Here is a 69,010-nt window from a genome sequence, read left to right as displayed (position 1 = left end):
ATGGAGTCCCTGGTTGTCTCAGGGAAGGAGTCTGAGCCAGCGCTCACGTCTCCTGACATCTGGTTCAGTACCTTGCCCTTCCGTACAGGATACACCGTCCAGTAAAGCTCTACTCCATGCAATCTAGCCCGTGTTCCCTGCACACCTCCTTTATTCCTGGCACTGTGCTAGCCACCTGACAAGCAGTTTGTCACTTTACCCTCACAGCAACGCTCTAGGACGGGCATGATTACCTACATTTTCCAGATGGCATGTTGAGGCTCAAAGAGTGTAACTCTCATAAAGTCACATGGCTCTGGAAAATGGCAGGACTAGGATTCGAACCCGCATCTGCTACTGACTCTAGAGAAGGAACACTCTGCCTCTCTGCAATGCCAAGAGGCCAAGCCACATCCCCAACTAGGGTCTGGGAACAAGGAGATGAGGGAGACAAAGAGCCTGGCTTCAGGGAAGCCCGGGTCTGGTGCAAGAAGTCAGTGTGAAAAGCTTCCTAGCCAGATAACTATCAAGGGTTCCAGGGACTCACATTTTGGGAAGTTAGGGGAGATGTGTGAAGTGGGCTTAGCTCACTGGGCTGGGGAGGGCAGGAAGGGGGAGAAAAGGGAAGAACATTCTGGGCATGGGGTGTGCTTAGGGAAGGAGCAATCAGGCTAGAAATCTAGGCCAGGAAAAGTTGTTTCCCACACCTGAGCAGCTTATATTAAAACCCTGGAGTGGAGCCTGTAATCCAGGTGGGGTTTTCTGAGCAGGTCCCTAACATCACTTCCTCTGCCTCAGCTCAGCTCTGTAACCTGAGCCATGAGCCCTCACCTGGAGGAAGCGGTCCCACCCCTGGAGCTGCTTCCTAATGAAACTGAGGGGGTGGGTGTTAGCGGCTGGTTCTGTGTGGGTGGGCCTCATCCAATCAGTTGAAGGCCTTAAAAGAAAAGACTGAGGTTTCCCAAGGAAGAAGGAATTCTGCCTCAAGTCAGTAACACGGAAACCCTGTCTGAATTTCCAGCCTGCTGCCCTGCAGAATTCACACTCAAGACTGCAACAGCGGGACTTCCCTGGTGGTCCAGTGGGTAAGACTCTGCCCTCCCAATGCAGGGGGCCCGGGTTCGATCCCTGGTCAGGAAACTGGATCCCGCACGCACGCCACTAAGAAGTCCACATGCTGCGACGAAGATCCCACATGCCGCAACTAAGACCCGGCACAGTCAAAATAAATAAATATTTTTTTAAGAAGACTGCAGCATCGACCTCCAGCCTGCCCTACAGGTTTCGGACTTGCCAGCCTCCACAATCACGGAAACCAATTCCTTAAGATCTCTTTCAGTATATATAGAGCCTACTGGCTCTATTTTTCTGGAGAACCCTGACTATCCATTTTATCAATCATATTACATACATCTATAGAATATCGTCTATTGTATTTATCATAAATAAAAGTGATACTTGTGAACCTTTTTTTTTTTTTTTTGTGGTACGCAGGCCTCTCACTGGCCCAGCCGCTCCGCGGCACGTGGGATCTTCCCCCACATCCGGGACACGAACCCGTGTCCCCTGCATCGGCAGGCGGACTCTCAACCACTGCACCACCAGGGAAGCCCGCTTGTGAACCTTTTGTGAGCGCTTACTGTGTGCCAGGCACTTGCTAAGTTCTTTTCAGGTGTCTCATGATGCTCTTACTCATCCCAAAGCTCCATGAGGTCATCTGTGATTGGTCCCATTTCACAGATGAGAGGCCCAGAGAGTTCAAGTAACTTGCCCAGGGTTCTAAAGTGATAAAGCTGGGTTTGGATCCAGGTAGTTACACTGGATCCAGTGCCTACGTGGGGTGTGCTCTTATCTACCACAGAACATGTGTGTAAAGGCATTTCGAAACAAGAGGCGTGACGCAACTGACAAGTGATGTCATTTTAGTGTTACAGTTACCACTGGGATGGGCAGGGCGAAGGGGGCGGGGCAGGGTGTGAGTTCTGGCTGGAGGGTCCTGAAGGTGCAGCCCCGGGAAGAGCCACGAGGTGGCGCCAGGCTGCACAGGCTGCTCCAGGATGTGTAGTCCAGGGCTGGGAGCTGGGAGTGATTCCAGGGGTCTCCAGGCCTACTCCTCCACAGGGCTGGTAAGCTCGGAACCCACTTCCTCAGGCCTCAGAGGGGTTCCTCTCCAGTCCAGGAATACCAGCGCCAGGGTCAGGGTCCCGGCCTCGGAGGTGCACATCTGTTTGAGGTACAGTTCGGTGGTCACAGCCTGGGGACTAGGTCCAGCTCAGCCAACTGGCCAGAAGGTCAGTGCCCAGCTCCTTCCTGTGCTGCTGGTGTGGTCAGGGAAGGAGCGCTCCAGGCCATCAGGTCACCACACAACAGCTCTGGGTCATCCACCTCCAGCAGTTGCGACGGCGGCTGCTGAGGGCCACCTTGGCCGCCTCCTGGAAGATGGTGTGGACATTCTCCTGGAGCAGAGCCGAGCACTCGAGGTAGGCCACGGCGCCCACGGCCCGTGCCATCTCCTGGCCCTAACAGGGAGAGTGGATGGGGCCGCTGTCAGGTGGGTGCCGCTGGGGCCTCACGTCCAGCCAACCCCCAGCCCCCTTGGCCATCCTAGGTGCGTCTTCCTAGGACACCCACAGCTCCTGTCCCCTGGCCTGACCAAGCCCATCGATGGCTTCATTGGCTTTCCTGCCTCAGTTCCCGGCTGGGTCTCTGCCTCTCGAGGCATCGACTAATTAACTTCCTGGCCTGACCCACGCATGCTGCAGAGAGGGGCCTGCGGACTGAAGACTGGGGGTCCCCCCCAGCTGTGAGGCGGGTACGCAGGACCATCTGACGTGCACTGCACTCACTTACTCTCCATCCCACAGCTGCAAACTTCCAAGCCCGGCAGTTCTTGACCATGACTGCCTCCAAAACAACCCCTACCCTGACCCGCACCCTGTGGGTGCCAGATGTCTGGTGCTGCTGAGAGGCTGGGCCGGAGCAGCGTTACCCCAGGGGTTTCCTCTCCTGGCACCCCTACCCCCGTGCCCTGGGCTGGGTTTCCTACCCTGTGGTAGGTCACAGGTTCCAACCTATTTTTCCGCAGCTTCTTCACCAGCAACTTGTCCTTGCGCTGGTCAGTCTTGCAGCCCACGACGATGATGGGCACCTCCTTGCAGAAGTGATTCACCTCCGGGTACCACTGTGGGGAGGGAGGTGGCGAGGGTGTGTGTGTGAGCCATCAGGGGAGTGGGCCGCTCTCCTGCCCTCCAGGTCGACTCCCACAACAATAATCAGCAAAGCCAGTTTAGGAAGAACTACTCTGTGCCAGGCTAAGACTTTACATGTAATGAATACATTAACCCCCCAAGTCCCTATGAAGCAAGTTCTATCATCAATCCCATTGTACCGAGGCGCTAACTGAGGCTCAGAGAGGTTATATAACTTGGCCTTGGTCACACAACTGGAAGTGGCAGAATTTGAACCCACGGGGTGGCACCCAGAGCCCGGTTCCCACCTGCTCTAGAATCCTACCTCTGCAAGGTAAGGGGTCCCATGACCATCTCCCCAACAGGGTAAAATAATATAAAGAAATCAGTGAGGCTTTAAAACTAAAGCAGCTCACAAAATGGTTGCAGCAGCTGTTTGCCTGTTGGAGGGGGCACTCCTGTCCCGTGTCAGCTGCTCTTTGGAATGTGGCTCCAGGGCCTGGTTATTTCAGTCTGGACTATAACCTGGGAGCCTGGAATCCAGGCTTTAGATCTCTAGCAGCGCACACCTGCTCAGTTTCAGGAAAAACTGACATCAAACCGTCTGGCTTCTGGAGCCACATGGGGCCTGTGTGCAGTCCCAGCAAATCCTCCCCTCCACAAAACTGCCCTTGAAAAGGGTCTCCTCCCTGACTCCTCTTTGCTAAATGCAACAGGGAATCCTCAGACCTCATCCTACCTGAGCCCTGACATCAGCGATCACTCCCTCCTCTGAAACCTGGCCTGTGCTTCACCGCAGGGCTGCACTCTCCTGGTTGACCTCAGGTCTCCAGGTGACAGCCCCCCTCGCCCCCAAGCCTAGTCCACAGCTCTTCGCCACCAGCAACTCCTAAATGGATCTGCCCAGCCCTGCCCCCTCCCAGGAACTGCAGCCTCAGACTTCTGCCTGCCTGCCTGACCCTCCACTGGGATGCCCAACGGGCCTCCATCCCCCACCTCCCTGCCCCCAGCTTGCTCCTTCTCATCTTGGGAAACGGCAAGTCCACCTTCCAGGTGCTCTGATCAAATGTCTCTCTCCCACTCATGTCCAATCCATCTGCAAACGCTGACGGTTTGGTTCTGCCTTCCGAACAGATTTAATACCCACTGGCCTCTCACCACCGCCTCTGCTGGCACTCAGGTCCCAACCACCACTTGTCTGGTCCTTGGTGCTTAGAGTACCTGGCACACAGTAAGTTCTCGATAAATGCTGCCATCATCGTCGTGGTTACGGTTACTAATGTTGTCACTGGCTGTGCTCTGAGGAACCCTGGAGCATGCCATTCACACGCGCACGGAGGCCCTGGCAGCAGTGGGGGCGGGGCTGTGGCTGCTGGGCAGGAGCAGAGGACCTACCTCACGGGACCGTTTCCCTGACACCTGTGTGCAGCCTCGGGAACCTCTGAGATAACTGGGGGACATCCTGGGAGGCTGCTGGGAGCCAGCAGTCACACTGACAGAAGCTGAGAGCTGCTGGAAACTGATGGCTCGTGTGACCTTGGGCAGGCCCAGGCTGGGGAGATGCAGGGGCGTCTGGGTCACCCGGCATCTTCAGGCAGGGTCACGGTAGAAAGAGCCACAGTGTTCTGAGTCTGCGGTATGGGGCAGACAAGGAGCACTGGACCGGGAGTCAGAGGGCCAGTCCAGACCCTGCCACCAAATCCCTGTGGGACCCTGGCTAAGTCTCTCTAGGCCTCAGTTTCCCCATATTTATGCCAAAGGCACTGGACCCAATGTCATCCAGGGCCTGCCGAGCTCTGACAGTCTGCTGGGTCAAGGGTAGGGGTGGGGCAGAGTGGCCCGGCTATGGGGCTGTGCCTCTCTGCCCCCCATCCCCTGTACCCACCCGGTTAGAGATGTTGTCCAAGCTGTGTGGGCTGGTGACGTCAAAGCAGAGGAGCAGGACGCTGGCGTCAGGGTAGAACAGGGGCCGCAGGCGGTCGTAGTCAACTTGCCCTGGGTAGAATAGGGGTGGTCACTCCCTCCAGATCTCCTGCCCATTGTCAGCACCTCCCCAGCATCAGGGAGGTCACCCCAACCAAGAGCAGGGGCGGGTGTGGGTGGGGATGATCTGGATCAGGGCCGAGATCTGTGCCTCAGGATCCAACACGCGAATGGCCCCCTCGGGGCTGTGTTCCCCTGGCTGGCCTGTGGGATGCGCCAGCCCTGGCCTGGGCAAGACCACTGCTGAGAGCGTCCTGTTCTGGAAGGAGTGGGGGATGTCTGAGGCCTTTGCCCTGGACTTGGGGCGGGGATGTGTGACGAGGAGAAAGAGGCAGGCACGACCTGGGCAAAGATATCACAGCCCAACCAAGGTAAGGGGGCTGCTGGGATTCCCGGAGTTTAGCTTTGAGTTCTGATGTAGATTTGACTCTGAACCCTCTTGTGGGCTAGGTCAGGAGGCTAGAGGGCAGAGGTCATGTTCAAACAGATCTTAAAGAAACTAAAGCCAGGGTGGACCGCTCAGGAGGCCAGAAACAGTCCAGCCCTTGAGAGCTAAGAGCTCGGATTCATCTCCAGGACATGGTGGGTTACGCTGGGCTGGGGAAGCAGCAGACACAGGTGCCGAAGCGAGGAGGGTTCAGGCTCCCGGGGGCCCTAATCCTGGCTAACACCTGTTCCCTGGAGACTGGCTGGCCTCCCCGGTTCGGAAGAAAGGGAGTGGGGCCCTTGCTCCCACTTTGCCCCTGCCCCAGCCTGGCACCCACCTGCTGTGTCCCAGATTTGGAGGTGCACAGGTTTGCCCTTCACGTGCAGATTCACGGTGAGCTGCTCGAATGCCGTGGGGGTGTAGCTCTGAGGAAGAAGGGGTCAAGGGGGCAGCTGAGAAGGCAGCATCTGAAGCGGGTGGTCGCAGTGCCCAGGCCAGAGCCCAGGAGTGTCCGCGGCACTGCCGCTTCTTTGGAGTAGTTTGGAGCAGAGTGGAGTAGTTTCTGGGGGGGAGTCGGCTGGTGGGTGGAGGCCTAGAGCTGCCACTCTGTAGCTGTGCACCCTCCCAAGGCACTGAGCCTCCCTGGCCTCCTCTGCGCCTAAAAAGTGGGTCTATTAAAGCCCCCAGTGCAGCACGTTGCTGAAAGGATTCAAGGAGGCGCTTCATGCGGAGCCCTGAGCACAGGGCCTGGTAGAAAATAAGCACTCTACACGTGCCAGGACTGTTATTTTTATCTCTGTCCTCGTCCAGACTGTCCCATTTCTGAGCCTTCCTTCCTGCCGTCCCCTCCTCCTGGAATGACATTAACCTATGTTTGCTCATTCACTCACTCACTCATTCATTCATTCATTCATTCATTCATGAGCATCTTCTCTGGATACGATTCTGGACACCTGGGAGCAACTAATAAAGACTCATTGCCTGCCCTGGGGAACTCCTAGCTTTTGAGGGTCCCTCCTTTGCCTCTCAACCTTTCACAATCCAACCCGGATGCCCCTGTTTCTGTCTCTCTTACCTGCCCTGCCTGGTCCCAGGGGGAGGTCACCCAGGCCAGAGGCCCCTCCACCCCGGGCCTGCTGAGCCTGAGCTCACCCCTCTCCACAAAGGCTGGATGAATAGAAGCAGGACGGGCTTTTACACAAGTGCAGGAATGAAGAGGGGGAGCTTTTACAGACGGGGTCTGAGCAACAGGGGAGAAGGTTTTCAAAACCCTGCCACGACACAAGCCCTTTGCACCAAGGGGCGTGCTGGACCGCCTGCATCTTGGGTGCCCAGGCCTTGCTCCCTTGCTCAGGGCTGGGTGGGGGAACCACAGACCGGGGGACACTGTGGGGCCCTGTGCCCTGAGGCAAGACTCTTCCCTCTGGCCTCAGTTTTCCCATCTGTAAAATGAAGGCCTTGCCAGCTCTTAGACCTTGTGTTTCTTTTCAATGAAGACGTCTCTTGGGAATTCCCTGGCGGTCCAGTGGTTAGGACCCTGTGCTTTCTGTGCTGAGGCCTGGGTTCAAAACCTGGTCGGGGAACTAAGATCCCGCAAGCCGGGAGGTGCCCACATAAATAAATAAATAGATAAATAAATAAATAAATAGATAGATAAATAAATAAATGGAGAGGTGTCCCTTGTGCTTGGAGGCAGACAGGTCCCAGGAAATCAGGGTCCCCAAACAGGAAAGGAACTTAGACAAGGCAGGTCCAGCCCTCTGGTGACAGGCATGTTCTCCTTTTCCTTTCAGAGTGTCCTTCACCATGCACTGTCTGGACTTCCCTGGTGGTGCAGTGGTTAAGAATCCGCCTGCCGGGGCTTCCCTGGTAGCGCAGTGGTTGAGAATCTGCCTGCCGATGCAGGGGACACGGGTTCGTGCCCCGGTCCGGGAAGATCCCACATGCCGCGGAGCGGCGGGGCCCGTGAGCCATGGCCGCTGAGCCTGCACGTCTGGAGCCTGTGTTCCACAACGGGAGAGGCCACAACAGTGAGAGGCCCACGTACCACAAAAAAAAAAAGAATCCGCCTGCCAATGCAGGGGACACGGGTTCGAGCCCTGGTCCGGGAAAATCCCACATGCCGAGGAGCAACTAAGCCCGTGCGCCACAACTACGGAGCCTGCGCTCTAGAGCCCGTGAGCCACAACTACTGAAGCCTGTGAGCCTAGAGCCCATGCTCCGCAAAAAGAGAAGCCACCACCAGGAGAAGCCCGCGCACCACAACGAAGAGTAGCCCCCACCCACTCGCTGCAACTAGAGAAAGCCTGCGTGCAGCAACAGAGACCCAACGCAGCCAAAAATAATAATAATAAATAAATTAATTAATTTTTATAAAATTGTGAAAAGCACACACTGTCCATCAACTGTGAGATGCCCATTTCCACACTGTAACCTCACTGCAACTGGGATGGGTCTCACTCTCAAAGCCGTCTCAGAGCCCAGGACGGCGGTGTTGAGGGACCACCCCTCCCAGCACTGCTCCTGGGCCCCGGCTGGCCTAGCCTCTCTGTGGCACTCTGTGGTACTCCCCACACTGCTGTAATTGTTGGGTTCTAACAGGCAGCATCTGGGGGCCTGGAAACACATCCCTCCCCCCAGCTAAAAAAAAATGTGACTGGCCAAAGGATGTGACATCAGCTCCAAAAACCACAAAGCAAGAGTCGTCTTGATGCTGCCACAGTGGAAAGAAAGGCTGACTCCGGGTTAGCAGGCCCGGCCGCTCCTGCCTCCTGCATCCAACCCCCCAGTGCTGTACAACCCCAGGGCTTTGGCGGGGGCTGGGATCAGCAGGCAGGGGGACGTCATGCTGGAAGCAGACCCATGCGTGGACTCCCTGGGGAACTGGGCTGAGTGGGGCACAGTGGGTGGGTGTGTCCAGCCCCTGTCCTGGTGCCGGTGAGTCCGCCTGGACAGGCAGTAGGCATGTCGACGAAGGAGTGACAGTCCACATGCTCAGGAGTCAAGGACATGGCAGGTACAACTCGGGGCCGTCTCTCAGCCTTACCTTCCACCTCACCACCACCCTCAGGTCTCTCCACCCGGTGAGGTCGAGTGAGGGGTCGGAGGCTCTCAGAGGCTGAGCAAAGTACTGAGGGCCCCAGAGTTTGTTGGAGGAGACTGAGGTGCTAATCCAGCTGTCTGAGCGGCTGGTGTGCTCTTACCCTCCAAGGCTGAGCCCACGGGACAGCCACTGTAGGGGCAAGAGCTGGGGGAAGACACGATGTCTCCCAAGAAAAACGTTGGCTACTTTTCAGTGAGTCCTTCCTGTTGCAGCTCAGAGCTGAGCCCCTGACCTGTAAGAACTCTCTCATCACTGCGACCCGAGGAGGTGGGTACCACCGTTATTCCTATTACGCATTAAGGAAACAGGCACCGAGAGGGTAAGCGGCTAGCCCCAGGGCGCACAGCTGTAAGTCGTGAAGCTGTGATTCGAAGCCAAGGCTGTCCGTCCCACTTAGCCATGCTGTGCCACCAAGTGCTCTCTTAGGACCCGCTACGTTCCCCAGGCTGCCTAAGTCAGTCCCCGGGACACCTCCCCCAGGTAGGTGACATTCTTGGCACTTGACAGGCGATGTCACTCCCGCGGGCAAAGTGAGAACTGCCTTCGACCCCACGCTCTGCGGGGAGGCAGAACGGGCGCACGTCCCTCCCGGGCTGGGGAAGGATGCACCCAGGCCGCGGCGCCCCGCCGCGCCCGAGGGGCCGGCAACTCACCTCGGGGAAGGCACCCTCGGCGAAAACCATCAGCAGCGACGTCTTCCCGCAGCCGCCGTCGCCCACCAGGACCACCTTGACGGACCGCGCGCCGGGCGGCGCCCCCTCGCCCGCGGCCTGGGCCGCCTTCATCGCGGAGCAGGGGAGGCAGGGCGGGGAGCAAGCGGAGCGGCGGCCTCGGGGCCGGCGGGGCAGGAATGTGGAAGGGGCGGGACGTGGCGGGGCGCGGCGTGACGGGGCGTGACGGGGCGTGACGGGGCGTGGCGTGGCGGGGCGAGGAAGTGCGGGCGGTGGCAGGAGGCTCAGGTGAGGGGCCGGGCGGAATTCCATGGCCTGGCGCCCGCTCGGCCCTGCCCCTCCCGTCCCAGGTCCCAAGTCCCAGGAGGCCCGAGGAAGACACACCTCTGTGTGGGGCGCTAGGGCACAGGAGGAGACTCGGCCTCCGTCCTCAGGAGCGTCCCCGGGTCTGATGGGGAGCAGACACTTAGCTGGGCAGTGACGCTGTGGACGGGAAAGGAGGAGCGTCCTGGCCCTCTTCCCCGGGGGGAAGGGAGGTGGGGGTCAGCCCTGCTGGCCCACCAGCTTGCTGGGGACAGGGACTGGGTACCTGGTGCCCAGTCTAGGCGGGGCACCCAGCAGGAGCTGGTGACTTTTGATGGATGAATGAATGAGTGAATGAATGAATGTGCGTTTCCCCAGGGTTCTGGAGAAGCCTTCCACACCACGGCCTCCCTGCAGGTGTTTCAGGGCAGGTGGGAAGGGGGATCCGGCAGGCCTTTATGCGTTAGTCACTGGCACAGCCAGCTGGGCCTACCCTCCCCCAGCCAGCACCGGGAAGTCTCACTACCGGCGGGTCTCCTCTGCCTCGGTCATGGTCTGGAGAAAGCGATGAAACCTTCCATCTCTCAAGTGCTTAGAGTAGGGTCTGGTACGTGGTTGGTGATGCCATGTGTGAGTGATTCTTATAATTTAACCAACACTGATGGCCCCCTGTGCCCAAGGACCTGGGGACCCTGAACCGTTGAAGTCAAAGTCTCCCACAGCCTAGAATGGGAGACAGGCAGGACATCACTGTGACAAGAGCTACAACAGTCAGGGGGACAGGCAGCGGATGGGAGTCAGGAAGAGGGGCTCCTCACCGGGGTTGGGGGTGGTCAGGAAACCCTTCTGAGAAAAGGGGCCAGGGTCTGCAGGAAAAAGTGAGACACAGTTAGATGGTGGAAAGAAAAAGTGTTCCAAATGGAGGCAACAGCACGTGCAAGGTATGGAGGTAAGGGGGAGGGGCTATCCTTTGCCAGGGGGTTGGGGGGCGTGGTGTCGTTCTTCCCTGTGATGATGGTGAGGTTGGTTTGAGGAGCTGGTGCAGGGGGTGAGGCTGAGGGTTAATTAGGGCCTGGAGAGTGGAGCACTTTGGATGCCAGGAATAAAGACAGACTTGAACTGGAAACTCACTGTCACCTGGCCTCCCACCCCTGTTAGTAGCCAGAGTCAAAATATGTATTTAAAAAATGGGCACAAGGGCCCCCCAGATCTTGGACTGTTTTCACTGAAGCTCAGACAGAGGGCAGAAGTCTTGGGGTTTCACACAACTTCCCCACACAGGTCATGACATCAATCCTCATGGAGTTCCAAGCCAGGCAGGTGAAAAACCACCCTCAGCCCCCTTTAAACCTCACTGTGGCCCAAAGAGGCAGCCAGGGCAAGAGTCACGGCCCCTACTGCATAGAGGCAGAGCCCAGACCCCTGACTCCCATTCCAGGCTCACCCAGGGCCACAGTCAGCAGGCTGAATGAAGCCTCACCTGGATGGAGGGAGTGCCCCAGGACATCCCCACCCTTCAGGCCCCTTCCTCCCCGAAACCACCAAAGGGCTAGGCAGTGACCTGGCACCAGGCTGGGTGTGTAGCCACTGATCAGGGCTCCCCGCCCCAAGGAGTGGTGGGGAGGGACCCCATCCCCCAATGATCAGCTGTCAGCCTCATCATCCCCTAGTCTCTCCACTAGTGCTGTCATCCGGCTTTGGGTGGCAAGGCTGGGAGGCAGGTGGGGCCAGACCAGGGGTGGAGGGAGCTGAGAGTCAGACAGAGGCTTTTGGCCTTGGTTGCTATGGGGATAATCACTCTAATGACCCTCCTGATGTGCGTCATGCTTTAGAGTTTCACTGAACATTTCCTAATAGTAACAGCGCCCATTAATGGATTGCCAACCGTGTGGAGGCACTGTCCCCTAGCAGGTGGGAAGTGTTAGCCCTGGTTTACAGACGGGACACTTGAGGCCCAGAGAGGTTTAAGCTCTTGTCTAAGATCCACAGCTAGCAAGAGGCAGAGCTCTGAGTTTGAACCCAGGTCTGGCGACAAAGCTGGGCTGTCTCCCAACATCACACCTCATGTGCATTATTTCATTTAGTGCTCAGACTGTGAGCTGGGCAGAGTGGGTGATCGGGAGCTGAGGCTCAGAGAAAGGCATTGGCTACAGATTTGGGAGCTGAGGCTCAGAGAAAGGCATTGGCTTGTGTCAGGCTAGCACGACCCAGAGCCAGGATTTCAACCCAGGTCTCCTGATGTTAAGCCCAGCCTCACTCCCACCCTGTGCTCCTGATTCTGCGAGAGGGAGATTAGTCACTGGGCTGGGGAAATCTGCCTTGGTTGGCAGGGAATTTCTCCAAATCTCAGACATTGCCAGGCCCTGGACGGCACCGTTTTCCTGGAGTTTATTTTGGAGTGGGGAGGCGGCCCAAGTCACAGTCTGCCTGGTCAGGGTACTGTTTACTGTCTTACTGTTTTCTATGGCTGCTGGTCACTACCAGCTTGTGGGTGACTCATCCCCTTGAGGCCCCACCAGTCCCAGGTCCAGAGTCCTTCAGCACCCTGCTCAGCGGGTCACTGCCATGCAGACCCCAGGCCCTTGGCCTGAGGTGGAATCCCCTCCTTCAGATGCAGCTGGCCAGGCAGGATCTTCCAGCCCCCAGCCAAGCCTTGAGCACCTCCAGGGTGGGGGCCGAGTCCCACCCATCTCTGTATCCCAGACAGGAGTGCCTGCCCCAGGCTGGCATCCAGCTGTGGCTCAGGACGTTATGTCCAGTTCACTGGCTGGACAAACAAGGAAAAGGAAGGAGCAAGGGAAAGGGAAAGGAAGGAAGATGGGCTGCCTCAAAAGCATTTACAAACTGAAGAAGTAAAGGAACAACAGTTGCATGGATGAATGAATTCAGCGAATGACCTGAGTGTTGGGTCAGTAGACAGGTGACCACCCTCCGGCCTCCATCTGCTCCTAGGCCCCCCTGGCCTTGGCCCCTCTGCCCCATTTTCTGACCTCCCACCCCCATTCTCTCTGGGGCCGGAATCCCCTGCTGTCGGGGCCAGGTCTCTGCTGCCCCCGTGTGGTCGCTCTGCTCCCTGCACCTTCATCACCCGGGGCTGCCGGCTCTGCCTCGGGTTCCTGGCTTGGGGTGTGGAGTGTTTATGGATTGCTGAAGGAGTGCAGGGACATGGAGGCACCCTGGAGTTTGTGCCAGAGGGGGTGGAACTTCATAGGCCCAGTCCTTCCCCTTGGGATGCCTTGGAAGGGGACACAGACATTTTGCTCCCGATGCCTCCTGGGATGTCCCCTCCGATGTCCCCTCCCCTCCCTTTCATCCCAAACACCAGATCCCAGAGCTCCGGGACTCCTCCACCCAAAGCCTTGACCTCACGTTTACTGAGCACCCACTGTGTGCCAGTCAGTTGGCATGTGGCATTTAATTCCATCCTGTGAAGTATGTATAATTTTTATCCTCCTCTGACAAATGAGGAAACTGAGGCACAAAGGGGCTAGATAATTTGCCCAAGACCCCACAGCTGATAAGTGGGGGCGTGGGTGTATTTAGAGGTCTTCTTGACTAATACGCTTATTCTTCAGATGGGGAAACAGGCTCTTGAAAGGAAGGAATTGTCACACAGCAAGTAAGCAGCAGACCCAGCCTATGGCAGGTGGAACACAGAAGGGCTTCTTCTCCCAAGTTCCCTTCTGTCTGGCCTCTCCAGACCAACCCAACTCTGGCTGCCATTTAACTGGAGCTCAGGGCTGGGGCTGCAGGCCACTTGTCCCTGTCTCGCCATTATTGACCCTTCTGGGTGGGATGGGAAGGTTGATAATGGGGTGGGAGGGGGTGGTGAGGGAGGGAGCCGTGAGGCCCAGTATGAGTGTTCATTTAGTTTTTTGGTCTGTCCCTTCAGGTGTCTGCAGGCATAGACAAGGCAGGAGAGGGGACGTGAAGCTTCGAGCTGCTATCGCCTCTGGATGCTGTTGTGGTTCATTCCTGCTCCTCCCACACGCAGGCCTGGACCGCCACCGCCGCTGTCAGGACAGGGACCTCCATACCTGTCCTCTTGGGTGGGACTCGGCTATTCCTGAGGGCTCCCAGACAGAGGGGGCTTGGGACCCTTGAAGCAGGCCCATGGGCCTGGGGCTGGAGGAGCAGGGAGAAGAGTGGGGTGGCAGGGGAGGAAGAGGCAGAAAGAGATGGGAGTACCGTGATTTGGGCCCTGCTAAAGGCAGCTGGGATGCCCCTCACTGACCAAGAGCAGCACTCGCTGACGTCCCTTGTCATCGCTTCAAAGCAGCTTAGGGTAGCCCCCACCACTCCCTGCCTCCCTCCCTCCCTCTGACCTCTCCTGCCCAGGGCCTCACTGCCAGCAGGACCAGGACCTTCAGCCTCACCCTGGACGTGAAGGGTGAGGCTGCCCTGCCAGCTCAGCCCCTGCCAGCTCAGCCCGACTTGGCCTTTCCAGCCCCAGCTGGCTGCGTGGCTCCCCAGACACCTATGACACCTTTGCATAGGCAGTTTTCCTGCCTTGAGGCTGCTCTCCCTCCTCCACCTGCACAGACCTCACCACCCAGCGAGGCTAGTGCCTCCATCTCCTCCAGGAAGCCTTCCCTGGTTTCTACCCTTCTTGGGCTCCTGTAAGGCCTGTCTCATTGGTTACCTCTGTCTGCCGGGCTCCAGGGTGGCGGGGGGAGTGGTGTTCCACAGAAGCTCTTGCTTCAGGCCCTGTGGTGGGCAGGCCTCCTGAGAATTTCCACCCAGATTCTCCTACTTCCATGCTTGCTGTGATCTTCCAGGACAGGGGAGGGGAAAACCAGAACAGCCTGGGATCCAGAGAGGCTTCTCTGCTGCCCCTCAGCCCCACTGTTGAGAAGCTGGGGAAGGTGGCATTGTGGTCTAGTAGTTAAGTCATGAGCTCAGGAGCCAGAAAGCTTGAGCTCAAATCCCAGCTCTGAGATGCTCTGGCTGTGTGATCTTGGGCTAGTTACCTAGCCTCTCTGAGTTTCAGTTTCTACATCTGCAAAAAAGGAGCCAACAACAGACCTACCTCTAAGTCTGCAGGGTTGCAAGCCAGGCAGCAGTACTCACTGAACTCACATGGCCCGTCTCCCCTCCAAGCCTTTCCCCGGGCTCCCTTCTCCCCATCCTCCCCAACTTCAGCAAAGTTGATGCATTGGCCAAGTTTTTGTCCACTCCTGCCCTTTTCTACATGCTGTTCCCACAACCAGGAAGGCTTTTTTGGTCTTACCCCCCCATTTCTGGCCTTATCCCTCTTGCCCTGAAGACAGCTCAGCGAAACCACTGGGCAGCCTTCCTTGATATTCCCTTCTGCATTCTCCCTGCCAGGCTGGCTCGGGGCCGCTTCTCAGAGCTTCCCCAGCAGCCTCATGGCACTGGCCCTTGTGATGGTCTCCCCAACCAGACAGGGCCCTCCTGCTCCTCCAGGCGCCCAACAGCAGGGGAAGGCATGCTCACAGCAACCCGCACCGAGGCCCTGATTTCTGGAGACAAAGGTGATTTGGGGCGAGCAGGGCTCCCCGGAAGTCCCCTCCCTCCTGCCCCAGCTTTATTTTGGTTCTAGAATTATTCCAGTCAGCATACTCGGTCTCCACCACGCCCATCTGGGTGCACAGTCAGCATTTCATGCAATTAGAGGGAGGGATGGAAGGGGAAGAGAAGGCAGGCGAGTAAATGGCCTGCACAGCAGAGCCACTGGGGTGGAAGAGCGGGGGCTCTCCCAGACGGCAGGGGCCCACCAGCTGCATGTCCCCGGGGCCTTGGGCTGGCCTGCGCCACGCAGACCTCTTGGCTCTGGCCACACGGTGGACAGCCTGGCCTTGGGACCGGGCCACAGCTGTGTCAGGTGGGGAGAGCCACCACGTGGCCTCTGGTCCCGTGACCACCCTGGGCTCCCTGACATCACTGTGGGTAACTGGGCCTGGGTCTCCGTAGCCCACCAGGTCCAGAGGCAGCCAGCCTGAGGACCTACCTCTCACCTCCCTACCCCCCATCCCTGTAACCCGGCGGGCACCCCACCCCTCGGCTGCAAGGGGCACACAGCGGCCTGCTTGTCTGGGGCTGCCTTCAGCGGCTTGGAGCTGCCTCAGTGACACCTAGAAGGCCATGCACGCCTTCCCTCCAAGACTCCTGTGGGTGTGTAACAGCCCAGCCCTTGGCTTCTGGGCAGGACTCCTCTGGGGTGCCATTCGCACAAGCCCTCAGCGCTGGGACTCCGCTGAAGCCACACCTGCTGGCTTCTTCGCTTGCCCCAAAGCTCTCTCTCTGCCTTACACAGGTATCTCCTGAGGGCTCTCCCCCAATAAACCCCTTGCCTGCGAATCTCGGGGTCTGCTTCTGGAATCAGCCTTGGGCAGCTGGTGTCCTGGGGGTCTGAACCAGGCTCCAGAGCCACCTCCCCACCTGGCATTCAAGCCTGCCCCCCCCAACTCCATCCTGACCCCCTCAACTTCCCCTCACGGTCACCGCTCAGGCCGCCCCTTCCTGCAAGGCCCAGCCCAAGGCCTCCTGCTCCACTATGTCCTCCCAGGTGCCTGCTGCCCACAGAGGCCTCTCCCATGCCCCTCGGCAGTCTGTATTCTGCCGCCCCATTGCCCACCGGTCCCCCAAAGGCTGAGGCATCTCTCTTCCCCGCAGGGCCTGGCCTGGAGGGACACCGACAAACGCCGTGGAGCCAACGCCTGAACACAAGGACCTGGCTCTGGGACTCTTTGGACCCCGGGGCCTTATAAGGGTTACAGTTCTATTTCATAGAGGATGACCCAGCGTCCCATGTGGCCTGCGGGCCACTGATTGGCCTGGTCCCTCGGTCTCTCCTCCTGCCCAGAGAGAGGCCCTTGTGTCCACGGCAGTAGGGTGAGAACTGCGTTTGCGACGGGGATGTTCTTACCCTGCCATACTGCAGACGGGCCACTGGCCTGGGACACTCAGTTCTTTCCCTGCCCCTCACAGCGTAGCTCCCATCTTGTCCCCCTGCTCCCCGGCCCCAGAGCCCTCCCCAGGTCTATGTGGAGGGGCCGCCCTCCGCAAAGAGCAGATCACCAGGACAAGGGGATCCTGTCTTCCCGACGTCCTAGGGGCTGTGCCTTGTTCGTGTCACCCCAGCCTGTGCCTTGCACAGCACGTGGCCTCCAAGACTCATGGTCCTTGTGCATGGCCTCCCAGCAGGGACGGGATGTGGGGAGCTCTGAGAGGCCAAGGCCACCCCAAGGCCAAGGGACAGGCCTGTTGGGGAGCTCAAAATGGGAGCACAGTGGGCCAATGCCTGGCTGCCCTCCCTGGGCCCTGGCCCAGCCATGGTTGGTCCTCAGTGGGAGACAACCCCGGGTCCCTAGACATACAGCCAGGGCTGTTCCTCTACGGCAGCCTGGATAGAGGGACCAAGATGGCTCTTGGGGACTCCACCGGGGGACCCCAGCGTTCATGGTTCCAGCCAGACTGCAGAGAAGGGTGTTGGAGCTGAGTTCATGCCGGGCTCCGGTGCCCACCCGGGCGCTGCCCTGGCTGCTAGTTTCGCCGGACAGGGTGCCACATGGACACGGGCCTGCGCAGCGTGGCCAGCATCTGGTTCCAGTGCGTAGTGCCCATGCCACTGGCCGACGGCCCGATGATGACATGGCCCACGTTGCCCCCACGGCCATCACTGCTGCTCTCAGCTACCGTCACACGGAGAGACAGGTCCTGGGGAGAGAGTGACATGGGTGCCAGGGAGCAGGGGCAGTGCCAGGCACGGCCCCGAGTCCTCACCTCTGACCTGTCTAACCTCACAGCCCAGATGCAAATGCTGGCCTCACCATGTCCTTGCTGCGTGACCTTGGGCAGTGACCTGGGCCCTTCCTACCTCAGCTTCCCCATCTGTAAAATGGTGATAATCATAGTTCCCACCTGTTCTGGGAACGAAATGAGTTAAAAGGTGTAAAGCACTTAGAACAGTGCCTGCACACAGTCAGAGCATTATAGATGTCTGTTGTTAATCCTGAGATAATCATATGTTGAACTCATAACAGGAAGGGAAAGAACCTGCTTGAGATCAAAGTGTGAAGCTGAAACTGGAACCCAGCCTGACTTCTCTCCTCCCCCTCCCCTTCCCCCTCCCCCTCCCCTTCCCCCTCCCCCTCCCCCTCCCCTCCCCCTCCCCCTCCCCTTCCCCCTCCCCCGGTCCCAAGAAGTGTCTCGCCCTAGGAGGCTGTGGAGTAGAAGTAGTGGCACTATGAACACCCAGGGAAGCAGGAGGCAGATGCGTGGCCTGTCCCATGAGCGTGGCAAGGCAGGACCAACCAGGGACGCTGAGATGTTTGCCTGGATTACAAACACCCAGAGTGCGGCAGAGTTCTGGGCTTTCAAATTCAGACCGGCTGTCCCAAGAGGGGAGATTAGGGGGTTTCTGTACAGCCCCAGGGCCAAGGGGCAAGTTCTGGCTCAAGGCACAAGAGGACTTTCTCACGTGGTCAGGAATGCCCAAGGATGGAAGAAGGGAGTGAGGGAAGGTGGTGAGCTCCCCATCCTCTGAGGCATGCAAGCCGGGCCAATTCTGTGGCCCAGGGCACATCCTCTGCAGTCCTTCCACCCTTGGCCTGTGATATCTGTGCTGGGAGGGGGTCTCCCTGGGGCACGTCGCCTGCTGAAGGCCAGCGGGGGTCTGGGGAGCTCCACAGGGCCTCTGTAGGCAGAACCTTGGGAGATTCAGGACCAGAGCTCTGGGCGTTGGGTCAGCCCTGGCTCATCCCTTGTCCTTTGCAGTTCCCTCCACCGGGAACTGTCTTCCCACAGATCTCAGCTTAGCTACCCCCACCTGCAGAGGCCTCCCATGACTGCCAAGGTCTGGCATGCTCTTAGTGGATGGGGATTGTCTGGAGACTTTCCTGCCTGTCCCTTGTGAGCGCCAAGGAAGCAGTGCCCGTGTCCCCAGCACCCACCAGAGGGCTGGTACCTAGTAGGTGCTCAATACACGCTTCTCGACTAGAAAGGTGATGCCTTAAGGCAAACCATCACCCCCTGAAGGAGCTCTGAGGAGACAGACTGGAGGGGATAGAGGGGCCCCCACCCGCTGCACCATCCACCCTCACCTGGAGCACAATAGCTGGCACTGAGAAGATCATGGCTTCATTGAACACTGGGTTAGGGTCGTCCCTCTTCACAGCCGTCTTCTTTTTGCTCATCTTCCTCCCATCCTGCAGCAGGTACACCTTGACGAAGGGATCTGTGGGCGGGGAGGGGGGTGGGGGTGAGAGCCAGTGCTACACTCACTTGGCATAGACCTGCCCGGTCACAGCGGCTCACCGGCCACTCTCTCCTGCAGTCCTGCCATCAGTCCTTTATTGCGTTCCTATTTTACAGATGAGAAAACTGAGGCTCACGCGCGAGTCAGGAGAAGAGCTGGGCTTTGGACTCAGGCAGCCAGCCCCCCAGACCGCACGAGTGCTCCCCTCACGTGAGGCTCTGGGGAGCTCAGCAGACCCACCACTTTTCATTCTATAAATGGCCCAAGCGCAGATGTCAGCTGAGAGTCACCTGGCGCCTGCTCAGTGGAGCCTGACTCAAGGACATGCAGCTCTGGAATAACGAGTCGCTGTCTGCTCGTCACTTACCACCCACTGGGTGTCCTTGCTGCACCTGCCTAGACCCGGGTCCCCCAGGCTCCCAGTCAGCCTCCTGCAGCCCTCAGTTCTCAGTTACTCGGGGCTGAGGCTCCTGCAGACCTGACGCATCAGGTCCTGCCTGGCGCCCACACCATCTCGGTGGCCCTGGTCCCCGTTTGGGATCTGGGATGCAGTCCAGCCTCTGGGAAACGCCTACCTTGTTTTCATACCCATGCCCCAGCCTCCTGCTCTCAGACTCCCATCCCTCCCCCACAGGGGCTCCCTGCCAGCCTCTGTGGTTCCCATGTTTCCCCAGCTAGATTAATCTTCCCACTGGGCATGGCTCCTGAGCCCAGCCAAAGCCAGGGGTGGGGGGGGGCCTGGCACTGTGCCCTACACCTGCTGATGCCTCCAGGTGCCCAGGGCTTAGCAGCTGGGCCATGGCTCCCACCTGCCACATGGAGGAGCCAGCCAGGCAGCCAGAAGGGCCTTACCCGCTGTGGTCTTGTCGTTGGTCCAGATGAGATTCTTGGCTTTCACCACGACCACTGTAAGACGCTCGGCCGTTGGGAGGTAGCTGAGGGACAGCAGGATCTCGCCCACAGCGTCGGCGGCCTGGAGGACAGGCAGATGACTCAGAGGGCTTCTGCCCCTGGACTTGAGGGGCCCAGGGAAAGGCAGAAGCTTCCTTCTCCACTGAGAAGTTGCTGCTTTTGGGGCCCCTTACATCAGGGCATCAGGCTGGTGGGATCGAGAAAGGGGCCCCTCCCCTGCTCCACGGCGCCATCCCTGCCTTGTACCGGGTATGGGTCCTGCCTTGGAAGGAAGGCCAGAGGTTGCCTGTCAAATGCAGCAACAAAATGCAGTTATGTTCCCTCATTCCAGACCAGAGAAAACATTCTCTGGTAGTAGCACTTACAGGTCCAGGTGGACTGGAATTAGTAGATCACTTGCTTAAATAACAGTAATGCTCCCTAAGCACTGCTACATTTACAACGGTAAACTGCCGCTTGGCCTCTGTCTGAAATAACTCGCTTGAGGGCCAGAGGAGTACGTCCCTAACAGAAGCTCTACAGGAGTAGAGCTTCATGGCTGAGCAGAACTGAGCAGAATCTTTTTTTTTTTTTGGCGGTATGCGGGCCTCTCACCGCTGTGGCCTCCTCTCCCGTTGCAGAGCACAGGCTCCGGACGCGCAGGCTCAGCGGCCATGGCTCACGGCCCAGCTGCTCCGCGGCATGTGGGATCTTCCCGGACTGGTGCACGAACCCGTGTCCCCTGAATCGGCAGGTGGACTCTCAACCACTGCGCCACCAGGGCAGCCCCAGGAGTAGAGCTTCTAAAGGTTTGGTGGTAGGAGCAAGTAGAAGGGCTGGAAACAGTGTTCATGGTGCCTTTTATTTGCATGCAGTAAACTGAGTTTCCTTGAGTGTGGCTCAGCTCTTTCTCTAATCTCCTAAAGATGCTGGCGTTCAGGCTGTTGCGAGGACAGTGGATTCCCTCCTCTAAAGTGCACGCGTATGACGCTGTCCTCAGGCACAGGCAGGTGGGCGGGCTTACCTTGTTCTGGTCCTGTAGGTAGAGCCAGCCGCCGAAGGGCTGCAGCAGGAGGTCAAGCACAGAAAGCTTCAGCTCCACCACCCCTGTGCTCACATTCCGCTCATCTTCATCGATGCCAAACACGGAAAACCGCAGGCTCTTCTCCTCCAGGGCTGCAGGGTCCAGGGGAATGGAGAACTTCTCATCGAAGAAGATGGAGTAGGCATTCCTCTGGATCTGCAGAGAGAAAGAGCAGTGGAAGGAGGTCCAAAGCTGGGGAGGAGGTGGCAGCCAGATGCCTGCGAGGACATGGTAGGGAGTGAGCGCTGGATGGGGAGTCCGGAGACCTGGGCTAGCGACCTGGCTCTGTTGTCCCCACATTGCAATGCCAATCCTTCCTTTGGTGGCTCAGCCCTGATGATATAAAAGCCCCCTGTCCTCTTCTCAGTGGTGGCCAATCTAGTGGCCTGGCGTTCGAAGCTTCCACAAGCTGACTCCAGCTAATTCCCATCCTCTGTGCCCATGGGTCCACAGAACCCTTGCAATGTGCTGGCTGAGCTGGCCATCTTTCTTGCATGGGTTCAAGTCCCGCCCTGGGCCAGGTGTGTAGTGAGTAGGGATAACTGTCTGTGAAGTTGAGAGTCACTGACGTCCCGTCCATCATGGGGCCTGGCCTAGGACTCTCTGAACGTTATGGGGTGGATGGACCGATGGAGTGGCGAGGCAAGGCTGGGCAGACTCTGTTTCTAAGCCTAGTCCTGCCTGGTGGGCGCCACTGGCCTCTTCCCAGGAAGCCGTGGGCGGGCCCTCTGGGAAGGTGCACTTGTGGGCACTGATCCCCCTTCCGTGGGGGGCTGTTTGGTGATATTTTAAGAGAGGAGATCTCATCCCTGGCGCCTCGCCTGATGTCGGGGGGCTGCCCAACCTGGGGGCAGCCACCCACTCACTGGGATTGGCTGGGCTGCGATGCTAAGAAGCCTGCACTCTTGGGAATAAATCTGTCGGCACCTCCAGGTGCCCTGAGCTGCGCTCTTCAGTCACTTTCCGGGCTGGAGAAGCCTCTTCTTACCTTGCGCCCTGGGAGCTACATCCCCTACCCAATCACCTGCTTGAGAACCAAGGGCAACCCTTCCTTCATGGGATAAAGCCCACCTCTTGATCCTGACCCTGACATTCAGGCCTTTCAAGATCTTTGGCCCTAGATTCCTTCCTCTGGCCAAATTAGCCCCTTGACTGTCCCTTGCCCATAGGAGCGCAGGCTCCCCGATGGTCCATTCTCTGTACGTTGCACTTTGTGAGCACATGGAGACCCAGGGGTGGAGTCCTGGATCTCCTGCTCACTTGCTGGGGTTGTCGTGGGCAAAGCACTTTCCTGAGCCTCAGTTTCCTCATCTGTAAGATGCCCTCAATCCATCCCCCATCACTGGGGCTAATGAGAGGGTCGCAGATGTGTTGGGCTCTGTGAACCAGGTTTTCAGCATACATCAGGCCGTGGTGGCTGCTGTCAACGTGCTGCCTCAAGGGATGTGTCCAGAACCGCCCAGGTCCTCCAGGCAGCTGAGGCCATGGGCAGCGTGGATCTGGGCTCAACAGGAACACTTCATGGTCCTGACAGATGACAGTCCATTGGGCGCTTACCAAGGACTGGGCTGAGGACTTTGCATTTCCTGAAGCACTATTATGCTCACTCGACAGATGGGAAAACTGAGTCACAGAGTGCTTAAGTGACTCACCCAAGGTCACACTTCTAGGAAGCAGAGAACCAGGATTTGAACCCAGGCAATCAGGCTCCAGGGTCCTGCTCCTAACCACCCACTGGACTGCCTCTCTGAAGCTGGCCTCCCCTTCTTGGCCCTACATACACCCTGGTGGTTGGTTCTAGACCCTCCTAGAGTGAGGGGGGCAGGGTGGGGCAGGAGAGGAATGACAGTCTCCACCTCTGAGGAGCAGCCAATTTTCAGCACAGGAAACAGGACTGGACACGGGTGGGTCTCTGAGGAGCCAGAGCCACTTGACCTCAGGGTCCTCCTGCTCTGGTCAGGGCCCGTGCTGGGCTGACCTCGCCCGCGGGTGCTGGGCAGCAGGGTGTCTCACGTAGACCTCTTTCTCTCTCAGCAAGTGGGGGCGGATCATGGAGGGGTATCCTGGGGGATGTGCTGGGTCCCTCTCCTTGCCCCTCCCGGCTTATTCTGCACCCTCCCCCCTGCTTTCGGCCCCAGGGGCTGACCTCCACGGGCTGCATCAACAGGCTCCCTAGGCCTCTGGCTTCCGGTGGGGTCAGCCAGTAGGGGTCACTGGGAGGAAGCCAGAGGTTGGAGGGAGGTCGGGGTGCTTATTCCTCCAGGTCCTTCTCTGCAGGATTGCTGCAAGCAGACGGCGCCTCTTGACCAAAGGGCACAGAGCCTGTCAAGGTGGCCCTCTGCACACACCGGTCTCTAGGTAACCTCGCGTTCCCCTCATCCCCTCAGGCCAGGGTACCACGCCATCCCTGAGGTCGCCCCACACACAGCATTGTAACAGTCCTGTTATTAAGCTCTCCCCAGATTAGCCAACAGGAGCTTGTCATCCCTTCCCTGCCAGGTCCCCAAGTTGACACAATTGACAAATGGACAATTACCACACCCTGGATTCATGTGGCAAGACTGCTGGGAACTGCACACAATGGGAGCCTGCAGGTGGAGGCCCCAAACTCCCAGTTCTGTCCTCGCTGTAGCCAGCACCTTCCGCTCTGGGATCAGCATCCAAATCTGCTCTCTAGCGCCCTCCTCAGTTTCTGCCTGGCCCTGCACCCCTGCCTGCCTGGGCAGGACTCACGAGAGCCCAGGGCACGCGGCTGCCCCGCTCTCCCAGCCCCGACTTACCCGGGAAATGCCCACGATCTGCTCGTCCGGCAGCAGGCTGACGCGCATGAAGCAGGACTCGAAGCTGGCTTCCTCCCGCTCCAGGAGGTCCTTGCCCTGCAGCACAGCCACGTGGAGGGTGTGGGAGGCAGCATCGTAGTCCATGCTCACCTCCACCTGGCCCAGCGTGAAGTCCTGCCCGAAGGTGTTGCTCACGGAGGAGATGGAGTTCAGGGAGTCGGACGACTGGGATTTTCGGAGGGTCCCATAGGGGGCCAGGTCCAGCTCACGGCCCATCAGCTCCAGGGGTCCCAGCTCGCTGATGCTCTCAAAGGTGTCCTCAATGCTGAGGCTGCCTTTGCGACTGGGTGGCCCCCTAGTGCTGGCCCGCTGGGCATTCCAGGCAGCCACTCTCTGGGGGTGAGAAAAAGGGACATGGGAGCATCGAAAGGGCAATAGGCATGGTCTTGAAGAGACAGCAAAGAGGTATGATAAGCCCTGTTCATGCAAGGCACCTCCAAGTTCCCCTTGAGCAAAAACAGGGCTTGCCTTAGGAAGGTCCTTCTTCATTGTCATTTCATGTCAGTTTTCTCTCCCTAACCAGGAGGTAAGAGAGCTTTTTCTCAAAATGTTTATTTATATGGACTGAGTTTCATACATAAAGATGTTCACTGCAGTGATATTTATAAAAAGGAAAAATAGTTAGCAATCTAAGTGTCCAGCAGAAGGGGAACAGGTAAGAAAACTAGAGTACAGATACTCAATACATGACAGAGCAGCCTCAAAGGAAGTTTACACAAATGTCTACCACATGAGAAAGTTTTCATGTTGGATAACACTAACTCTAATATTCAAATTTTTCTTTTCTCTCAATTGACCTTGGCATTTGAGAAAACAAAAACCGTTGTACAGTAAGCATCTCCCATGTTGGTACACAGTCTTCATTACCATAATTTTTAAGGGTCTCCTTAATTTGCCATTGAGTAGATCGCCATAGTTTATTTTACTATTCCCCTACTGTTGGACATTTATATTATTTTTAATTTTTCACAAATATAAACAATGCAGCATTGAATAGCTTTCTTTCTTTTTTTTTTTTGGCGCACGGCATGCGGTATCCTAGCTCCCTAACTAGGGAACGAACCCGTGCCCCCTGAAGTGGAAGTGCAGAGTCTTAACCACTGGACTGCCAGGTAAGTCCCTTGAATAGCTTTCTTAAAATCTTGGCTTAGAGGACATAGTCCTTTTTTTTTTTTTCAATCTATTTATTTTTTTATTTTTGGCTGTGTTGGGTCTTCGTTGCTGCACACGGGCTTTCTCTAGTTGCTGCGAGTGGGGGTTACTCTTCGTTGCGGTGTGCGGGCTTCTCATCACAGTGGCTTCTCTTGTTGTGGAGCACGGGCTTTCGGCACGTGGCTTCAGTCGTTGTGGCACGTGGGCTCAGTAGTTGTGGCTCTCGGGCTCTAGAGCACAGGCAGTAGTTGTGGCGCACGGGCTCAGTTGTTCCGCAGCATGTGGGATCTTCTCAGACCGGGGATCGAATCCATGTCCCCTGCATTGGCAGGCAGATTCTTAACCACTGTGCCACCGGGGAAGTCCCAAGGACATAGTCCTTTTGAAAGCTTTTGATACATGTTTCCAAAATGCTCTTTGGAAAAGTTGTTCCAATTTACAGTCCCTCCAACTGAGCAAGAGATAATTCCTTCCAAAACCCCAAATGAGCAAGCATGTGGGACCTTTATCTGGTAACAGATTCTGGCTGTGCTCTCTGGAACTCTACATGATGTTAGAAAAATTCTCTGCCAGTGTTAAGTGATGAAGCATTTAGCAATATATAGAGAGCCCTAAAAATGTTTATACTCCCTGATACAGTAATTTCACATCTGGCATTCATTCAAAGTATGTAATCCCAAATGAAGACAAAGTTTTACATGTAAACCATTTACTGCATTATTTATAGTGGCATTTAGTAAATCATGGCACACACATAAAAAAGAATCTTAGGCAGCCATTAAAATAATGTTTACAATCAACAATATGAGAAAGTGCTTCTGTTTTAAGTGAAATGAAAAGGGTAGGGTATAAGCTTCTATGTAGAAATGACACCCATTGTTTAAAAACTATGCATGGGAAAAAGACCGGGGGGAGGGGCCTAGATTTAAAATATTGGAAAGAAATAAATCAAAATGTTAATAGTTTGAAGACAATTCACAGTTGTTTGCCTCTGGGTGGTGACATTTGGGGAGGTTTTTCTTCTTATTTTTATTTTCCTGTATTTTTCACAGGATGGTGTTTTAAATTGAAAGCATTCATTCATTCACCAAGTATTCATGGATTACCTAGCACTGGGCTATGTTGGAGATGTGGAGGAGGACAAGAGCCCCTGTTCACAGGAGGAAATTAACCAGGAGGGAGTGAGGCGGGGGAGGGAGTGGGGGCCAGTCCTGAGAGTGGACGGCTGGGGCGGGCGTGGGGTGTACAGTCCAGTGTGCACCCATGAGAACAGAAGCCTCACCTTCTGCCGGGCCTCTGCGTAGTTCTCACCATACTTCTGCTGAAGGTACCTGTAGTCGTAGTTTGGGAACGGGGAGGGGCTGGGGAAGCTCCCCGACGTCCAGAGCTTCCACAGGCTCACAGCTGCAATTCCCAGCAGTGCCAGGGCCCCGGCAGCATAGACACCCACTTCCCAGTCAGGGGGGCTCTTGATGACTGCAAGGCAAGAGCAGAGCGGTCTTTCGTTAATGGGCACTAGGAGCCCTCGGTTGTTGCACATTCCCACCCAGAGAGCCTGTAGTTCAGCACTGACTTGCTTATTCATTGAAAAAATATTTATTGAGTGTCTACTATGTCAGGTTCTGTGCTGGGTGCTGGGGATCCAGTGTTGAACAAGCTATACACCCCTTGATACCTGCTTTTAGCTCCTTTCCACAAAAATATACATTACTATCAGGAGCGACACTTGGGTAGAGCAGATGAAGAGCTGTGAAAAATGGTTAAATATTCCTTAGGCTTTAAACAGGTAGGGTTTTTTTTTTGTTTTTTTTTTTTCCTTTTGCGGTACGCGGGCCTCTCACTGTCGTGGCCTCTCCCGTTGCGGAGCACAGGCTCCAGACGCGCAGGCTCAGCGGCCATGGCTCACGGGCCCAGCCGCTCCGCGGCATGTGGGATCCTCCTAGGCCGGGGCACGAACCTGTGTCCCCTGCATCGGCAGGTGGGCTCTCAACCACCGCGCCACCAGGGAAGCCCAGGTCTTTTTTTTATTTTTTAAAATTTATTTTATTTTTGGCTGCACTGGGTCTTTGTTGCTGCACAGGGGCTTTTCTCTAGTTGAGGTGAGCAGGGGCTACTCTTCGTTGCAGTGCACAGGCCTCTCATTGTGGTGGCTTCTCTTGTTGCAGAGCACGGGCTCTAGGCACGCAGGCTCAGTAGTTGTGGCGCACGGGCTTAGTTGCTCCGTGGCATGTGGGATCTTCCTGGACCAGGGCTTGAAGCCGTGTCCCCTGCATTGGCAGGTGGATTCTTAACCACTGTGCCACCAGGGAAGCCCCAGATGGGGTTTTTCTTGCCTCTTTGAGTTCTCTCTACCTTCAGAGGACTTCTGCTTCCAGATAATCAATGCAGCCTGTTGGGATCTGAGGAAAGTGGAAGGGAACTTGGGGGAGGAAAAGAAATGACCGCCTTTTTGCCTCAAACCTCATCTAAAACAATCCAATGTCCATCAATTGATGAATGGGAAAATAAAATGTAATACATCCATACAATGGAATATTATTCAGCAATAAAAAGGAATGAAATGATACATGTTATAACATGGATGACCCTTGAAAACATCAAGCTAAGTGAAAGAAGCCAGTGCCCCAAGACCATATGTTGTATGATTCTATTTCTATGAAATGTCCAAAAGAGGCAAATCTATACAGACAGAAAGTAGATTAGTGATTGTCAGGGGCTGCCAGGGGTTGGGGGGAGTAGGGGGAAATGTGGAGTATGGGGTTTATTTTTGGGGTGACGAATATATTCTAAAAGTTGATTGTGCTGATGGTTGCACAATATACTGAAGCCCACTGAATTGTACACTTTAAGTGAGTGAATTTATGGCATGTGAGTTTTATCTTGATAAAGCTGTCACCAAAAAACAAACAAACAGGGCTTCCCTGGTGGCTCAGTGGTTGAGAGAGTGCCTGCCGATGCAGGGGACACGGGTTCGCGCCCCGGTCTGGGAAGATCCCACATGCCGCGGAGCGGCTGAGCCCGTGAGCCATGGTCGCTGAGCCTGCGCGTCCCGAGCCTGTGCTCCGCGGCAGGAGAGGCCACGGCAGTGAGAGGCCCGCGTACCGGAAAACAAAGAAACAAACAAAAAACTCAGCCAGAAGTAAGAGGTGGCTGTAGGCTGGGCAGGGCTTGGGGACAAATCCAGATGCTCAAATGCGTTCTGTCCTCTGATGTTTCAATAACCTCACTTATCTGAGCCTCACTGTCCCCAAACAGTAATTAACTACCCCCTCAACTGTGCTGGGTAAGTCCTCACCTAGCACAGAGCTTTGCCCACGACAGAACCATAAATGTTAAGTCACTCTTCTGGGAAACCTGGCCCTGCATTCCCCAAAGAAGCCAATGAAACAGTAGGATTCGTTTTGCAGAAGATCGCACTGTTGGCAAATATAATTCTCTAAACCGTTCTCAGTGTTGCCTCTATACTCGATTCAAATGGGGAAACTGAGATACACAAGAACTTGCCCAAGGTCACAGAGCCAAGAAGGGGTGGCCCTGGGATCCCCTGCTCCAGAGCGAGCAGGGGTAAAAACCACTGCCCCACCCGGCCTCCACCCAGCACGGTTCCCTAGCAGCAGGGCGGAGAGATGTGGGGAGGGTGTTTCAGGGCGGAGATTTCTCACCACACAGCCACTGAGCACCTACTATGTGTGAGCGTCCTGTGGAGCGGGTCAGCCCCAGGCCCAGTCCCTGTCCTTAATAAGTGGCTCATAGTCTAGGGGGTGGGGTGGGCAGACACATAGACAAAAGAGTGTTGGGGGCCGTGATGAGAACAGCCCAGGAGGGCTTCCCAAAGAGGGATGCCTAAGCTGGGATATGCAGGAGTAGCAGGAAGTGTGCCGGCCAAGGCACCAGGCACTAGGAGTTTAGGGAAGGAGGAGGGGTGTGTGCAAAGCTCAGAGCATTCAGAGCACCCAGTGAGAGAGAGGGAAGGGGGCATTTGGGGATGGAGGGGCCACTGCCACTGCTTATAGACAAACCCGAATGAACTTTTTGGCCAGCCCAATACTTATGGGCTCAAGGCCACAGGGGTGAGAAATGGAGAGCGTGGTGCAGGTGCCTTGGCTCCCGGAGGCCACCTCACCTCCCTGGCTCCAGTCTCCTCATCCAGAAAGAGGAGATGACGCCAAAAACATCCCCATCCAGTGGTTCTACCCCAAAGGAATTGATTCTAAGGGAAAAATCCCAAGTTTTATGTCTGGAGTGAGTCATCGAGTCTGTATTTATAACAGCAGAAATCTGGAAACAGCCGGAAGGTCCGAGCAAGGGTGCCGGTGGTGCTGTCTCAGGAGGGGCTGGCACTGGGCTTTGAGAATGACAGTTGAGGTCATCAGGATGTCACTGGGGCAATGCAGAGAATCGTTTCAGGCATTGTTAAGAGGAAAAAACAAAAAACAAAACCAATCCCCAACATGGTATAAGCACATGATTTTGACGTAAAAATCACGCAGCGTATGGGCAAGGGCTGGGCGCACCAGGGAGGGACGGGAAGAGCCAGAGGTGCGGATGGAGGGACAGCGAGCAAACCTGTTTACTCCTGACTTCTGTTGTGAGAATGTAATTCGTGCGATAAATAAAACCACAACAAAGAGCTACCGGGGGCCCAGGGCCAAGACCTGGCCAGGCTCTCAGGAAGTCCTGGGAGTCTGGCAAATAGGGGATGGGATGGGTGCCTGGTGCCTGGAGAGTGAAGTGCATGTGCGGGGGGCTCCCACCTAGACACACACACAGCCCCAGCTAGCTCAGAGGGGCTTGGGTGCTGCCAGGGGCCGGGCCAGGGCCCGGGCACAGAGTCCACATAGGCGATGGGCACAGCAAAGTGGCCAAGCAGCGCCAGGCGCCCCTGAGAGTGACGGTCCGGGGGCTGAGGGCCTGAAGCCAGCACCCTGGCTGGCATAAAAGGGGGGCAGGGCCAGGGACACGAAAGAAAAAACCCCAGCAAGCTGACATGAAATGATGACAGTTAATGCTCGTTTATTTATCATTTTACTGCGTACCAGCCTCTGGAAGGTATGAGAAGAATTCCCCAGGGAAGTGAGGTCTGAGCTGAGACCAGAAATGAGGAAGGAGGAATCTTAGTAATAACTGTTCCCTTACTATTTTCTATTCGCCAGGCTCTGTTCCAAACACTTCATGTATACTAACCCACTGAGTCCTCAGAACCACCCTGTGAGGAAGGTTCTATTATTATCCCCATTTTACAGACGATGAAGCTGAGAGATAGAGGAGCTATTCGCTGCCAGACAATCTGGCTCCAGATCTGTGCTCAAAATCTCCACACCAGTCTCAAGGCCTTAGCCAGGCAGAGGCAGTAAGTACCCCAGGGGAAGAGAACAGCATGTGCAAAGGCCCGGAGGTAGGGGAGAGCTGTGTTCACACCGTTGGGCACTTTACACATGTTAGCTCGTTGAATCTTCCCAGCAGTCCCTGAGGCAGGCTGCATTGCCCCCATTTTACAGATGAGTAAGTGGAGGCTCAGAGAGGTTTCATCACTTACTGATGGCCACGCCAGGGCCTGGACCAAGACCTGTGAGCCTGCAGGTGAAAAGTGAAAACTTCTGGCTGGGAGTTGGGAAAGGTGGTTCCCCCTTGTACGTCCTTCAGCTCAGCCCTGGGCTGGCTGGGGTCTGAGCTAGGGGAGGAGCTGGAGTGATGGGGAGCACTGGCCTGGGAGTCAGGAGACCTGGGTCCATGTCCTGACCCTGTTACTTACTTACTCACTGCCCCTTTCCTTTGCTGAGCCTGCCTTCTCCCATCTGTAAATGGGGAGGGGAACATAAGGAGAAAAGATGGCGAGTGTACTTCAGTTCTGACACCATCCATCATCAGCTGGAGTGTGTCTGGTGTCTTGAGGCCGGTCCCAAGCTCAGTGCCTGCAGGGGCACACACGAGGAGAAGGTGGGAGCTGCTGTCCCTGGACTGGGCGACCTCTGAGTTTAATGTCCTGTGGATCTAACATCGACCTTCCTGGGTTTCCTCGCCTTTGGCTCCAGGAATGGCCCCAGGGGAGTGGATTCCGCATGACAGCCTTGACCTTAGGGAGCAGCAGCGCATGGGCCTCCTGGGGGATCCCCTCAAGTCCTTCCACTGGAGCAGAAAGACGAAGAGACCTCAGACTGGCCCCAACCCAGCGTCCCCAAGGCTATGTGATCTTGGGCAACTCACTGACAGTCCTTACCAGTAAAACAGGGCCGTTACTGGTGTCCCACTGACATCCCCCACCCCAGGCCCGGTGGGAGGGTCCTGTGAGATGGCACGCTTGCCGCGGGGACTCACCGCTCAGGTGGTATTCTGCCACGTCCACGGCCATGACGCCCACCGCAGGGGCTGAGACTGGAAGGGAGAGGAGAGTCAGTGGAGGGGGCTTCAGAGGGTCATCAACCCCCCGCTACAGCCCAGGTGCCTATCATCCAGCTCACACTCAGGTGGAGGGGGCCTGGGCAAAAGTAGTGTTTTTTTTATTCTTTCATTTTTATTTTTTGGCCGTGCTGCGTGGCATGCAGGCTCTTAGTGGCATGCAGGATCTTAGTTCCCCGACCAAGGATCGAACCTGGGTCCTCCTCAGTGGAAGTGTGGAGTCCTAACCACTGGACCGTCAGGGAAGTCCCTAAAATAGCATTTTTAAAAAATGGTGTTTAAAGCTCTTTTCAAGCACTCTGAGACCTCATTTCAGGGTTGCCAAACCCCAAAACACAAGACACCCAGTGAAACGTGAATTTCGGATTCGTTTGTAGAAGTATGTCCAAATATCGCATGGGACGTGCTTATACTAAAATATTATTCACTGTTTATCTGAAGCTCAAAAGTTGCTGGCATCCCGTATTTGTATTTGCTAAATCTGGCAAGCCTGCTTCACTTCCCTCCTACCAACAACAGGCTGACCAGCAGCAACTCTGTTACTCCTTAGAGCGGCCCCTCAGGGTGTCTCCTAAGGCTGACTTCAAATGCTTTTGTTTAAATTGGACCCAAAATGCTGCATTTCTACAATATTCTATTATCAGTTTTTTCTCTGCTTGGGATGGTTTCCTCCCCACCCTCCCCTCCCAAGTTTTATAAACCACTGAAGGTTTGAGAGGTTTGAAGGTTTAAGTTGTTCTAGAAAGGTCTAGAAGCTCATACAAGCCATTACCTGCCCAGGCAACTGCTTACGGTTTTATTATTGTTGCTAAGAAGTAAACTGGCTCCCAGACATGTTCTAAATGGGGCGGGGGGTTGAAAAAGGGAGGCTAGGATGAGCTGTATGGATCTCAGCTCAAGGGACACGGAGGAAAGGATGGCCCCCACCCTAACCTCTGAGTTCCCTCCTGGTTCAGAGAGGCGGTTATAAACAGGTAAGATGGGGTACACGGGGTGGTGGCGGGGGAGACCTGCAGGGTCCGTGCACCCAAGGGCAACTGCTTTTCTGTTCCCACGGGTATATGCCAGTCCAGCCTGGCTGGATCTTCTGAAAAGCCAGATACTGGTGTTTTTTAACATATGCAGTTTCTTGATTTTTAAATGTTGCAACCAACTCACAAAAAATGTAAACACCACTGGGTAGAGAGGAAAAGGGTCCTGGGTGGTGACTAGCCTGTTTGCAACTCCTCGAAGGATTGTGTGGGCTCCCTTTGGGACTGGGGTCAAATCAGGGGGTGAGCATTTTCTAGAATCCTGGAGTTCTCCCCAGTTTGTAGCTCTGGAGTCAAGAAGCTGGGGTGCCTCGATCCAGACAGGGTTATCCAGCACATGTGGGAGTGCCGTAGGTCCCAGGACAGGAGGCCTAGAGAAGCGGGGCACAACAGGGCCCTGGGGCAAAGCCCTGCCAGGTGCACAGACAGCTCCTTGCTCCCAGCTCCCCTGATGATGCACCCACTCCCACAGTGAGATGTGGGTTGTCATGGTGATGGGAGAGAGGCACTAACCTGGACCGGCTTCACCCATGCTAATTCAAGTGGAAGCTCATTGCTGGGACCTGGGCTGGAGATCATAATAAGGACCTTGCTAAGCACCCCTTACACCCAAGCCCTAAGCACTTTGCATGTATATTACCTCATATATTACCTACCACCTCTAACAGCCCCTTGAGGTAGGTGCTATTACTATCTCTGGTTTGCAGAAGAGAGTCATGAGGCAAGGAGGTAAAGTCATTTGCCCCAGGCTACACAGCTAAGAAACTGTTCAACCCAGGCCACGTGGTTCCACTCTCCCTAACCCCTGTGCCTTACTGCAGGGGGGGCATATGGTTTCAAAAGTTGCCTGAGAGCCCGCAGGCCCAATTAGGCACTGTGTACAAGCCCAGGGTGGCCCTACTTCGTGGCAGAAGGGAGTCTGGATACACCAAAACACACATGTTAACATGAACACACATGTCCCAGTCCGCCTCTGCCTTGCTGGGAATCTGATCATGTCATCGGCTTTCTTTCCTGCTTCCCTGGCATAGGCTGACTTCCTGCCTGGGGACAGCCCATGCCAGCAGCACACTAGAGTGGGTGGGCTGGTACACCCCTGCGGCAAGTTCCTGTGGTTGGGGACAGAACCCCATATCTGCTGTATCAGACCACTGGCTGTCGAGGGGCCCCCATCTCTCCAAGGCTGGTCCAGCTCAGACCCCAGACTCCCACACTACCCACCTTTCCCCCTCCCGTCATCACAACACCCTGGGAGCTGTGCTTTCAGTGAAGGTGTGAATGACTCTAGGCTCACCCAGGCCAGAAGGTCCTGCAGATGTGCCCTGGGAACAGGAGAAGCCAAAGCACATCTGCCTGAGAGGGAATAGAGAACTTGGGGGAGACGTCGAGGTTCCTGGGACAGGGCGGCAGCCTGAGCACAGCTATGAACCCCAGATCTGCTCCCTCTGTAAAATGGGGCTTACGATGGCCTTATCAGGGTGTCAGGAGGGAGGAATGAGAAGTAAGTGCAGTGGGGCTTGGCAAATCTTAGCTGCTGTGCTTACTCGCCTGGCAATGGTCCAAAAGACCCCTGAACCCCTACTCTGAGCAGTGGAATTGTGTGGGCAGCGCTGCCAGCCTGCAGATGTGTTATATTTGTCTTAAAGTGAGTTACCAACATTTAAAAATTGGGGAATTTCCCATTAAAAATGGATTTCTTAAAAAAAATAGATTTCCAGCTTCCTGTTAAAAGTAAGATTTGGGAACAGTGGGTCTGTATACTGTGCCACTCCCCTCCCCCGACAAATAGCCAGAGCTGGAGCTGAGTAGGCTCCGTCCCTCAGATGGGGCATCTGCTCTTCTGGCCTGGCACCTCCTACCCTTCCATTCACTTCCAGAACCTGCTGGCCCCTGGAAGCATCTCTATTCATGAGCCTGGTAAGCAGGCTTTTGGATGAGCTATGGGAGGTTCAGAAAGGTTAAGTGACTTGCCCAGATCCGCACAGCCAGCAGTTGTGGAGCTGGGCCTGCCACCCCATCCAGCGCCTCTTCTATCAGTAGCCACAGCCCCTGTGCAAAAGACTTCACGTACGTCTTCCCCATGGCCTCACCCAAGACCCCTAGGGGGCAAATCCTGTTATTATCCCCACTCCACAGAGGAGGAAAGTGAGGCTCAGGGAAGGGCAGTGAATTTGCTCAGGGTCACCCAGCCAGTAAGCGGAGAGCTGAGACCAAGCCAGATCTGGCCCTGCAGCAAGTGCCCTTCTTAATGGCTTTACTTACTATCCCTGAGACCCCCTGACTCCATCTCACCCAGTACTGACAACCTCAGCAGACGCCCACTGGCAGCCTGGAGGTTTGCCAGGTAGAGGGGCTGCAGCTTCAGCTTGGAACAGGATGCTGACAAGGCACATCCGAGGCCAGGGCAGCCTCTGACCAGAGCCTCCCTGCATTTCTGACACACAGGAAATGGGGCACAGCAGGGGTGGGTCAGAGCTGCCCCGAACCTTCATCTGAGCCCCTTCCTCACTCCATCTATTCACCCTGGCCCCAAACCCCCAAACCCCAAATTGCGTGGCGCTTGCTCATTGAAAACAGCTCTGGGTTCAAATGCTGGCTTAACCATACCTACCCGGCAATACGTACCTATTGCTCTAAGAATTAGACATAATTCACGTTAAATGCCTAGCGTAGTGCCTGGCTCGTAGTGTGAACACGATATAGACCTGATGACTGAATGGATAAACGGATCCCCCTTTTACAGATCAGGAAGCCGGGGATGGAGTCACTCGGCATGTGCGTAGCAACACTGGGACTGACTCCAGGGTACAATGGATCTGGGCCTGGGCTCTTGGCCCCCATGCCACCTCCTGACCAGGCCTTTCGGGGGTGGAGATGGGTGGGAAGAACTGCCATGGGCCTTACTAGAATCTGACCACAGTCGAAGCCTCCTCCTGGGCTTATCAAGAAATGGCTTTCCAGGAATTTGGTGCCTCTGCAGGGGAGAGGGTCCCCACGTCTCTGCTCCCCCTCACCCCATTTCCTTGCTTAATGTCCCCATGTCACATCTCTGGCTAGCAAGGTTTTGGCTCCCCCTACCCTCACCCTGAGGCCAGCAGGTAATGGGAAGGATCAGGGGGTGGTACAGAGGAGCCCTCGACCTTCCAGGCTGGGAGCCTCTTTAGGAGCTTTAGGTTTGAGATCCTTTTCAAGTGCTCCCACTTTCTGGAATAACCACATTCTGCTACCATCCTCCCAAAAGCCCACAAAAACCACAGTACAGACTGGTGGTAGCTGGCATTAACTGGGCACCTACTACGTGCTGAGCACTGTACCGAGGACTCGCCAGGTGTTATTTCGGCATATCCTCCTTGCTGCCCTCTGAGGGGGCTGATACTCTTCCCATTGTACTGGTAAGAAAACCGCGGTGCAGGAAAACACTTGGCCATAGTCACCAGAGCTGACGAGAGGCAGAGTCCAAGGTTGACCCCCAGGCTGGGAGCCCCTCTCTCCCAAGCTGTTTGGAAAGGCTTCAGATTTCAGGGTGGGGAGGCCAGGGGCTTGGGTCTTGACTCTTCTCCAGACTGGCTGCGTTAATTTGGGTGAGTCTCCTGCCCTCTCTGAGCCTCAGTTTCCCCACTTCTAGTAGGATGAATAGCTCCTGCCGCTCTCCAAACCTGTCACCCACCCCCTGGCTCAGAGAAGAGGCTAACATTCCAGGGTGCAGGTTTCCCAGGCTCTTTGGGGAGGAGGGTGGCCTCACTGGCTGAGGAGGGGGCACCCAGTCCCTCTGCAGCCCATGAAAGAGGGGTCACTAGGAGGGCGTGCTCAGGGCTCCTCCACCCACAGGCCTGGCTCCAGGTCCCCATGTTTGGACCCAGTTCCCCCTTCTTCAGCCCAAATCTACAGCCCCAAGGCCCTGAGATGGGAAAGCTTCCTCTCCCAAAGAGCAGTGGCATCAAAGGTTGGCAGGGAGACCCTGCAAAGCTCCCCACCCAGGCTGGTGACACCAGACAGAGGCTGAGGATCCTCTTGGCCTCCCAGAGCTTCCTGGCAATGGGGTGCGACATGGGGCATTTCCTGAAAACCCAGCACCCATGCCGCGGTAACCCCCAGGATACATGGGGACCGGAGTGTGGGGGGCTGACACGGGAGTCAGGAAGAGGGTGTGAGGCGGGGCCGGGAAAGTGGGGACAGTCAGGACAGTCAGTGTGTGTGAGTGTGAGGGGCGTGCGTGCAGCGCGGGCGCCGGGGAGGCGTGTAAATGGCCGGGTGAGCCGCGTGTGTGCACACGCGGGGCGGGCGTGCGGGGTACGATGCGATGCGCGGCGCATGGAGTGGCCGGGCCGGGGAAGGGCGCCCGGCGTGCGCTGTGCCGGGCTTGTGTGTGCAAGCGCGGCGCGGGTGTGCAGACGAGAGGGGAGCTCGGAGCCCGGGGGTCCCCGGCGCTGGGAGGGGGCACTGCGTGCATCTGCGCGAAGGGCGCGTACTCACCCCGGCTCCGCGGAGGGGCCGCCGCTCCCGCTCTGGCTCCGGCTCTCGGCTCCCGGCTCCCGGCCGGCCTCCCGCAGCGCGCACGCACCGGCGCCAAGCCCGGCCGTCGCCGGCGGAGCCACGCCTGCAGTGTCTCCCCGCGCCCGCCTGTGGGGAGCGCGGCGCGGGCCGGGGGCTCGGCCGGGCCGGGGCGGCAGTCGCGAGCTGCGCCGCAGTCCGGGCACGCTCCCAGGAGCCCGCCGCGCGCTCTCTCGCGCTCGCCCGCCCGCTCCCTCTTTAAAGTGACAAACCCGAGCGCTCTCTCTGCTCCCGGGAGTTGCGCGGCGCTTCCGGGGTCCAAGCCGAAGATCCCCAAGCGCTCCCCGGATCCCAGGGGGTCGTCCGAGGCAGAAGCCAGCCCCTCACTCCCTGGCCCAGGATAAGTGGGGCTGGGGGGTGGGAACGTGCTCAGCGCGAGCTTCGAGAGGCTGGCGGAGCACTGGGCACGGAGTCAGCAGGCCCGGGTTCTAGCCCCAGCTGCCGAACCCCGGGTTATCCTGTTCCCCTGTTAGGCCTCAGTTTCTTTTTCTGTAAAACGGGCTGGATACTGTGTACCTCCTAGGAACCGATCAGGAAACAGAAGGCGGGAGGTTTCCCCTTCTCTGAATGGTAGGCCAACATCATCTCAGTTAATCCTCACAGTGACTTAATGGTGTCAGTGGTCACTCCGTTTTTTTTTTACAGGAGGAAACAGGTTCAGAGAGGTGAAATGACCTTCCCAAGGTCACAGAGCCAAGGGTCAGAGCCAAGACTTGAACCTAGGTCTATGTGACTTTAAAGCCCATACTCTTAACCACTTAGGGGTCGTGCTTTCTCTCAAAAGGAATGAATGAATCATTCAGGAGATATATTTATGACGCCCCCGCTGGATGCTAGGAACAGTGCCAGGTGTGGGTGATCTTCCATCTTCCGGGAACAGGGGGACAAGTCCCTCCCTGCCCGCGCAGTCTGGCAGGGAGACACGCACGCATTAAGAGGGGCTGGGGTGTGCGGGGGAAGGTGCCACATGCTGTGGGCTCAGTTACCAGGAGAGCAGGCTTGGTGGGTACCTGGGGGGGGCTTCTCAGGGGATCTGTAGGATCTGGGGTAGGGTGGGAAGAGGGGAGAGGATCTCAGGTGGGGAGCAAGTGTGCTAGGGCAGCAATGGTTTCTGGATCATCTACCCTCTGGGATTTCGGGGCTGAAAGCAACCTGTGGGCACTGCCCTCTCAGTAGGAGCTGGGTCTGTGCTGGCCTTGCTGGCGGGAGGGGGCATCCTTGGTCTAGAAAGCAGGACCCTGGGGAGCCAAGGATTCAGTTTCACTCTCATCCACAGGGGACACCCTTTTTTCAATTCATTTTATGGATTCCGAAGAAAAAGGAGAGAAAGGGCATTAATTATGCCCCTTGGAAGGGGGAGGGGCTGGGCACTGGGCCATGGGCTCTTTTTTTTTTTTTTTTTTTTTTTTTTTTGCGTTACGCGGCCCCTCCCATTGCGGAGCACAGGCTCAGGATGCGCAGGCCCAGCGGCCATGACTCATGGGCCCAGCCGCTCCGCGGCATGTGGGATCTTCCCAGGCCGGGGCACGAACCCGTGTCCCCTGCATCGGCAGGCAGACTCTCAACCACTGCGCCACCAAGGAAGCCCGCCATTTCTCATTTAACTTAATCTTCGTAGCCAGCCACATGCAGTTTGGAATGACCGAGCCCATTTTCCACTTGAGGACACTGAGGCATGAAGGGTTCCCAGTTCAGGAGGGAGCATTGAATTAGACACACCATCAGCACATAAAATAGCACACTGATACTGGCTTCTGTTGGAGCAGTAAAAAGGTGAGGTTGATAAACAACAAAAAACCAAATAATCCAATTGAAAAATGGGTGGAAGACTTTAAGAGACATATCTCCGAAGAAGACATACAGATGGCCAGTAGACACATGAAGAGATGCTCAACATCACTAATTATTAGAGAAATGCAAATCAGAACTACAATGAGGTACCAGCTCACACGGGTCAGAATGGCCATCATTAAAAAGTCTACAAATAACAAATGCTGGAGAGGGTGTGGAGAAAAGGGAACCCTCCTACACTGTTGGTGGGAATGTAAGTTGGTGCAGCCACTGTAGAGAACAGTATGGAAGTTCCTCGGAAAACTAAAACTAGAACTACCATATGATCCAGCAATCCCACTCCTGAGCATATACCCCGACAAAACTATAATTCAAAAAGATACATGTACCCCTATGTTCATAGCAGCACTATTTACAATAGCCAAGACATGGAAACAACCTAAATGTCCATCAACAGATGAATGGATAAAGAAGATGCGGTACATATTCCATATACAATGGAATACTACTCAGCTATAAAAAAAACCGAAATAATGCTATTTGCAGCAACATGGATGCAACTAGAGATTATCATTTTAAGTGAAATAAGTCAGAAAGAGAAAGACAAATACCATATTATATCACGTATATGTATAATCTTAAATGTGGCACAAATGAACCTATCTAAAAAACAGAAACAGACTCACAGACATAGAGAACAGGCTTGTGGTTCCCAAGGGGGAGGGAGGGAGAGAGAAGGAGGGACTGGGAGTTTGGGGTTAGTAGATGCAAACTATTACATTTAGAATGGATAAACAACAAGGTCCTACTGTAAGCACAGGGAACTATATCCAATCTCTTGGGATAAACCGTAATAGAAAAGAATATAAAAAATGTCTATATGTGTATAACTGAGTCACTTTGCTGTGCAGCAGAAATTGGAACAACATTGTAAATTAGCTATACTTCAATTAGAAAAAAAAAAAAAAAAAAAAGGAGGTGAAGTTGAGGCTGTTCTGCTTCTGGTGTCAGCCCAGTGGGCTGATGTGGGAACTGGAGTCTGGAGTGAGCTTGAAAGGAGATCTTGCCTATTTCATGTAATAACCCTTCAGTAACCAGAAAAGCATATGTATGTGTGCCAAAGACAGGAATTACAAGTGCCTATCCACAGGAGAGTACGTAAGTGCATGGCGGTAGAGTCACAATGGCACACCGCGCAACAAAGAGGAGAAAAGAGCTACCACCACCTGCAACAGGTGGATTAATCTTGCTTGCAAAGTTGAATGAAAGAAACCGGCCACAAAAGACCACATGGTGTATGATTCCATTTGTAGAAAGTTCAAAAAGCAGGCAGAACTACTCTCTGCTGTTAAAAGCCATCATGGCGCTTACCATGGGGGTGGTGACTGCAAGGGGCCTGAGGGCAATTCTGGGATGCTGCTCATGTCCTGGTTTTGATCCCAGTGCTGGGTCCCCGCCCACGCCTCCCCCCAGCTCTGTTTTGTGTGTGCATGTGTTTGAAAATCTGCGGCACTGCACACTTATGATTTGTATACTTTTCTACTTGTATGATACACTTCAATACCACTTATAGAAACACACAAAAACCTTGTGTGGCTGTGCCCACCGCACTGGAAAAAAGCCAAACTCCTTTCCGTGGTTTACAAGGGCCTGCTGGCCTCTCTGACATGCCATGCCGTCCTCACCCACCAATCTCCCGCCTGTCAGCCTCCTGGTGTTCCCAACACCTGCCAAGCTGTTTTCCTCCTCAGGGATTCTCACCTGCTGGTCTCTGCCTGGAAGGTGCTTTCCCTGTTCTTGCCAAGACTGCTTCCTTCATCCTCTGCACGTCACCCTAAAGAAGTCACCTCTTCAGAGAGACCCTCCTGACCACCCCGCCTAGAGTCCTCCACCCACAGCATGCTGTTTGTTTCGTGCAGAACGCCAGCCATAATCTGCAATTATTTTATTTGTTTACAGTTCATTTTCTGCCTCTGCCAGGAGACTAATAATCACAAACACACAGCACACTTAACCGTGTGCTGAGTGATCTTCAAACATCGTATTAAGGCATTGAATCTTCACCCCAGCTCCATGGGGGGATACTCTTCTTAGCCCTATTTTACTGTTGAGGCAACTGGGGCTCAGAGAGGTTATATAAGTTGCTCACGGTCACACAGCTGGAAAGTAGCAGAGCCAGTGTTTGAACCCAGGCAGCCTGGTTCCAGAGTCTTTTCTTTAAACTCTACACTTTGACAGATCTGGGTTTGTTTTTTTTTTTCCTTGTAGTATATCTGGGGCAGTATGTGGCACACAGTAGGTACTCAATAAATGTTGGGGGAATAAATGAGTGAATGAAGTGCTAAAGAGAGGTCGGGGGGAAGCTTGGATCCCAGAGTGGGTGTTGAGGGGAGGGATTGTGCAATGGTATCTGGAGTCCCAGGAGCAAGGTAACCGGGGAACCGACAGCAGACGGAGGTTCCCAGACAGCTGGAATTAACTGCAAGCTGTAATCAGGGCCAAGGCCTTGCCTGGACCTGGGCCTGGACACATCTTCCCAAGCGGAGCCCACCTTCAGCCTCCCCTACAGACCCTACAAGACACATAGCCATTCACAGAGGGGGCTCTCCCTTAAGGGCATATGACCTGTCTGGGGTCCTTGAAGGATGGAAGCCCTCCAGGAGGCGAGTGCCCAGGGCTGTGGTGGCCCTGGAGAGAGTGACACGAATCTTGTGAATCACCTGCCTCTGGCCAGAAACCTTCTGGACCTTGGAACCTCCCCAGGGACAGGAAGGTCCTAAGTGACTTACTTGGAGTCTAAGATGTGGCTACAGTGCTGGTCGGTGAAGGCCACAGCCTGTGTCATCATGTCCCTTGAACTTGTCATGAAGTTCCCACACCCCAGTAGCTGGAGCCAGCGCATCACCGGTTCCCCGCCATCTTCTGCACCGGCCTGTCCTGATGGGGCTGTCACGGCTGTGAGCCTGCTCGATCCATCTCCCAGCGGGGCCCCTCCTCATTCTTCATCAGCCTCTGGGACAATTGTGACCAGTTCCTGAAGAGCGAGGGTGCCTTAGATGAGGCATTGCCCTGAGGTCTGGCCCAAAGGATGCTCCAGCCCTGCGGCTGCTGGGTGTGAAGTCCGCCCAGCTACAGATCACGAAACTGAGGCCCAGAGAAAGGAAGGAGCAGCCAAGGCCGTGCAGTGGGGGAGTTTGGGAGCCAGTACAGGAACGTGGGCCCCAGTGCTCCAGCAGCAGCTCCACGCTGTCCGGGCCCTGGCCGGGAGCTTGTCCGCTCTGCATCTTGAGACCTGGGCCACCTGCGGGCCCAACTCTTTCGTGTTCGGAGAGGCTCAGCCTAATTCCCGTGGGCGTGAGCTCTGAGGTCAGGCAGACGTGAACTTGAATTTCCATCCCTGAGAAGCAGTTTCACTTCTCTGAGATCAATGTCCTCATCGGTAAAATGGGGCTGAAGTTCCTCTCACATTACAAGCTTGGAGGAGCATTAAAGGAGCTGGTGCCCGGTGTACAGCAAGGCCTCAGTGAATGGGAGCTGCCGCTATCACCCGCTCTTTCCTGAGCTCTCCGTTTAGGTTTTTCCAACCCTGCCCTCAGCCTGCCTCTTTGTGATGATGTTTTTCTCCAGTCATGAGCTCTCTGGCTTCCCTCTGGCCTCTTCAATGCCTTTCCTCCCACTCCCACCTCATAGAGATCCAGAGCCCTCCTTGCCAGCAAGGGGCGCGGGAACCGCTGGACACTTCTGTATTCACAGTTTTTTTCTGGTCACATACAGGAAGGAGATTCATAAAGATCAGAACACTAGACACAAAAGGATGCTAGCAGTGAAGCCACAGCTGCTGGGATCCGTCAGACATGTTTCAAACCCTCTTTATATTCATTATCTCATTTGATCCTGCCAGGCTGAGGCTCCTCTTCTTTTGCTGATGAGGAACCCAAGTCCAGGAGAGCTGAAATCACTGGCCGTGTGGAGCCCACGAGCCCTGGCCCCACATCCTGAGCCCCCTCTCGCCAAGAAGCCCTTTATGTTCCCTTTGCTCCCAGTTGGGGCTCCCATCAACCCATCACCTGAAGGCACCCACCTTGCCTGATCCCACATGCCTCCCTCATCTGTGCCAGGGTAAGGAAGTGGCCCCTTGAGCAACTGCCACCAACACAGCTCCTTGGAGAGTTGCCCGCTGGGACACAGAGAGCATGAGGTAAGGGGCCAGGACCCAGGATGGGTGAGTGTTGATGAGGGCAGCCCAAGGGAGGCCTGGAGATGCAAATGCTGTTGTGGTAGCAGGGACAGTTCTCCCAGAGCTGGCTTCAGTCTCCCTGCTTCCCTGTTGCAGGGACCATCAGTCTCTGTACGCACAGGACACCTGGGCTGCCTCTGTCATCTGCAACTAAGAGCCCCTCGGGTGGGGACAAAGCTGCCACTGGCATTAGGGCAGAGGAAACCCAACAGGGAGCTGCAGCTCTGGAGATAGGGGCCCCCATTCCAGCCACCCAGCACGCGCCCAGGGTGACCTATCTGCCAGCCCCTTCTCTCCTGCTGGGTATCAATCTGTCCACCTGCCTCTGCGGCTCAAAGGTCCAGGGTTGCTGTGACTCTCCCCACCTCACTCCCAGGCCCGTCAGCTCTCTGGACCCACGTTCGCTGGCTGAGATGGTCCTTCCATTGCCCCCACCCCACCACTGTCTTTGGTGGTCCCAGCCTCCAGGGAATGCCGTTGTTGGGGTCGGGAGGCCATGAGGGTCCCAGCTGCCTGTGGAGGGCCGGAGAGAACAGCTACGTCCATCTGTGTCCTCAGACTCCCATGCCAAGCCTCCATCCCGCCAGCCACCCCTCCCCCACCCCTCCCCATGCTGCAACCCCTCAGCCCTTTATTCTCCAACCTGGGCTTTGCCCACAAGGCCCCAGGTTTCCACCAGGTCCCAGTTGCTGGGGACCATGCTGTGCTCACAGCCCGGCTTCAGTGCCCATACAGAGGGCAACCAGGCCCTTTCCCCAGTCCCCTCCAGAGAAGCTGGAGGCAGGGATGCTAGCCCGTGGTATCTGTGGTCCCCATTCCATCTACTCCACCCCCCAAGCTCCCCCACCGACCCTGGCATCTGTTCTGGACATGTTACTTGGATTCCCAGTCCTTGAGTCCTGTCAATAACACCTCTTTTCTTCCAACGAGCATTTTTGGTGGGGATGTGCGGGAGAGGTTGACACTGTCCCTGACCCCTGATGGGATGCTGGAGTGAGATAAATTGTGCCCCCCTCCAAAAAGAAAAAATAGATATGTTCAAGTCCTAACCCCTGGTATCTGTGAACGGAAAAATAAAGAAATATATTTGCTGAGGTAATTAAGGATCTCAGGAGGTGATAACCTTGGATATAGGGTGGGCCCTCAACCCAATGACTGGTGTCCTTCTAAGAAGATCAAAGACACAGAGAGGAGAAGGCCAGGTGAAGACGAGGCAGAGACTGGAGTTAGGAAGCCCCAAGCCAAGGAGCACCAAGGGTTACCAGTTGCCACCAGAAGCTGGCAGGGAGGCATGCAAGAGATTCTCCCTCAAGTCTCCAGATGGAACCAACGCTGCTGACACTTTGATTTCAGACTTCTGGCCTCCAGAACTGTGAGACAATAAAGTTCTGTTGCTTTAAGTTGCCAGGTTTGTGGTCATTTGTTACAGCAGCCCCAAGAACCTCATACAGAGGGCTTGAACCCCGACCTGCACCAAAGGCACTGAGCACAGGGCCACGGGGTCTGGGGGCAGAGCAGCCCTGACCTGGGGGTCAGACGAGGCTTCTCAGCCATGGCCACACTTGACATTGGCGTGTAACCTTGCCAGGAAGAGACAGGGACGTGGGAGAACCTCACAGACAAGGTCCAAGGCAGGACCATTCAGTGTTTTCAGTGCCCAGTTAACTGGCCGGTGGGGCCTCAGCCCAGGGAGGGGCGCTGTAGACCAGGGGCCTGGAATATTGATTGGGGTGGGCCCAAGGGCTGAGGCCTTGAGTGGCGGGGTTGCGGCAAAGAAGGAGAAGTAGGAATCTTGCCTAAGAACCAGAAAGATCTGGATGGCCTTCTCAGCTCCTAGAAGGGCTGCAGGGAGGAATGGGGGAAGCGGGGATCCAGGTGGGTCTTGAGCACCAGGCCACCTGAGGAATCTTCAGGGAGGCGGATGTCAGCTCCGCATACACAAGAACTTTCTCATGCTCAGGGCCTCCCAGACTGAGAGCATCTCGGAGGGGCAGCAAGCTCCCCATTAAGGGAGGTGTGTAAACAAGAGTACCTGGGGGACTTCCCTGGTGGTCCAGTGGTAAAGAGTCCGCCTTCCAATGCAGGGGACGATCCCTGGTCGGGGAACTAAGATCCCACATGCCGCAGGGCAACTAAGCCTGAACGCCACAACTACTGAGCTCGGGCGTCTCAACGAGAGAGCCCGCGTGCCACAAAACTACAGAGCCCGCATGCACTGTAGCCCGTGCGCCACAACTAGAGAGAGAAAACCACATGCCACAACTAGAGAGAAGCCCAAGCACCACAACGAAGAGCCCGCGTGCCGCAACTAAGACCCAATGCAGACAAAAAAATAAATAAATATTAAAGAGAAAAAGAATGTAAAAACTTATTTAAAATAAAAGTGCCTGGGAGAGACCTCAGCCCCATACAAGGCTTGTTACCGGTGGCCCTGAAGGGCCCCTTTCTGTCCTGAGACCCTATACGCTGCCTGACTGGGCCCTCACCCCAGCAGCCAGTCTCGGACCTCCCCCTCCCCACTCCGGGAGTCCAATTCCCTGAATTACTCTGACCCAAGCCAGCCATACCCTCTTTCCTGCCAGACTCTGGAGCCTGCCACATGTGAAGACACAGATGCCATTCTTTGAGACCCAGAATTCGGGAACGACAGGCAGATTCTCATCACCCCCAACCTCCCAGAAGAAAGGCTGGCCCTCCTGGGCCTCAGAGCCCCAGCTTATCTCCCGGGACTCCCCTCCCCCTGGGAGAGCAACCACTGCGGCCCCCTTTTAGTGTGTATTTCCTTCACAGTAAACATCTGACATCTGTTAACCTTCTCCACAACCCTCAGAGGCAGTACACAAGATTAAGAGCACCAGAGTTGCTGTGGGACCTTGGATAATTTTATAACCTCTCTAGGCCTCAGTTTCTGCAAATTGCAAAATAAATGTAACTGCCTCCTAGATGGGTTAGAATCTGGAGTGTGGCTCCATAAGTGATGGCTCTTATTATCATTTTGAGCCAATGGGGAAACCAGTCCCATTGCTGACTGCAAGGCTCTTTTGCCCCATTTACCTGCTGACATTTATAAGCCCCTACATTTTCAAGTGGACGCTGGTCTGAGGGCCAATGAGTGAGATAGACCCTACCCTCAGGGGGCTCACAGTCTGATAATAAAGGCCAACTTATGACCAAGTTACAAGGTGATGTGATAAGGGAATACAGAGCACCGTGGGAAACCAAAGGAAGGGTGGCCCATCCAATCTGAGGAGGGAGGGCTTCCTGGAGGAGGTGACCTTTATGACCTGAAAGATGACCAGGTATAGGCCAGGCAAAGGGGGTTGAGGAAGGCATTCCAAGCAGAGGAAACTGCAGATACCAAAGAGCTGCAGTTCGCTGGGCTGTAAACTCCGTGAGAGCAGGGAGGGGGTTCCACCTGATCAACCATGCACGTCCAACACCTGGGAGGTGCCCATAAGTATTTGTTGAGGGAATGAAATTCACTTGGGGAGGGGAAAGGAGCAAGACGGCACTGTGGAGGTGAGAAAGGACTAAGCAGGGTCTTGTGGGTCTCAGGAGTTTGGACTTTATCTTGAGGGCTTAAATGCAAGTCAGAGGGAATCCTTTTGCTGGAACAAGAGGGTTGCGGTGGGGATGGAAGTCAGAGCATATCTGGAGGCTTTGCCACCCACACGGGAACCTGGGCTCCAGTTCCAAGTCCCTAGCCTGCTGACCTGTCCAGCCCTGGGGCCTCCCTCCCTGACCCAGGCTTTCCCTTGCCCCCTCTTGTCCCTGAACCCCGGCCTGTGCCCTTCCAGGTGCTGTGCCCCACCCCTGAGCATAGCCCCAGACCCTGAGCCTTTGTCCCTGCTGTCAGTCCTGCTGTGGAGGTAACAAGCAGCAGGGGCTCCCCCTGTCTTTTGTAATAAGTTTCTTGCCACTAGGGTTCCGACCTAAGAACCCCAGTTTTCCGGTTTGTACAATGAGCATTCCTCGTCCTTCCTCTCTCACAGGCTCGCTGTGATGAGCAGAGAGATGGTGCATCTGAAATGTAAAGCACGCTAAATATACATAGTTTTCATTTTTTCCTTTCCCCATTATGGTAGACGCGTTCCTGAGAGAAAAATTGTAAAATACTAGTAAACAGAAAAAGGAAAACAAATGTAATTCCCTGAAGTCTCACTGCCCAAGGGGACCGTCTTGGTTTCTGCCTCAAGTGTGTGTTGTGACCATTCCAAAGGGAAACCCAGCCCCAGAGGAAGCGTGGGACAGGTCAGGCCGGCCCTCCAGGCTCAGGCCTTCTTTGAGGAGGAAAGCTTATATGGAAGCCCGTCAAGGCACATTTATTAACCGCCCACTGTGTGGCTGGGCTGGACCAGGAGACAAGCCCTTCATGTTTAGTGAGAATGTTGATTTCCCAGAAGGTTTGTCACTAAGGGTGGGATTGTGCTGGGGGACACTGGGGGGTTCAGAGCGGAGGCTCCTGAGGGCTGAGGGGTTGGGAGCTTCTGTTAGAAGTTCTTCAAGAACAGTCCGGTCCCGCCAATCCAGTTTGGCCTATAACGTCTGACACCTGGGAAAATTATTGCTTTCAAAATAAGGAAAGAAAATCAAAGTTAATATTTTATCTCACACAAATATTTTGTCAACTAGTAAACTGCATGCCAATATAGTGTGATACAGAATTCTATTTCTGTGAAGTGTGGACCCATTTTGTGTGATGTGTTGTGTTGTGGGATGAGGCCTTCAGGAGAAAGAGGCCCTGGGGCCTAGGAAAGTCTTAAATGTCCCTGGCCTCCAAATTCTTTCCCCAGACCCGGAATTGCCTTGGCTCAGTCTCTTCTGGGGGGTGAGACCAGAAAAGTGCAGGCACCATCACCAAGAAGTCACCGTTAACATAGGACAAAAGGGCTTCCCTGGTGGCGCAGTGGTTAAGAATCCGCCTGCGAGTGCAGGGGACACGGGTTCCAGCCCTGGTCCGGGAAGATCCCACATGCCACGGAGCAATTAAGCCCGTGAGCTACAACTACAGAGCCTGAGCTCTAGAGCCCGTGGGCCACAACTACTGAGCCCGCGAGCCACAACTACTGAAGCCCACGTGCCTAAAGCCCCTGTTCCGCAACAAGAGAAGCCACTGCAATGAGAAGCCCACACACCGCAACGAAGAGTAGCCCCCACTCGCCACAACTAGAGAAAGCCCGTGCGCAGCAACGAAGACCCAACGCAGCCGAAAATAAATAAATTAAATAAATAAATAATAATAATAAATAGAACAAAAGAACCACAGGAATGCATGTCCCAACACCCCCCCACCCCCGCCCCAAGACCCTGAGATGTGGTTGAGGCTACCCTCCCCCAGGACGCCCAGGGAGAGGCGTCAGGGCCTTATGGGAGTAAGCAGGATGTGGGGCAGCCACAGAAAACATTTGGAGGTGGTGGCAGGTGTCACCAGCAGGCTGCTGGCTGACAGAGAGCCGGAACAGTCCTGCCAAGACGAAGGGGCATGAGCTCAGGGTTGGGCACGGAGCCCAGGAAGGGGTCAGGTGGGGCTGGGAACTGCCCACCTCCAGCTCCATCATGAAGCCTACTGTCAGGACACTGACCTCCTCCCCCCCCGCCACCAGCTCTAACCTGTCCTGCCCACCGCTCAGAGCACAGTACGTCAGAACTCCAGAAACCATCCATACCCTCCCCCTCAAGGGAGCCTGGGATAGAGTTGGCATGGGTGCTTCTGTGGGGGAGGAACAAATGACTGAAGATTCTTCTTCAGGGTAATTCTTAAGACTCTGCTCTTTCTTTTTTTAGCCTGGGAGGTGGCAGAGTATTTTCTCTAAATGTCTCGGTAAGCCAGAAATCAGGTCAGATATTTTTGTTGTATTTTCTCACCCATTGCTTTGGCCTTTTGTCTAGCCCTTGCCATCCCTCAGGCCACACACTTTAAGCTTGAGCCATGATGCCCTACTAACTATTCCCCAAACACAACAAACTGTTTCTTGCCTCCAATCTTTTGCTCAGTGCAATTCCTTTTGCCTGGAATGCCCTCTATTTGCTTCTCTCCATGTAAACTCCTCTTCATCCTTCAAAACCCTCTCCTGTAAAGCCTTCCACGATTGCTCCAGCAGGTCAGTCAGGCTCCTCTCCCACAGTACCTGGACGCTCCCTCTAGCATATCACATAGAATGTCTTTTCTGGAAGTATTTCCTTCCGTGCCTGTCCCTACTGGATTCTGACCAATTGAAGAGTAGAAGCTGTTTTTTAGTCATCTCTCAATCCTTCAGGCCCAGCATACAACAGGTGCCTTGTCAATATTTAAAAATCAAGAACCCACATTTACGGCTTCCCTGGTGGAGCAGTGGTTAAGGATCCGCCTGCCTATGCAGGGGACACGGGTCCAGGAAGATCTCACATGCCGCAGAGCAACTAAGCCCAAGCATCACAACTACTGAGCCTGCGCTCTAGAGCCTGCATGCCACAACTACTGAAGCCCACACGCCTAGAGCCCATGTTCCTCAACAAGAGAAGCCACCGCAATGAGAAGTCCGCGCACTGCAATGAAGAGTAGCCCTCACTCTCCGCAACTAGAGAAAGCCCGCGTGCAACAACAAAGACCCAAAGCAGCCAAAAATAAAAAATAAATAAAAATTTTTAAAAAGATTAAAAAAAGAACCCACATTTATGAAGGCCTTCCATGCCAGGCAGAGTTTTCAGTGCATTATATGTATCTAAGACTCCCAACACCACTACAATGAAGGTTACGTTATCAGCCCCAACTCTACATATTCAGAAATGGAGGTATAAAGAGGTTAAGAAATGTGGCCAGCAAGACATGGAAACAACCTAAGTGTTTGCCAATGGATAAATGAATAAAGAAGATGTGGTAGATATTCACAATGGAATATTATTCAGCCACGAGAAGGAAGGAAATCTTGCCACTTGTGACAATGTGGATGAAAGATGAGGGCATTAGGCGAAATGACATAAGTCAGACAGAGAAAGACAAATACTGTATGATCTCACTATGTGTGGAATTAAATTAGCCAAACTCATAGAAACAGAAAGTAGAGTGGTGACTACCAGGGCCTGGGGGAAGGTGGGGGTGGGTGGGAGATGTTGGTCAAGGGGTACACATTTCCAGTTATGGATGACTAAGTTCTGGGGATTCTAATGTACAGCATGGTGATTATAGTTAACAACACTGTATTATATACTTGAAAGCTGCCATGAGAATAAATCTTCAATGTTCTCATCACAAAAAAGAAATGGTAATTATGTGATGTGATGAAGGTGTTAGTTAACATTGTGGATTATTTAGCAATATATGAGTATATTAAATCAACCCCTTAAACTTACACAATGTTATATGTCAATTATATCTCAATAAAACTGGGGGGAAAGTTATTTTTAAAGAAACAGAGTGGTTTCTGACAAATTATAAATGAGACCTGATGAAGGAGTTCATGTATGTGATGCTCCTACAATGTGATTGTCTTAAGTGTGGCTTCTACTTTTATCTGGTGGGGGGATAAGTCCATTAATTTTTCTACTACAAAGAGAAAGAAAGATAGAAAGAAAGAAAGAAAGAAAGAAAGAAAGAAAGAAAGAAAGAAAGAAAGAAAGAAAGAAAGAAAGAAAGAAAGAAAGAAAGAAGGAAAGAAGGAAAGAAAGAAGGAAGGAAGGAAGGAAAGAAAGAAAGAAAGAAAGGTACAACAGACACGGCAGAAATACAAAGCATCCTAAGAGACTACTACAAGCAACTCTATGCTAATAAAATGGACAACCTAGAAGAAATGGACAAATTCTTAGAAAGGTATAACCTTCCAAGACTGAACCAAGAAGAAATAGAAAATATGAACAGACCAATCACAAGTAATGAAATAGAAACTGTGATTAAAAATCTTCCAACAAACAAAAGTCCAGGACCAGATGGCTTCACAAGTGAATTCTATCAAACATTTATTTTTTTTTTTTATTTTTTATTTATTATTTTTTTTATTTTTATTTTTTTTTGCGGTATGCGGGCCTCTCACTGCTGTGGCCTCTCCCGTTGCGGAGCACAGGCTCTGGAGGCGCAGGCCTAGCGGCCATGGCTCACGGGCTTTGTTGCTCCGCGGCATGTGGGATCTTCCCGGACCAGGGCACGAACCCGTGACCCCTGCATCGGCAGGCGGATTCTCTACCACTGTGCCACCAGGGAAGCCCATATCAAACATTTAGAGAAGAGCTAACACTCATCCTTCTCAAACTCTTCCAAAAAATTGCAGAGGAAGGAACACTCCCAAACTCATTCTATGAGGCCACCATCACCCTACCAAAACCAGACAAAGATACTACAAAAAATGAAAATTACAGACCAATATCACTGATGAATATAGATGCAAACATCCTCAACAAAATACTAGAAAACAGAATCCAACAACACATTAAAAGGATCATACACCATGATCAAGTGGGATTTAACTCAGGGATGCAAGGATTCTTCAATATACACAAATCAATCAATGTGATACACCATATTAACAAACTGAAGAATAAAAACCATATGATCATCTCAATAGATACAGAAAAAGCTTTTGACAAAATTCAACACCCATTTATGATAGAAACTCTCCAGAAAGTGGGAATAGAGGGAAACTACCTCAACATAATAAAGGCCATCTACGACAAACCCACAGCAAACATCATTCTCAATGGTGAAAAACTGAAAGCATTTTCTCTAAGATCAGGAACAAGACAAGGATGTCCACTCTCACTACTATTATTCAACATAGTTTTGGAAGTCCTAGCCATGGCAATCAGAGAAGAAAAAGAAATAAAAGGAATACAAATTGGAAAAGAAGTAAAACTGTCACTCTTTGCAGATGACATGATACTATACATAGAGAATTCTAAAAATGCCACCAGAAAACTACTAGAGCTAATCAATGAATTTGGTAAAGTTTGCAGGATACAAAATTAATGCACAGAAATCTCTTGCATTCCTATACACTAATGATGAAAAATCTGAAAGAGAAATTAAGGAAACACTCCCATTTACCACTGCAACAAAGAGTCATTTGTTGAGATGTGGATGGATCTAGAGACTGTCATACAGAGTGAAGTAAGTCAGAAAGAGAAAAATAAATATCATATATTAACACATGTATGTGGAACCTAGAAAAATGGTACAGATGAATCCATTTGTGGGGCAGAAGTTGAGTCACAGATGTAGAGAACAAACGTATGGACACCAAGTTGGGAAGCTGCAGGGGTGTGGGAATGGTGGTGTGATGAATTGGGTGATTGGGATTGACATGCATACATTGATGTGTATATAATTGATGACTAATAAGAACCTGCTGTATAAAAAAATAAATAAAATAAAATTTAAAATTTTTTTAAAAAAGAAAGAAAGGATGGAAGGAAGGAAGGGAGAAAGAAAGAGAGAAGGAAGAGAGAAAGAAAGAAAGGACTTCCCTGGTGGCGCAGTGGTTAAGAATCCGCTTGCCAATGCAGGGGACACAGGTTTGAGCCCTGGGCCGGGAAGATCCCACATGCTGCAGAGCAACTAAGCCCGTGTGCCACAACTACTGAAGCCCGCACGCCTAGAGCCCGTGCTCTGCAACAAGAGAAGCCACCACAATGAGAAGCCCAAGCACTGCAACAAAGAGTAGCTCCGACTCCCCACAACTAGAGAAAGCCTGCGTGCAGCAATGAAAACCCAATGCAGCCAAAAATAAATAAAATAAAATAAATAAATTAAAAGATCTCCTTGTTAAAAAAAAAAACTTTATGAAAGAAAGAAAGAAAGAAAGAAAAGAAAAGAAAGAAGAAATGTGACCAAGAACAAACAGTAGCAGGTGGCAGAGGTGGGATTCAAACAAATGAGTAACAAGTGGTAATAATAATAAGTAATAAGTTGATGAATGAACAGATGAATAAAAGGACTGAAAGGAGGAGAAAAATCAAATAAAGAGGGATGTCCTCAGGATTGGGGAGGAAGTGCTCCCCCTCACATATGAAGAGAAACCTTTGATCCAAATCTTTTAATAAAGAAATATATTCTTCCTTCTCCCGCTCCCTCTTATTACAGCCTCCCACTCAGGAACTGAGAACTGGCATGTAAAAATAGCAAACCTGAAGGAGTGTGAAGGAAGTGCTCAGCAAAGCACCCCACCAGGAACTCCACTTTCCTACCGTGTCATCCACTCCCGATTTCTTGCTCATCCTTCAGGGCCCAGTTTATTTCCCCCTCCTCTGTGAAGCCTTTGCCAACCCCCAGCAAGTAACAGAAACCCAAGGAAACTAGCTGAAGCAAAAGAGGGGGATTTATCAAAAAGATCCAGTGTTTCAAGCCAGCCCAGGACATCAATGCAGCCAGATGTCCATGAAGGACAAGGATCAGGGACAGAGAGACTATCAGGAGCCCTAACAGCTCCCCGCCTGTGGCTCAGCTTCCTTCTTCCTTTTCTGCGGTCCCCCGTTACGGAGGAGAATGGCCACCCACACCCACGCAGTTAACATCATCTTTAGAATTTCAATCTGTGCCACATTCTCTGGGAAGAGCTCTGATTGGCTGGTGTGGATCAGGTGATCAGCCCTGCTCCAATTCCCCTTGGTCAGGAGTGCTGTCATGTGGTACAAATATGGCGACTGGAGGCCTGCCCTCAGAGAATGAGGGGAGAAGCAAGGCACCCAAAAGGTGTCTCTGCTGCCTGCTCATTCATCACCCTCACTCTTCCTGCGGAATTAATCTCTCTCTGCCTGTGCTTACTGTTCTTCCTTCACAGTTCCATTTAAGCTCTGATCGCGTTCTTCCGCTTGCTGTCTGAATTGAATTGGTGCGCGTGTACCTATCCTTGTGCACAAGCCCACAGGAGGGCTCCAGCTTGCAGTATAGACTGACACTCGACCCCTGTGTTACTTTAAGGCCTCCATCCTGAACCTCTCCTGAAGGCCAGCTTCATGTGTGTACAGCCTGCACATGGTTTAATGCTCTGCTTTGGCCCTCTTGAAATTCTCAATAGTTTTTGAATAAAGAGTCCAGCATTTTCATTTTGCACAGGGCCCTGCAAATTATGTAGCTGGTCCTGCCTCTCTCTTTGCCCCACCTTGAGCTCTTCCTCCCAACTTAAGTCTCCTTGGGCTGTCATAATAAAATACCACAGACCGGGTGGCTTAAACAACAGAAGTTGATTTTGTCATATGTCTGGAGGTTAGAAGTTCAAATCAAAGTCCTGGCAGAGTTGGTTTCTGGTGAGATTCCTCTTTCTGGCTTGTAGAGGGCTGCCTTCTTGGTGTGTCCTTAACGGCCTTTTCCCTCTGTGTGCCTGTGGAGAGAGAGTGCATTCTGGTGTCTTCCTCTTCTTATAAGGATGCCAGCCGATCTGATTAGGGCCCAACCTAGTGACCTCATTTAACCTTAATTACCTCCCCAAAGGCCCTATTTCTAAATACAGTCACACTGGGGGGTGGGGAGGGGTGGCTTAGGGCTTTGACATATGACTTGTGGCGGTGGTGGGGGACACAATCCAGTCCATAACACTGAACTTCTTGGATCCTAGCCCCTTTGGGATCCTTGCACCCCAAGCACAGCCTCATGCCTGCTCCTTGGATTTGCCTGGTGACACTGTTCCTTGGAGTTGACCTCTAGTTTTCCTCCTTAGTGATGGCCTACTTTGTCTTGGATTCCTCACCCTGGGCAGCACCCTGCCCTACCCAGTCTACTCCTGACCTTGTCTGTTACAGTCCCTTAGGTCCAGGGGACCCCACCACCACCCCAGGCCTGGAGGCGGGTGGGGCCAGTCTCCTGCATGGCATGGGAAGCACTCACACCCTTCAGGGACTTTGTCAGCTGTCTGGGTGGTGCTTTCTTGCTTGCCTAACTCACAGTCAACCTTCAGAATTTGCCAAGAGCCCTTCCCTTCTGGCATGCCATTTCTGCCCACCTTCCACTACCCCCATGGCTGGGGTCTTATTTTACCCCATTAGTGTTCCTACGATACCACATCACAATGGCCAATTTCATACCTATTGGTTCCTCTGGTGCCTTTGTCATCATCTTCACCCTGATGCCTCACGCAGGGTTGGCACAGAGCAGGCACAATAAATGATAAGACCCTACTGAAGGTGAGGCTCAGGCTTGTCACCTTTGATCCTTTTCCCCAGACCCTTTCTTTTTAAAAAAAAAAAAATTTATTTACTTATTTGGTTGTGCTGGGTCTTAGCTGCAACTCACGTGATCTTCATTGAAGCATGTGGGATCTAGTTCTCTGACCAGGGATCAAACCCAGGCCCCCTGCATTGGGAACGCAGAGTCTTAGCCACTGGACCACCAGGGAAGTCCCTCCCCAGACCCTTTCTGACTGTATCCACAAGGTGTGCAGGGAGGATTGTCTGCAGGGACAGAGAGGGAGTTGGCCACTTCTGGGCCAGATGAGAAAATAATCTGTTGGTTTCTTAATCATATGGCTTTTAAAAACTAGAGCCATCAAAGGCCCCAGATAACCTCATGTACTTTGGTCCTTTTTACTTTCTATTTGCAGTCATGATAGCCCTTAGGAAATATATTCACTAAGTTTTTTAAAATTATGGAAGCCATACAGTTATATCCTCACTGTAGAAAAATCAAACAAATGGCTATAGTTTAAGATTTGAAACACAAAAATTGGTTTCAAAAAACTGCAACTCTTTCTAAATCTGTAATAAACATGATGACCCAAAACCTATGGGATGCAGCAAAAGCAGTTCTAAGAGGGAAATTTATAGCAATACAATCAAGAAACAAGAAAACAAGAAAAATACAGGAAACAAAAACTGTAAAAAACTACAAACACATGGAGTCTAAATCTGTAGTAACTGAACTCAGCTCCCTAGCCCACAATTCTGCTCAATAGCAGCAAAATCCCTAATATTGCCAATTTACCACTGGGCACTTTCCATTTACACTTAGACTTTATAATCTTTGAGAAAGTTTTTCTTATATTTTTGACCTTGGCTAACACTGCACTTTGAAACCCAGTGCAACATTTAATCAATAATCAGGGAGCAAAAGTTCCATAAAATAAAACTTAATTTGATACTTTCTGATATTTTCTATCCTGTTTCTATTTTCTATTCTATTCTGCATTGCTTTATTTGATTTTATTCTGTGCTGTGCACTCAGTGAATTTTAAGAACCACTGATGGATCATAAGCCAGTTTCTCTCCCTGCCCCTTTTCCTCTGCTTCTAGTGTTACCTGAAAACTGGGTTTGCCTCTTGGTGGGTGTTGAGCCAAAAAACACAGCCAAGCCAAAGATCAGGAGAAGGAAGGATTTACCACTTGCAGCAAGTAATGAGAACGCGGGGGATCTTTCCCAAAGTAGTGTTGCCCTGAAGAGCAAAATTGGGGAAGTTTTAAGCTAAGGTATATGCATATTCATGAAGGGGCTTGAATAGAGAATTCAACACAGAATTGGGGCAAAGGTTGACAGAGTCCAAGCTTCAGTGAATTGTTGGAAGGTTAACATCTTCATTCCTTAGGTTCCAACCAGTTTGGTGTCTGGGGTCTTAGCATGTAGTTCCTGTAGAACAACTCAGAGATGTCCAGTGTCCTTGAAACACTGGATCTTTTTGATAAATCCCCCTCTTTTGCTTCAGCTAGTTTCCTTGGGTTTCTGTTACTTGCTGGTGGTTGGCAAAGGCTTCACAGAGGAGGGGAAATAAACTGGGCCCTGAAGGATGAGCAAGAAATCGGGACTGGATGACCCGGTAGGAAAGTGGAGTTCCTGGTGGGGTGCTTTGCTGAGCACTTCCTTCACACTCCTTCAGGTTTGCTATTTTTATATGAGAGGATACATGTGTATCAGGTTGTTCTTTTTTTAAAATTAAAGTCTAGTTAATTTATAATGTTCTGTTAATTTCTGCTGTACAGCAAAGTGATTCAGTTATACATACGTATACACAGAAACCCCCTGCCTCCTTCCACTGAGGAAAACTTTTTGTTCTGAGTGCTCCAAGGCCTGCAGCACTTTATTTCTCAACAAACCTCTTCTTCCTCAGAAAGCCCCACAATAGAAAGCTCCTACGGGGAGAAACTTGTTTTGTTTCTGTTCTGAATTTTGAAAAGTCTAATTTGAAACCCAAAACTGAGCAATGATTTCTTTGTTCTCCTGCATCCGCCCTCCCAGGAACCAGTGGTGGTGGTGGTGTGGCTGGAGGGACGAGTAAAATGAAAGAAAAAACAATAACAATTTCAGAATCAAAATAATACTCTTCTACACAGATGGAGTGAAACCCCCCCCCTTCCCAACGCTGCCCTCTGAAAGTAAGCACCTCTATCAGGTGTTTGTTTATACATTCCTGTGTACATATATGCACACAACTTTGTGTGTGTACATATATATTCTGCTGTTATTATTGTCATTTAGAACCAGCCTGCCTGGATTCAAATCCTCACTCTGCTATTTACTACATGTGTAATCTTGGGAAAATTACTTAACCTCTCAGTGACTCAATTTTCTCAACTGTAAAATGGGAACAACAATAGTGATTAACCCAGAGTAGTGAAGACTACATTTATTTTATTATTATTATTTTAAAATTTATTTATTTATTTATTTATTTTTGGCTGCATTGGGTCTTCACTGCTGCGCACGGGCTTTCTCTAGTTGTGGCGAGCGGGGGCTCAGTAGTTGTGGCGCATGGGCTTAGTTGCTCCGCGGCATGTGGGATCTTCCCGGACCAGGGCTCAAACCCGCATCCCCTGCATTGGCAGGTGGATTCTTAACCACTGCGCCACCAGGGAAGCCCGAAGATTACATTTAGAGAGAGGCTAGCACGTGATGAGCTATACAGTGTTAGCACTGTGATTTATTGCAGAATATTCCATTGTGTGGGCACATCATCATCTCCTCTTGAAAGATCAAGGTTGTTTTCTGGTTTCGTTGTTGCAAATAATGTTGCAATGAACACACTGGGCATGTGCATTTTTCTTTTCAAGTTACAGCCCAATTGTCTCCTCCAATGATTGTACCAATTTATACTCCTGCCAACACTACCTATTTTTCCTACGCTGTCATCAGTACTGGACACCATCAGTTTGTTAGGTGAGAGGATGATGTGGTATTTAGCAGGCTTCTCCACTATCAGCTTACTTTTTATTCCCCCATCCCTTGGCTATGAACTGTGTTTATGGTGCCTACGGTTATATAGCGAGCACTCTTGGAACACTTAGCCTGTGCTAAGAGCTTCTGCGGGTCGTCTCCCGAATTTCTGAGGACAAACTGTAATGTTGGTTCCACTTATTGTCTCCATTTCATAGGTCAGAAAGCAGAATCCCCCCGCGATGAGCCACACCAGAGCTAGCAAGTGGCAGAGTAAAGACTCCTTCCTGGTCTGTCTGACCCTGCATGTAACTGCTTAGATGTAGAAACTGAGGTCCAGAAAAGGGATGTTTCTCTGAGTGCACCCAGCACGTCCGTGGCTCTGCCAAGGCCCTCGCACGGCCAAGCCACCTCTGACCCCACCAAGTCGGCAGCTGTTTCTCACCCACCATGGCCTGCCCTGGCCCCAGCCCCACCCCAAGCTGCCCACTCCAGACCCTCCTCCAGTTTGTGTTCTTTGGCCACTGTGGCTTCTAGCATGCCTGGGGGACGAACCCAGACTTCCCAGCAAATAAACACCGCCCACAGATTTCCAAATATACAGATAAGTGTTCCCTCCCGTCTCGCCCAGGACTGGCTGGAACTCCACACATTCGGCCCTTCTTCTGTTCCTCCTGGTGTCGGGTTCTGGGTCTGAGTCCTCAGTGGAACAGCACGTGTCCTCCACTGTATGGGGGAGGGGAAGCCTGCACCAGGGGGCATCAACGTCATCAACAGTAGCAGAGTAACTAACAGCCGTATCCCGGTTTGGATACACTTTTCCAGTGTTCACATTTTACGAAACAATTGTGAACAGAGTCTCCCCAAACAACTTGGACAACAGTGTCTTTGTCAGCAGACAGAGCCCTTTTGGGAGTCATCTAACAGGGCTGTCACCAGCACCCCACACCCCAGCCTCACATCCAGGGGGGTGAATCAGGGTCCAGAGCTGTTCAGGTATGTTAGCCATCTCCACGTGGTTACCGCTTACAGAGACGATTGCTTTTCAAAAATGTGATTAGGAAGAATTTTGAACATATACAAAATTATGCAGAATTCCCACCCTCCCCCAGTCCCCATCGCCCAGCTTTTGCAGTTATCAGCTCAGGACTGATCTCGCGTCATCTTCATTCCTGTCTGTTTCCCTCTCCTTTAAAACAAATATTGTATTACTTCATCCACAAAAGGTAAGAGCAATCTAAAAGGTGAAGAGTCTTTTATTAATATAACTATAATAACATTTTCACCCCTAAGAAAGGAATAGGTCTCTCATCTCATCCCAAATCTGGTTAACATTCAAAGTTCCAGATACTTCATAAATCTTTTCTTTTTTTTTATAGTTTGAATTAATATCTAAATAGGGTTAATACACTGTGATTGGTTAATATGTCAGGTTTCTTTTACTCTGGAATTTCCCCCTCCATCTCTCTCTTTTTCTTTGCAATTTATTTTGTTGAAAAAACCTTGGCTGTTTTATCTGTAGGGATCACTGCAGTCTAGAATTTGCCGATTGCAGCCCCATCCATGGTGTAGTTCAGCATGATTCCCCATCCCCAGGGATTTTTATATATTGGGAGTTGCATCTAGAACTGCATCTCATAAATGTAGGCTTGACTTTTTGGGGCAAGAATATTTCATAAGTGGTACTGTTTCTCCCGTCTGGAGGCATATACTGTCTGGTTGCTTCTCCTTTTATGATGCTATCATGTCGCTTTATTTTTTTTAAACTCTTATTTTGAAAAAAACTTCGAACCTATGGAAAGTGGCAAGGATAGTGCAACGAACTCTCATTGATTTACCAGTTTTTGTCACATGTCCTTGATCATTCACGCTGTTTTCATATATAGATACATTTTTCTAAGTCATTTGAGAATGGGTTTCAAACATCAAGCCCCTTCACCCTTAAATATTTCAGGGTGGACCTGCTAAGAACTCCTTTCCATAACCATCTAAAAGAAAAACCATTCTTCTCTTTTCACAGTACTTCTGACACAATGTGTGGGGTTTTCCCTCACACTAAACAATTCTCCAGCTCTTCAGACATCAAGTTGGCATCCTACAATTCAGTTCTGACATTAACTTCCCAGAGTTAGCATAAACCCCACAGGTTAAGGGCTCAGTCCCACATGACTGCTCGCACTTTGGACACCACTCATAAGTTGCAGGTTGTCACCTGTGCTTTTGGTCAACCAGCTATAAATTAGGGGTTCCCAGACCCTTGCCTCCAGTTTGATAATTTGCTAGAAAGAACTCAGGGAAATATTTGTTTACCAGTTTATTATAAAGGAGGCAGATGAATAGCCAAATGGAAGAGATGCATAGGGCAAAGTATACAGAAGGGCCAGAAGCTTCCATGCCTTCTCTGGGAGTGTCACCTTCCTAGCACCTCGATGTGTTCCCAACCCAGAAATTCTCTGAATCCCATTGTTTAGGGTTTTTGTGACGGTTCCATTAAGTAGGCATGCCTGATTACATCACTGGCCTTTGGTGATGGAACTCAATCTCCAGCCCCTTTCACCTCCCCAGATATCAGGAAGTGGGGCTGAAAGTTCCAACCCTCTAATCACCTGATTGGTTCCTCTGGCAACCAGTCCCCATCCTCCCAGCATCCCCTTATTAGCATAAACTCAGGTATGGTTGAAAGGGACTTATTACAAGTAACAAGATGCTCCTATCGCCTCTATCACTCAGGAAATTCCAAGGGTTTTAGGAGCTCCGTGCCAGGAACTAGGGACAGAGACCAAATATATATTTCTTATGCCACACTATCAAATTCAGGAATTGTTACAGTGATGACATTCTATTATCCAATATCTAGATCATCATCGCTCCAAATTTGCCAATTATCCTGTGTTGCTTTTAAAAATGACTTTAAAAGACTTATTTCTGGGAATTCCCTGGCAGTCCAGTGGTTAGGACTCTGCACTTTCACTGCCGAGGGCCCAGGTTCAATCTCTGGTCAAAGAGACTTATTTCAAAAAAAAAAAAAGAGAGAGACTTATTTCCAAATGTCTAATCCTTGCAGCCATGGAGTCGTATCCTCAGAAATAATTTATAAATCTATATTAAATTTATTTTTATTTCATTTTTATTATCAAAGCAATAAATGTACTTCGTTTAAAACATAAAACAGTCTAGGGACTTCCCTGGTGGCACAGTGGTTAAGAATCCGCCTGCCAATGCAGGGGACACGGGTTCGATCCCTGGTCCGGGAAGATCACACATGCCACGTAGCAGCTAAGCCCTCGCGCCACAACTACTGAGCCTGCGCGCCACAACTACTGAAACCCGCGCGCCTAGAGCCCGTGCTCGGCAACAAGAGAGGCCACTGCAATGAGAAGCCCGAGCACCACAACGAAGAGTAGCACCCGCTCGCCGCGACTAGAGAAAGCCCGCGCAGCAACGAAGACCGAACATAGCCAAAAATAAATAAAATTTTAAAAATAAATAAAATGGTCTAAACTTACGAAGAAAACTAACACTCCTTTGCTTTCTCCCACTCCATCCCCATGAGCCCTCCCTGCCCACCCACCCCCCGTGGCTTCAGCCCAGAGGTGTTTGTTTCTAGATAATACGCTTTCATTGCATTTCTTGGTTTTTCAAATGTAGATGTTATCTGTTGGCTTCTACTATGAAAGGTCACGATGTAGCCCTCCTTGATCACCCCTCACCCACCCTCCCAATATAGTTATTAATACCTCATGAGTTCTGGTTAGATGTTCATTGGTTACATTGTTTTGACTGTGTAAATACTATTCACAGCTGAGCCACTCCCTCCCCACCCCACCCCCACCTTGAGACTCTCACTTGTAACGTGGGAACACAGTGGCTCTGCTCCCCTCCCAGGGGGCACCCCCATCCTCCGTGCTGGAGTAGCCACAGGGAATCTCTCTAAGCTACCTTTCTCCCTCCTCTACTGAGAAGCCTGTCACGGCTCACTGGCGATCCTTGGGTGAAGTGCCATCCCGGGTCCTTTGAGCCCTGTCCCTTGTCTACCCGTCTGTCCTCACCTCCCCCACTCCCATTTGTTTCCCAGCAAAACTGAGTTATGCCTCGATCTCCAAACGCTCCAGCTGGTCCTCGTCTCCATGCCCCATACGTGCCACTCCCTCTCCCCAACCCGCCCACGGCGTGAACCACACTCAGCTCTGCTGTCCGCTCCTCAGGAAGCCTTCTGTGATGCCCACCTTCCAAGAGCTCACCTGCCCTTCTCCGGGCACTTCTGCTCCCTAGCCAGCTCTGGAGTACTGGATCAACAACAGGGCTGTCACCCCAGGGGGCCTGGAGGGCTATGCCTGTCGTCCTTTCTGAAGTTCTCAACGGAGCAGGGCTCTGACTGAGACTTGCTGAGGGTTGGTTGAATTGACTGCTTGTGCCTGGAGCTCAGTGAAGGGAGACGGGGCGGGGCAGCCGGTGGGGGCAGGGAGGGTTCAGTGAAAGCCACGGTAGGGGGTGGGGTAGGGTGAGGAGAGAGGCCTTCCTCCCACGCCCATTCCAGCACTGACACTAAAAGAGACCACCTCCTGGGAGGCCCCAGGGCAGCCGTCTGGTCTGCGGCTGGGCCCACTTTCCTGGATCCTGACGCCTGCGACCCTGCCAAGGTCCAGCGCAGCCAAGGTGAGCTGAGGACATGGCAGGCTCTGAGGGCCAGGCTTCCCGAGGCTCTCATTGATAGGGCGCTTCCGTGGGCCGGCCCTGGGCTCAGTGCATGTGTGCTTAGGTCCATCTCATCCCTAAGACACCTAGAGCCAGGTGCTATTATTAACACCCCCATTTCCCAGAGAAAGACTGCTGAGGCTCAGGGAAGGGTCATGCAGGGAGAATGTCCTGGAACTGCCTACTAAGATCACACGGCTAAATGCTCTTAGTGCTTTCCATGCATTAACTTGGGTGAGGAGGGACCATTATTATTTCGATTGAACAGGCGAGGAAACCAAAGCACAGAGAGGTTAAGCAACTTGTCCAAGGTCACCCAGCAAGTAAGTGGCAGAACCCGGGCATTCGGCCACAGAGTTTAATTCACTTTGCTCTCAGCCTACGGTGAGGGTGATAGGGGTGGGGGGCGATGTTGGTGCTCCCTCTCAGGACACAGCACACCTCAGTTTGCAAAGATATCGCACACCTGCCACCTCACCTGCCTTTCAGCCCAGAGAAGACACAGAGATCACGGCCCCCATTTTGCAGAGGAGAATATGAAAACCAGAGGAGGGTAACGGCTGGTACAAGGTCACACAGTAAGTTAGCTGCTGGATAGGGGCTTGGGTCCCAGGTTTGATACCCAGGCCTGGGCCGGCCCTGGACCCCTGACTGGCTGGACCCACTGAGTTTGGTGACCCTGAGGAAGGGGGTTTGGAACACACAGGGCAGGTGGGCAGAGAGTTCTGAGCAGGGAGGCAGGAGCTCTGGAAGAGAGCCCAAGTCTAGCCTCCAGCTTGCCGTGGGAACCTCAGTTTCCTCATCTGTAAAATAAATGGCCTGGATCTGTTGGACCCTGAGGGCCCTTCCAGCCTGAATTCACAGGGAGCCTGGGGACACAGTGTTCCCCGCTCGCCCCGTTGCTTTCCCCATTAGTGTAGCCGAGCAGCCCCATTTCCCCTGCAGGATATTTTTTTCAACCTGTTCGCAGCCTCCTCCCATCTGGCATGGCTGACGGCCTCAGGAAGCTGGGCAAGATGTCCAGCCAAGCCCAGAGCGTCACACTGGTTCGGGAATCGGCACCTCCTGTTCCATCTGCCTCACCACGCTGCCCAGTGAGCACTTACTCGTTCTGCTTTGTAGCAGAGCAGCCTGTCATCTGTCTGTCTGTCTGTCTGTGACCCTCTCCAGCAGGACTGTGAGCTCCATGAGGGCAGAGGTCGCATCGCATCGAGAGATCAGAGCTTGATAAGCAGTGAGCCTCCCAGTTCTGGAAGCATGCACAGAGAGGCTGCATGTGGCAGGGGTGTGGGGCAGGAGAGAGAATGGAGCCGGGGGTGAAGGGAATCAGGCCCCCCCAACTCTGGGCTCTGAGACCCCCCCCATGAGCAGTCCTTGAGACCCCACGGCCCGGGAGAGGCCTGGGAGGCTCTGTCCTCTGTGAGCAGTGGAAAGACAACACAGAAGCATGAACCTGACTCATCAAGGATGCCTTTGTGGGAACTGTGGCAGACACTGGCCTGAGGGTGGATAGACTCAGAGCCCCCAGGGCTTTTGCTGCGTAGGAGTCCCCTCTGTGCTCGGGCCACACTGACTGCCAACTGGGAGGCTTTGGTGGGGAGCCACATCCCCCCACAAGTGTCCACGCTATCAGCCATGTCCTCTGGGGTCTGCTTGCTGATGGGCTGCCACACCGTGAGAGTGAAGTCTTCCGTGCTGACGAAACCAGGATGGGCAAAGCTTGGAGAGTGCACTTTCGGGGGAGGGGGACCATTTGCTGAGTCAGGGGCATCTGCTGCATTCTCGGCCCATTCCAATGGTCTGCACCTCCAGATGCACCGCATTCCCTCTGGCCTCAAGGCCTTTGCCCAGGCCCCTCCCTCACCTGAAACACTCATCCCCTCCCCTGGCCAGGCTAACTCCTACTCATCCTTGAGGTCTCTGTTTCAGTAATTCAACAACTGCTTCCTGGGCACCTACAGTGAGGCAGACACTGTCCCAGGTGAGCTGTTGGCAGTGAGTGAACAGTCCTGCCCTCTCAGAGTTTCTACACGATTCTGATGTGGGATGAGTTGCAATAGGCTTGTGGCTATAACGAGTAGCCCCCAAATCAGTCGCTTAACCCCGTGAAGTTCTATTTTGCACCCATATCACAGTCCAAATGGGTGGCAGGGGGGCTCTGCTTCAGTGCCACTGCCATCCCCTAGCCTTGGATAGGGTCCCCTTGGACCCTCTGCATCAGGCCGGCTGGTGAGGGAAGAGGGGGAGCATGGAGGTTGGGCAGGGAGGCTTCACGCCTTGGCCTGGAGCAGCAGGCATGCCACTTCCACCCACTTTCTCCTGGTGCGAGCTTGGCCGCAAACACACTGTCTGAATGTCCTGGGGCTGCTGTAACCATTCCCGAAACTTGGTAGCTTGAAACAACAGAAATGTATTCTCTCATGGTTCCGGAGGCCAGAAGTCTGAAATCAAGGTGCTGGCAGGGCCGTGCTCCCTCTGCAGCTTCCAGGGGAGGGTCCTTCCTTCCTCTCCTAGCTTCTAGGTGCTGTCAGCAATCCTTAGCATCCTGGGCTTATGGCTCCATCACTCCAATCTCTGGCTCTGACTTCACATCGTCTTCTCCTCTGTGTCTTTCCCTTTTTGTGTCCCTCTTATCAGGATACTTGTTATTGGGTTTAGCCCCCTGATAATCCAAGGTGATTTTCTCATCTCAAGATCCTTAATAATTATATCTTGCAAAGACTTTTTTCCAAATAAGATAAAATTCATAGGCTCTGGGGATTAGAACATGGACCTATCTGTTTGGGTGCCACCTTCCAACACTAGCAGAATCACCTGGACTCCTTTACACGGCAGCCAGCTTCCAGGCGGGCAGAAACAGAAGCTATTGGTACAACGTCTCTTAAGGCCCAGAAGTCCCAGAACATTATTTCTACTGCATTCGATTGGTCAGAGCAGGTTTCAGGGCTTACCCAGATTCAAGGGAAAGTAGAATACATAGAATACCCCTCTTGTTGGGAGATGTGGCAACGAAAATGCCAAAGGGCACACTTCATGGGAGGGATGGTTGCTGCTGTCTCTGGAAACAAGCTAACAGTGTGTGTGTGTGTGTGTGTGTGTGTGTGTGTGTGTGTGTGTGTGTGTGTGTGTGTGTTTTGGCAAAGGCCTCTGCTAGAGGCCCCGGAGATGTGCTCCCTGATGATGGGGTTGCTGACGAGGCTGAGGTAGGAAGTGCTCCACCCGAGTGGAGCTCAGCCATCAGCTGGATGGCCCTGGGCCAGTCCCTCACTCACTCAACAACTACCTACTATGTGCCAGGCCCCGAGCGAGGCACTGGGGTCCCAGTGGTGAGCGAGCCAGGTCCCTGTGGAACTTTCCATCCTGTGGGTGACCAAAGCTTATAACTGGACACACTTGTCACAGAGTGTGACAAGTAGAAGGGCGCCAGCAAGGAGATGGGCTGGAGAATCCCTGGGTACAAAAGAGGCCAGGATGAGCCTGGAGGGCAGAGACCCAGACGATGACCCCTCCTGGGCCTCAGTTTCCTCCTCTGGACATCAAGAGGGTTTGTCAGAGCCATGGACACAAACGACGTTCCCTAGAGTCCTAGCGTCTCCCAGAGGCACCCCAGGGGATACTGCAGAGGGGGCTGAGCAGGGCAGCATCTAAAGTTTGTGACTAATTGGGTTGGAAGCTTCCAGGGATCTCCCACCGTCTAGGTGCCAAGCCGGACGTCCCGGTCTTGTCCTAGTCTCATTCCGGTGACTGTCTGGGACAAAATTTTCCCAGGACCCCTCCTGTTCCTGAATGGCTCTGGGGAAATAGGGAGCCTCCCCTTTGTCTATTGGGCCCTCAGGTCCCCCTACCACCCCAGAGCAGACCCTCCACCAGGATGCTTGCAGCTGCTCCCTTACCTTTGACCTTGGGTCTGCTTGAGCTGGGAGAGCCCCAGGGACCCCAAATGAGGTGCCAGTGTCTCTCAGAGAGCTCAGGCTCTTTGGAGTCACACCCTCCCCTCTGTGTGGCCCTGGCTGGGCCCCTTGCCCTCTCTGATCCTCTGGGTAGGTCCTGCCTCATGCGGGTGAGCACAGAGGCGAAGAGCTCGTGAGATCCAGGCCCTCTGACGCTGGCTTGAGGTCAGCCCAGGGAGAATCAGGGAAGTGGCAGGAGAGGCCCAGCCTCCCGGGGACCTGCCCCTGGTGCTTCTGCCCCATCATCTGGGAAGCTCTGGACCCCACCTGCCCCCAGGGGGTTGGGAGAGGACTGGGGGCGAGTTAGTCAGTAGGAAAATCATTTACTTCAGTTCAGCAACTTGTATTCCGTGTTCAACACAGTGTTGGGCATTGGGTAGGGGCGGGGTCAGAGATGCCAAAGAGAATAATCCTTTCCCGCCTCTGGGCCTCAGGTTTCCTCTCATTCGCACAGGGAGGGAAGGCTTCCTCTGTTTCCTTCATCGCGAGACAGCGACAATACACGACAATACACGACAAGGCATAGTCCTTGCCCTGGGGATGGCCTCACCCTCTGGGAGGGAGGCCCATGCCCCGCCCACCACTAGCAGCTGGCAAGAAGGGCGGCTGGGGCCCCGTGACCAGGTGATGCGCCAGAGGCTCTCAGCCACGGGTCTGGCTTCGCTGAGCTCTGTCCTGGTGACAGAGGCCTCAATGGGCCACGTAAGGAAGGGTAACAGTCCACGCGGAGGAGGTCACTCCATTCACAGTCCAGAGGGCCATGAAGAGGTAGGTCATGCCACCTCATCCAGGTGCAGCAAGGAGTCCCACCGCTGCTAGCATCCTTAGCTGGTGGTGCCCAGCGAGGGCTGTGGGGAGGCCGACTGGCTCAGGGTCACGCTGCGGAAGCTGGTGACAAAGCTCTCCCACCTTCTCCGTATCTTCTGCAGGACAGGAGGGGGCGAGATCAGGGCCCAGGTCTCTGGACTGGGTGGTGGGCTTCAGGTGCTGTTCCACCTACAGCCACGAGGTGGTGGTAGACCCCAGAGACAGAAGCACGGCTCACGAGCCACCCTTCCTCCTAGAGGAAGCCCGCAGCTCCCACCCAGGGGGGCCCGATCACTCCCTTTTCCGGGGGAGAGGGGAGCACAAGATGTAACCCTGGGGAAGTTGTACTGGCTGATCTCTTGCCTCCAGCAAAATCCACCCATCCAGCACGCTGACAGATTGATCATCTCGGAACAGCTCTGACCATATCACCCACCTGCTCTAAAACCTTCCTTGACTCCCCCCCAGTGCCTATGGGATAAATCCCAAAGGCATTCAGGACCCCCTGAAATACAGTTCTTGGATATCTCTCTCTCCAGCCCCTTCCCCAGGCAGCTCTGTTATCTCTTTGATCTACAGCCCCATACATTTCTGCCTCTGAGCCTTTGCTGTCCTGGGTCCCGCTCCTGGGGGCCTCCCCCTCCCCTCTAGCATTCCTCCATCCACCAACCCTCAGCCAAACCTGTTGATACTGCCTCAGCCACCGCTGGCTGCCTTCTTGCTGGGCTTGGATCAGCTGCTCTGTGTCCCCCAGGCTCCCTGGCAGTTGCTCCTGCCCGGGGGCGTCCAGCCTTTCTGGGCCTCCGTCTGAGGACCTGGACTTCTCACGCCCCTGCCTGAGGCTCAGCGCCCGGCGCTCCTGGAGCTTGCTATAGGAGGGCCGCGGTCCTCGCAAGGACTGGCTGCGTAGCCCTGTCCCCATGGTTCTGGAGGCTGCAGGCGCGGGACTGCTCCAGCCCCTTGACGAGCCCCTGGCCTTCTGAGATGGCCTGGTGCCTCCACCCACCTGACAGGAGCTCACTTGAGGACAAAGGTTGGTGCTGCTGAGGTGGCCATCGTAAACCAAAGGGCGGGTGGAGAGGTGGTGTTGTGAGTGACTCAGGGATGCTTGACCTCGGTGGCCTGCCCTCCTCTTCCTCCTCCAGGCAGCCTTCCCTGACCACCCCACCCCCAAAGATCTTGCCCTCCCCTGAACTCCTGTAGTCCTGGCTGTCCAGACTCATTTTGTTGACAGAACAGATGGCTCAACAGCAAAACAGAGATAGGCTTTTAAGAAACAGGACAGCTCCAACGTAGAACAGTCAAATTCACAGAGACAGAAAGGTGCATGGTGGTTGCTAGGGCCTGGGGGGAATGGCAAGTTGTTTAATGGCTATAGAGTTTCAGTTTTGCAAGGTGAGAAACTTCTGGAGGTTGGTTGTACAACAATATGAACGTATATAACGCTACTGAATTGTACATGTAAAAATGGCTAAGATGGTACGTTTTATGTTCCTGTATTTTTTTTTTTTTGCTACAATTGGAAATTTAAAAAAAAAAAAGAAAGAAAAAAGAAACAGGATAGTTCTAGGCTGGAAGTTAGGAGACTTGGGTTTTTTCCAGGCCTACTTCTGCCCCTAATTTTCCAGCACAGAATAGGGTTAAGCGCTCAGGCTCTGAGGACCAGCTGCT

General features: G+C 53.4%; 3 protein-coding genes across 8 annotated transcripts; all 3 read right to left on the bottom strand.

Annotated features, from left to right (window-relative positions):
- Positions 1–1,885: 1,885 nt before the first annotated feature.
- Positions 1,886–12,033, bottom strand: RHOD (ras homolog family member D). 2 transcript variants are annotated; one of them, XM_059069418.2, is made up of 6 exons: positions 10,473–10,479; positions 9,334–9,834; positions 5,915–6,002; positions 5,053–5,162; positions 3,026–3,160; positions 1,886–2,498 (listed from the first exon to the last, which is right to left on the bottom strand). In XM_059069418.2, exons 2-6 carry the CDS (start codon positions 9,661–9,663, stop codon positions 2,331–2,333), a joined length of 831 nt encoding a protein of 276 aa, XP_058925401.2. In that variant the 5' UTR covers positions 9,664–9,834; positions 10,473–10,479; the 3' UTR covers positions 1,886–2,330. The 2 variants fall into 2 exon arrangements, with proteins under 2 accessions (XP_058925401.2, XP_058925402.2); XM_059069419.2 differs by having other exon boundaries at positions 1,902–2,498; positions 3,051–3,160; positions 9,334–12,033.
- Positions 12,034–15,134: 3,101 nt separating this feature from the next.
- Positions 15,135–62,290, bottom strand: SYT12 (synaptotagmin 12). 5 transcript variants are annotated; one of them, XM_067037684.1, is made up of 8 exons: positions 62,129–62,290; positions 31,157–31,213; positions 26,124–26,317; positions 23,630–24,022; positions 20,790–21,005; positions 19,727–19,847; positions 18,720–18,853; positions 15,135–17,334 (listed from the first exon to the last, which is right to left on the bottom strand). In XM_067037684.1, exons 2-8 carry the CDS (start codon positions 31,188–31,190, stop codon positions 17,161–17,163), a joined length of 1,266 nt encoding a protein of 421 aa, XP_066893785.1. In that variant the 5' UTR covers positions 31,191–31,213; positions 62,129–62,290; the 3' UTR covers positions 15,135–17,160. The 5 variants fall into 5 exon arrangements, with proteins under 5 accessions (XP_066893785.1, XP_058925361.1, XP_066893782.1 ...); XM_059069378.2 differs by lacking the exon at positions 62,129–62,290 and adding an exon at positions 36,742–36,913; XM_067037681.1 differs by lacking the exons at positions 31,157–31,213; positions 62,129–62,290 and adding an exon at positions 36,742–36,813.
- A 5,066-nt stretch (positions 62,291–67,356) lies between these two features.
- On the bottom strand, positions 67,357–68,261 carry C7H11orf86 (chromosome 7 C11orf86 homolog). Its single transcript, XM_059069432.2, has 2 exons — positions 68,022–68,261; positions 67,357–67,455 (listed from the first exon to the last, which is right to left on the bottom strand). Exons 1-2 carry the CDS (start codon positions 68,259–68,261, stop codon positions 67,357–67,359), a joined length of 339 nt encoding a protein of 112 aa, XP_058925415.1.
- Positions 68,262–69,010: the final 749 nt, after the last annotated feature.

This window comes from Kogia breviceps, chromosome 7, assembly GCF_026419965.1.
Source record: "Kogia breviceps isolate mKogBre1 chromosome 7, mKogBre1 haplotype 1, whole genome shotgun sequence".
Taxonomy (NCBI): domain Eukaryota; kingdom Metazoa; phylum Chordata; class Mammalia; order Artiodactyla; family Physeteridae; genus Kogia; species Kogia breviceps.
This window is presented reverse-complemented; position numbering and strand designations above follow the sequence as displayed.

Coding starts and splice junctions, on each gene's coding strand:
- RHOD (XM_059069418.2), bottom strand. CDS start 9,663: ATGGAATTCCGCCCGGCCCCTCACCTGAGCCTCCTGCCACCGCCCGCA. Junction 5,163..5,914: donor CCAAATCTGGGACACAGCAG/GTGGGTGCCAGG, acceptor TATTCTACCCAG/GGCAAGTTGACTACGACCGC. Junction 3,161..5,052: donor TGGACAACATCTCTAACCGG/GTGGGTACAGGG, acceptor CCCTCCCCACAG/TGGTACCCGGAGGTGAATCA.
- SYT12 (XM_067037684.1), bottom strand. CDS start 31,190: ATGGCCGTGGACGTGGCAGAATACCACCTGAGCG. Junction 26,318..31,156: donor GGCAGAATACCACCTGAGCG/GTGAGTCCCCGC, acceptor CTTGCCTTGCAG/TCATCAAGAGCCCCCCTGAC. Junction 18,854..19,726: donor CAACGACAAGACCACAGCGG/GTAAGGCCCTTC, acceptor CCCCGCCCACAG/ATCCCTTCGTCAAGGTGTAC.
- C7H11orf86 (XM_059069432.2), bottom strand. CDS start 68,261: ATGGGGACAGGGCTACGCAGCCAGTCCTTGCGAGGACCGCGGCCCTCC. Junction 67,456..68,021: donor GGCTGAGGCAGTATCAACAG/GTTTGGCTGAGG, acceptor CCTGTCCTGCAG/AAGATACGGAGAAGGTGGGA.